This window comes from Ascaphus truei, unplaced genomic scaffold, assembly GCF_040206685.1.
Source record: "Ascaphus truei isolate aAscTru1 unplaced genomic scaffold, aAscTru1.hap1 HAP1_SCAFFOLD_861, whole genome shotgun sequence".
In the NCBI taxonomy this organism is placed as follows: Eukaryota; Metazoa; Chordata; class Amphibia; order Anura; family Ascaphidae; genus Ascaphus; species Ascaphus truei.
The window spans coordinates 68,619-130,000 of NW_027457200.1; the positions used below are offsets into that span (position 1 = coordinate 68,619).

The 61,382-nt window shown below is 57.8% G+C and overlaps 1 protein-coding gene across 3 annotated transcripts; it reads right to left on the bottom strand.

The window, feature by feature from the left end:
• Positions 1-21,907: 21,907 nt before the first annotated feature.
• LOC142486428 (asialoglycoprotein receptor 1-like) lies at positions 21,908-59,462 on the bottom strand. Of its 3 annotated transcripts, XM_075585020.1 has the most exons (10): positions 59,296-59,462; positions 58,768-58,852; positions 57,584-57,703; positions 55,235-55,330; positions 55,072-55,143; positions 40,725-40,805; positions 38,448-38,599; positions 33,799-33,905; positions 22,315-22,493; positions 21,908-22,253 (listed from the first exon to the last, which is right to left on the bottom strand). In XM_075585020.1, exons 2-9 carry the CDS (start codon positions 58,829-58,831, stop codon positions 22,349-22,351), a joined length of 837 nt encoding a protein of 278 aa, XP_075441135.1. In that variant the 5' UTR covers positions 58,832-58,852; positions 59,296-59,462; the 3' UTR covers positions 21,908-22,253; positions 22,315-22,348. The 3 variants fall into 3 exon arrangements, with proteins under 3 accessions (XP_075441135.1, XP_075441134.1, XP_075441136.1); XM_075585019.1 differs by having other exon boundaries at positions 21,908-22,493; XM_075585021.1 differs by lacking the exon at positions 40,725-40,805 and having other exon boundaries at positions 21,908-22,493.
• Positions 59,463-61,382: the final 1,920 nt, after the last annotated feature.

Sequence of the window (61,382 nt, forward strand, 5' to 3'; positions counted from 1 at the left end):
GTGAGGAGATGCGTGCGGTAGGGGTGAGGAGCTGCGTGTGGTAGGGGTGTGGAGCCGCGTTTGGTAGGGGTGAGGAGCTGCGTGTGGTAGGGGTGAGGAGCTGTGTGTGGTAGGGGTGAGGAGCTGCGTGTGGTAGGGGTGAGGAGCTGCGTGTGGTAGGGGTGAAGTGCTGCGTGTGGTAGGGGTGAGGAGCTGCGTGTGGTAGGGGTGAGGAGCTGCGTGCGGTGGGGGTGAGGAGCTGCGTGTGGTAGGGGTGAGGTGCTGCGTGAGGTAGGGGTGAGGAGCTGCGTGTGGTAGGGGTGAGGAGCTGCGTGTGGTAGGGGTGAGGAGCTGCGTGTGGTAGGGGTGAGGAGCTGCGTGCGGTAGGGGTGAGGAGCTGCGTGCGGTAGGGGTGAGGAGCTGCGTGCGGTAGGGGTGAGGAGCTGCGTGTGGTAGGGGTGAGGTGCTGCGTGTGGTAGGGGTGAGGTGCTGCGTGTGGTAGGGGTGAGGTGCTGCATGTGGTAGGGGTGAGGAGCTGCGTGTGGTAGGGGTGAGGTAGGGGTGAGGTGCTGCGTGCGGTAGGGATGAGGTAGGGGTGAGGAGCTGCATGCGGTAGGGGTGAGGAGCTGCGTGCGGTAGGGGTGAGGTAGGGGTGAGGAGCTGCGTGCGGTAGGGGTGAGGAGCTGCGTGCGGTAGGGGTGAGGAGCTGTGTGTGGTAGGGGTGAGGAGCTGTGTGTGGTAGGGGTGAGGAGCTGCGTGAGGTAGGGGTGAGGTGCTGCGTGTGGTAGGGGTGAGGAGCTGCGTGTGGTAGGGGTGAGGAGCTGCGTGTGGTAGGGGTGAGGTGCTGCGTGTGGTAGGGGTGAGGTGCTGCGTGTGGTAGGGGTGAGGTGCTGCATGTGGTAGGGGTGAGGAGATGCGTGTGGTAGGGGTGAGGAGCTGCGTGTGGTAGGGGTGAGGAGCTGCGTGCGGTAGGGGTGAGGAGCTGCGTGTGGTAGGGGTGAGGTGCTGCGTGTGGTAGGGGTGATTAGCTGCGTGCGGTAGGGGAGTTGCGTGCGGTAGGTGTGAGGAGCTGCGTGTGGTAGGGGTGAGGAGCTGCGTGCGGTAGGGGTGAGGAGCTGCGTGCGGTAGGGGTGAGGAGCTGCGTGCGGTAGGGGTGAGGAGCTGCGTGCGGTAGGGGTGAGGAGCTGCGTGCGGTAGGGGTGAGGAGCTGCGTGCGGTAGGGGTGAGGAGCCGCGTGTGGTAGGGGTGAGGTGCTGCGTGTGGTAGGGGTGAGGAGCTGCGTGCGGTAGGGGTGAGGAGCTGCGTGTGGTGGGGGTGAGGAGCTGCGTGCGGTAGGGGTGAGGAGCTGTGTGTGGTAGGGGTGAGGAGCTGCGTGTGGTAGGGGTGAGGTGCTGCGTGTGGTAGGGGTGAGGAGCTGCGTGTGGTAGGGGTGAGGAGCTGCGCGTGGTACGGGTAAGGAGCTGCGTGTGGTAGGGGTGAGGAGCTGCGTGCGGTAGGGGTGAGGAGCTGCGTGCGGTAGGGGTGAGGAGCTGCGTGCGGTAGGGGTGAGGAGCTGCGTGTGGTAGGGGTGAGGAGCTGCGTGTCGTAGGGGTGAGGTGCTGCGTGTGGTACGGGTGAGGAGCTGCGTGTGGTACGGGTGAGGAGCTGCGTGTGGTACGGGTGAGGAGCTGCGTGTGGTAGGGGTGAGGTGCTGCGTGCGGTAGGGGTGAGGAGCTGCGTGCGGTAGGGGTGAGGAGCTGCGTGCGGTAGGGGTGAGGAGCTGCGTGTGGTAGGGGTGAGGAGCTGCGTGTCGTAGGGGTGAGGTGCTGCGTGTGGTAGGGGTGAGGAGCTGCGTGTGGTAGGGGTGAGGAGCTGCGTGTGGTAGGGGTGAGGAGCTGCGTGTGGTAGGGGTGAGGTGCTGCGTGCGGTAGGGGTGAGGTAGGGGTGAGGAGCAGCGTGCGGTAGGGGTGAGGTAGGGGTGAGGAGCTGCGTGTGGTAGGGGTGAGGAGCTGCATGTGGTAGGGGTGAGGAGCTGCGTGTGGTAGGGGTGAGGAGCTGCGTGCGGTAGGGGTGAGGAGCTGCGTGTGGTAGGGGTGAGGAGCTGCGTGTGGTAGGGGTGAGGACCTGCGTGCGGTAGGGGTGAGGAGCTGCGTGCGGTAGGGGTGAGGAGCTGCGTGTGGTAGGGGTGAGGTGCTGCGTGCGGTAGGGGTGAGGAGCTGCGTGCGGTAGGGGTGAGGTAGGGGTGAGGAGCTGCGTGTGGTAGGGGTGAGGAGCTGCGTGCGGTAGGGGTGAGGTAGGGGTGAGGAGCTGCATGCGGTAGGGGTGAGGAGCTGCGTGCGGTAGGGGTGAGGTAGGGGTGAGGAGCTGCATGTGGTAGGGGTGAGGAGCTGCGTGCGGTAGGGGTGAGGAGCTGCGTGCGGTAGGGGTGAGGAGCTGCGTGTGGTAGGGGTGAGGTGCTCCGTGTGGTAGGGGTAAGGAGCTCCGTGTGGTAGGGGTGAGGAGCTGCGTGTGGTAGGGGTGAGGAGCTGCGTGTGGTAGGGGTGAGGTGCTGCGTGCGGTAGGGGTGAGGTATGGGTGAGGTGCTGCATGCGGTAGGGGTGAGGAGCTGCGTGCGGTAGGGGTGAGGAGCTGCGTGCGGTAGGGGTGAGGAGCTGCGTGTGGTAGGGGTGAGGAGCTGCGTGTGGTAGGGGTGAGGAGCTCCGTGTGGTAGGGGTGAGGAGCTGCGTGTGGTAGGGGTGAGGAGCTGCGTGTGGTAGGAGTGAGGAGCTGCGTGCGGTAGGGGTGAGGAGCTGCGTGTGGTAGGGGTGAGGAGCTGCGTGCGGTAGGGGTGAGGAGCTGCGTGCGGTAGGGGTGAGGAGCTGCGTGCGGTAGGGGTGAGGTGCTGCGTGCGGTAGGGGTGAGGAGCTGCGTGCGGTAGGGGTGAGGAGCTGCGTGCGGTAGGGGTGAGGAGCTGCGTGCGGTAGGGGTGAGGAGCTGCGTGCGGTAGGGGTGAGGAGCAGCGTGCGGTAGGGGTGAGGAGCTGCGTGTGGTAGGGGTGTGGAGCCGCGTGTGGTAGGGGTGAGGAGCTGCGTGTGGTAGGGGTGAGGTGCTGCGTGCGGTAGGGGTGAGGAGCTGTGTGTGGTAGGGGTGAGGAGCTGCGTGTGGTAGGGGTGAGGTGCTGCGTGTGGTAGGGGTGAGGAGCTGTGTGTGGTAGGGGTGAGGAGCTGCGTGTGGTAGGGGTGAGGTGCTGCGTGTGGTAGGGGTGAGGAGCTGCGTGTGGTAGGGGTTTGGAGCTGCGTGTGGTACGGGTGAGGAGCTGCGTGTGGTAGGGGTGAGGAGCTGCGTGCGGTAGGGGTGAGGAGCTGCGTGTGGTAGGGGTGAGGAGCTGCGTGTCGTAGGGGTGAGGAGCTGCGTGCGGTAGGGGTGAGGTGCTGCGTGTGGTAGGGGTGAGGAGCTGCGTGTGGTAGGGGTGAGGAGCTGCGTGCGGTAGGGGTGAGGTAGGGGTGAGGTGCTGCATGTGGTAGTGGTGAGGAGCTGCGTGCGGTAGGGGTGAGGTGCTGCGTGTGGTAGGGGTGAGGAGCTGCGTGTGGTAGGGGTGAGGAGCTGCGTGTGGTAGGGGTGAGGTGCTGCGTGCGGTAGGGGTGAGGTAGGGGTGAGGAGCTGCATGCGGTAGGGGTGAGGAGCTGCGTGTGGTAGGGGTGAGGTGCTGCGTGCGGTAGGGGTGAGGTAGGGGTGAGGAGCTGCATGCGGTAGGGGTGAGGAGCTGCGTGCGGTAGGGGTGAGGAGCTGCGTGCGGTAGGGGTGAGGAGCTGCGTGCGGTAGGGGTGAGGTGCTCCGTGTGGTAGGGGTGAGGAGCTCCGTGTGGTAGGGGTGAGGAGCTGCGTGTGGTAGGGGTGAGGAGATGCGTGTGGTAGGGGTGAGGTGCTGCGTGCGGTAGGGGTGAGGTAGGGGTGAGGTGCTGCATGCGGTAGGGGTGAGGAGCTGCGTGCGGTAGGGGTGAGGAGCTGCGTGCGGTAGGGGTGAGGAGCTGCGTGTGGTAGGGGTGAGGAGCTGCGTGTGGTAGGGGTGAGGAGCTCCGTGTGGTAGGGGTGAGGAGCTGCGTGTGGTAGGGGTGAGGAGCTGCGTGTGGTAGGAGTGAGGAGCTGCGTGCGGTAGGGGTGAGGAGCTGCGTGTGGTAGGGGTGAGGAGCTGCGTGCGGTAGGGGTGAGGAGCTGCGTGCGGTAGGGGTGAGGAGCTGCGTGCGGTAGGGGTGAGGTGCTGCGTGCGGTAGGGGTGAGGAGCTGCGTGCGGTAGGGGTGAGGAGCTGCGTGCGGTAGGGGTGAGGAGCTGCGTGCGGTAGGGGTGAGGAGCTGCGTGCGGTAGGGGTGAGGAGCTGCGTGCGGTAGGGGTGAGGAGCTGCGTGCGGTAGGGGTGAGGAGCTGCGTGTGGTAGGGGTGTGGAGCCGCGTGTGGTAGGGGTGAGGAGCTGCGTGTGGTAGGGGTGAGGTGATGCGTGCGGTAGGGGTGAGGAGCTGTGTGTGGTAGGGGTGAGGAGCTGCGTGTGGTAGGGGTGAGGTGCTGCGTGTGGTAGGGGTGAGGAGCTGTGTGTGGTAGGGGTGAGGAGCTGCGTGTGGTAGGGGTGAGGTGCTGCGTGTGGTAGGGGTGAGGAGCTGCGTGTGGTAGGGGTTTGGAGCTGCGTGTGGTACGGGTGAGGAGCTGCGTGTGGTAGGGGTGAGGAGCTGCGTGCGGTAGGGGTGAGGAGCTGCGTGTGGTAGGGGTGAGGAGCTGCGTGTCGTAGGGGTGAGGAGCTGCGTGCGGTAGGGGTGAGGTGCTGCGTGTGGTAGGGGTGAGGCGCTGCGTGTGGTAGGGGTGAGGAGCTGCGTGCGGTAGGGGTGAGGTAGGGGTGAGGTGCTGCATGTGGTAGTGGTGAGGAGCTGCGTGTGGTAGGGGTGAGGTGCTGCGTGTGGTAGGGGTGAGGAGCTGCGTGTGGTAGGGGTGAGGAGCTGCGTGTGGTAGGGGTGAGGAGCTGCGTGTGGTAGGGGTGAGGAGCTGCGTGCGGTAGGGGTGAGGAGCTGCGTGTGGTAGGGGTGAGGAGCTGCGTGTGGTAGGGGTGAGGTGCTGCGTGTGGTAGGGGTGAGGAGCTCCGTGTGGTAGGGGTGAGGAGCTGCGTGTGGTAGGGGTGAGGAGCTGCGTGAGGTAGGGGTGAGGTGCTGCGTGTGGTAGGGGTGAGGAGCTGCGTGTGGTAGGGGTGAGGAGCTGCGTGTGGTAGGGGTGAGGTGCTGCGTGTGGTAGGGGTGAGGTGCTGCATGTTGTAGGGGTGAGGAGCTGCGTGTGGTAGGGGTGAGGAGCTGCGTGCGGTAGGGGTGAGGAGCTGCGTGTGGTAGGGGTGAGGAGCTGCGTGTGGTAGGGGTGAGGAGCTGCGTGCGGTAGGGGTGAGGAGCTGCGTGCGGTAGGGGTGAGGTGCTGCGTGCGGTAGGGGTGAGGAGCTGCGTGCGGTAGGGGTGAGGAGCTGCGTGCGGTAGGGGTGAGGAGCTGCGTGCGGTAGGGGTGAGGAGCTGCGTGCGGTAGGGGTGAGGAGCTGCGTGCGGTAGGGGTGAGGAGCTGCGTGTGGTAGGGGTGTGGAGCCGCGTGTGGTAGGGGTGAGGAGCTGCGTGTGGTAGGGGTGAGGTGCTGCGTGCGGTAGGGGTGAGGAGCTGTGTGTGGTAGGGGTGAGGAGCTGCGTGTGGTAGGGGTGAGGTGCTGCGTGTGGTAGGGGTGAGGAGCTGTGTGTGGTAGGGGTGAGGAGCTGCGTGTGGTAGGGGTGAGGTGCTGCGTGTGGTAGGGGTGAGGAGCTGCGTGTGGTAGGGGTTTGGAGCTGCGTGTGGTACGGGTGAGGAGCTGCGTGTGGTAGGGGTGAGGAGCTGCGTGCGGTAGGGGTGAGGAGCTGCGTGTCGTAGGGGTGAGGTGCTGAGTGTGGTAGGGGTGAGGAGCTGCGTGTGGTAGGGGTGAGGAGCTGCGTGTGGTAGGGGTGAGGAGCTGCGTGCGGTAGGGGTGAGGAGCTGCGTGTGGTAGGGGTGTGGAGCCGCGTGTGGTAGGGGTGAGGAGCTGCGTGTGGTAGGGGTGAGGTGCTGCGTGCGGTAGGGGTGAGGAGCTGTGTGTGGTACGGGTTGAGGAGCTGCGTGTGGTAGGGGTGAGGTGCTGTGTGTGGTAGGGGTGAGGAGCTGCGTGTGGTAGGGGTGAGGAGCTGCGTGTGGTATGGGTGAGGTGCTGCGTGTGGTAGGGGTGAGGAGCTGCGTGTGGTAGGGGTTTGGAGCTGCGTGGTGTACGGGTGAGGAGCTGCGTGTGGTAGGGGTGAGGAGCTGCGTGTGGTAGGGGTGAGGAGCTGCGTGTCATAGGGGTGAGGTGCTGAGTGTGGTAGGGGTGATGAGCTGCGTGTGGTAGGGGTGAGGAGCTGCGTGTGGTAGGGGTGAGGAGCTGCGTGTGGTAGGGGTGAGGAGCTGCGTGCGGTAGGGGTGAGGTAGGGGTGAGGAGCTGCATGCGGTAGGGGTGAGGAGCTGCGTGCGGTAGGGGTGAGGTGCTGTGTGTGGTAGGGGTGAGGAGCTGCGTGAGGTAGGGGTGAGGAGCTGCGTGTGGTAGGGGTGAGGACCTGCCTGTGGTAGGGGTGAGGTGCTGCGTGTGGTAGGGGTGAGGTGCTGCATGTGGTAGGGGTGAGGAGCTGCGTGTGGTAGGGGTGAGGAGCTGCATGCGGTAGGGGTGAGGAGCTGCGTGCGGTAGGGGTGAGGAGCTGTGTGTGGTAGGGGTGAGGAGCTGCGTGAGGTAGGGGTGAGGTGCTGCGTGTGGTAGGGGTGAGGAGCTGCGTGTGGTAGGGGTGAGGAGCTGCGTGTGTTAGGGGTGAGGAGCTGCGTGTGGTAGGGGTGAGGAGCTGCGTGTGGTAGGGGTGAGGAGCTGTGTGTGGTAGGGGTGAGGTGCTGCGTGTGGTAGGGGTGAGGTGCTGCATGTTGTAGGGGTGAGGAGCTGCGTGTGGTAGGGGTGAGGAGCTGCGTGCGGTAGGGGTGAGGAGCTGCGTGTGGTAGGGGTGAGGAGCTGCGTGTGGTAGGGGTGAGGAGCTGCGTGCGGTAGGGGTGAGGAGCTGCGTGCGGTAGGGGTGAGGTGCTGCGTGCGGTAGGGGTGAGGAGCTGCGTGCGGTAGGGGTGAGGAGCTGCGTGCGGTAGGGGTGAGGAGCTGCGTGCGGTAGGGGTGAGGAGCTGCGTGCGGTAGGGGTGAGGAGCTGCGTGCGGTAGGGGTGAGGAGCTGCGTGCGGTAGGGGTGAGGAGCTGCGTGTGGTAGGGGTGTGGAGCCGCGTGTGGTAGGGGTGAGGAGCTGCGTGTGGTAGGGGTGAGGTGCTGCGTGCGGTAGGGGTGAGGAGCTGTGTGTGGTAGGGGTGAGGAGCTGCGTGTGGTAGGGGTGAGGTGCTGCGTGTGGTAGGGGTGAGGTGCTGCGTGCGGTAGGGGTGAGGAGCTGTGTGTGGTAGGGGTGAGGAGCTGCGTGTGGTAGGGGTGAGGAGCTGCGTGTGGTAGGGGTGAGGGGCTGCGTGCGGTAGGGGTGAGGAGCTGCGTGTGGTAGGGGTGAGGTGCTGCGTGTGGTAGGGGTGAGGTGCTGCGTGCGGTAGGGGTGTGGAGCCGCGTGTGGTAGGGGTGAGGAGCTGCGTGTGGTAGGGGTGAGGTGCTGCGTGCGGTAGGGGTGAGGAGCTGTGTGTGGTAGGGGTGAGGAGCTGCGTGTGGTAGGGGTGAGGAGCTGCGTGTGGTAGGGGTGAGGGGCTGCGTGCGGTAGGGGTGAGGAGCTGCGTGTGGTAGGGGTGAGGTGCTGCGTGTGGTAGGGGTGAGGAGCTGTGTGTGGTAGGGGTGAGGAGCTGCGTGTGGTAGGGGTGAGGTGCTGCGTGTGGTAGGGGTGAGGAGCTGCGTGTGGTAGGGGTTTGGAGCTGCGTGTGGTACGGGTGAGGAGCTGCGTGTGGTAGGGGTGAGGAGCTGCGTGCGGTAGGGGTGAGGAGCTGCGTGCGGTAGGGGTGAGGTGCTGCGTGTGGTACGGGTGAGGAGCTGCGTGTGGTAGGGGTGAGGAGCTGCGTGCGGTAGGGGTGAGGAGCTGCGTGCGGTAGGGGTGAGGAGCTGCGTGCGGTAGGGGTGAGGAGCTGCGTGCGGTAGGGGTGAGGAGCTGCGTGCGGTAGGGGTGAGGAGCTGCGTGTGGTAGGGGTGTGGAGCCGCGTGTGGTAGGGGTGAGGAGCTGCGTGTGGTAGGGGTGAGGTGCTGCGTGCGGTAGGGGTGAGGAGCTGTGTGTGGTAGGGGTGAGGAGCTGCGTGTGGTAGGGGTGAGGTGCTGCGTGTGGTAGGGGTGAGGTGCTGCGTGCGGTAGGGGTGAGGAGCTGTGTGTGGTAGGGGTGAGGAGCTGCGTGTGGTAGGGGTGAGGAGCTGCGTGTGGTAGGGGTGAGGGGCTGCGTGCGGTAGGGGTGAGGAGCTGCGTGTGGTAGGGGTGAGGTGCTGCGTGTGGTAGGGGTGAGGTGCTGCGTGCGGTAGGGGTGTGGAGCCGCGTGTGGTAGGGGTGAGGAGCTGCGTGTGGTAGGGGTGAGGTGCTGCGTGCGGTAGGGGTGAGGAGCTGTGTGTGGTAGGGGTGAGGAGCTGCGTGTGGTAGGGGTGAGGAGCTGCGTGTGGTAGGGGTGAGGGGCTGCGTGCGGTAGGGGTGAGGAGCTGCGTGTGGTAGGGGTGAGGTGCTGCGTGTGGTAGGGGTGAGGAGCTGTGTGTGGTAGGGGTGAGGAGCTGCGTGTGGTAGGGGTGAGGTGCTGCGTGTGGTAGGGGTGAGGAGCTGCGTGTGGTAGGGGTTTGGAGCTGCGTGTGGTACGGGTGAGGAGCTGCGTGTGGTAGGGGTGAGGAGCTGCGTGCGGTAGGGGTGAGGAGCTGCGTGCGGTAGGGGTGAGGTGCTGCGTGTGGTACGGGTGAGGAGCTGCGTGTGGTAGGGGTGAGGAGCTGCGTGTGGTAGGGGTGAGGAGCTGCGTGTGGTAGGGGTGAGGAGCTGCGTGTGGTAGGGGTGAGGTGCTGCGTGTGGTAGGGGTGAGGAGCTGCGTGTGGTAGGGGTGAGGAGCTGCGTGTCGTAGGGGTGAGGTGCTGAGTGTGGTAGGGGTGAGGAGCTGCGTGTGGTAGGGGTGAGGAGCTGCGTGTGGTAGGGGTGAGGAGCTGCGTGCGGTAGGGGTGAGGAGCTGCGTGTGGTAGGGGTGAGGAGCTGCGTGCGGTAGGGGTGAGGTGCTGCGTGCGGTAGGGGTGAGGAGCTGTGTGTGGTAGGGGTGAGGAGCTGCGTGTGGTAGGGGTGAGGTGCTGCGTGTGGTAGGGGTGAGGTGCTGCGTGCGGTAGGGGTGAGGAGCTGTGTGTGGTAGGGGTGAGGAGCTGCGTGTGGTAGGGGTGAGGAGCTGCGTGTGGTAGGGGTGAGGGGCTGCGTGCGGTAGGGGTGAGGAGCTGCGTGTGGTAGGGGTGAGGTGCTGCGTGTGGTAGGGGTGAGGTGCTGCGTGCGGTAGGGGTGTGGAGCCGCGTGTGGTAGGGGTGAGGAGCTGCGTGTGGTAGGGGTGAGGTGCTGCGTGCGGTAGGGGTGAGGAGCTGTGTGTGGTAGGGGTGAGGAGCTGCGTGTGGTAGGGGTGAGGAGCTGCGTGTGGTAGGGGTGAGGGGCTGCGTGCGGTAGGGGTGAGGAGCTGCGTGTGGTAGGGGTGAGGTGCTGCGTGTGGTAGGGGTGAGGAGCTGTGTGTGGTAGGGGTGAGGAGCTGCGTGTGGTAGGGGTGAGGTGCTGCGTGTGGTAGGGGTGAGGAGCTGCGTGTGGTAGGGGTTTGGAGCTGCGTGTGGTACGGGTGAGGAGCTGCGTGTGGTAGGGGTGAGGAGCTGCGTGCGGTAGGGGTGAGGAGCTGCGTGCGGTAGGGGTGAGGTGCTGCGTGTGGTACGGGTGAGGAGCTGCGTGTGGTAGGGGTGAGGAGCTGCGTGTGGTAGGGGTGAGGAGCTGCGTGTGGTAGGGGTGAGGAGCTGCGTGTGGTAGGGGTGAGGTGCTGCGTGTGGTAGGGGTGAGGAGCTGCGTGTGGTAGGGGTGAGGAGCTGCGTGTCGTAGGGGTGAGGTGCTGAGTGTGGTAGGGGTGAGGAGCTGCGTGTGGTAGGGGTGAGGAGCTGCGTGTGGTAGGGGTGAGGAGCTGCGTGCGGTAGGGGTGAGGAGCTGCGTGTGGTAGGGGTGAGGAGCTGCGTGCGGTAGGGGTGAGGAGCTGCGTGCGGTAGGGGTGAGGTGCTGCGTGCGGTAGGGGTGAGGAGCTGCGTGCGGTAGGGGTGAGGAGCTGCGTGCGGTAGGGGTGAGGAGCTGCGTGCGGTAGGGGTGAGGAGCTGCGTGCGGTAGGGGTGAGGAGCTGCGTGCGGTAGGGGTGAGGAGCTGCGTGCGGTAGGGGTGAGGAGCTGCGTGTGGTAGGGGTGTGGAGCCGCGTGTGGTAGGGGTGAGGAGCTGCGTGTGGTAGGGGTGAGGTGCTGCGTGCGGTAGGGGTGAGGAGCTGTGTGTGGTAGGGGTGAGGAGCTGCGTGTGGTAGGGGTGAGGTGCTGCGTGTGGTAGGGGTGAGGAGCTGTGTGTGGTAGGGGTGAGGAGCTGCGTGTGGTAGGGGTGAGGTGCTGCGTGTGGTAGGGGTGAGGAGCTGCGTGTGGTAGGGGTTTGGAGCTGCGTGTGGTACGGGTGAGGAGCTGCGTGTGGTAGGGGTGAGGAGCTGCGTGCGGTAGGGGTGAGGAGCTGCGTGTGGTAGGGGTGAGGAGCTGCGTGTCGTAGGGGTGAGGAGCTGCGTGCGGTAGGGGTGAGGTGCTGCGTGTGGTAGGGGTGAGGCGCTGCGTGTGGTAGGGGTGAGGAGCTGCGTGCGGTAGGGGTGAGGTAGGGGTGAGGTGCTGCATGTGGTAGTGGTGAGGAGCTGCGTGCGGTAGGGGTGAGGTGCTGCGTGTGGTAGGGGTGAGGAGCTGCGTGTGGTAGGGGTGAGGAGCTGCGTGTGGTAGGGGTGAGGTGCTGCGTGCGGTAGGGGTGAGGTAGGGGTGAGGAGCTGCATGCGGTAGGGGTGAGGAGCTGCGTGCGGTAGGGGTGAGGAGCTGCGTGCGGTAGGGGTGAGGAGCTGCGTGTGGTAGGGGTGAGGTGCTGCGTGCGGTAGGGGTGAGGTAGGGGTGAGGAGCTGCATGCGGTAGGGGTGAGGAGCTGCGTGCGGTAGGGGTGAGGAGCTGCGTGCGGTAGGGGTGAGGAGCTGCGTGTGGTAGGGGTGAGGTGCTCCGTGTGGTAGGGGTGAGGAGCTCCGTGTGGTAGGGGTGAGGAGCTGCGTGTGGTAGGGGTGAGGAGCTGCGTGTGGTAGGGGTGAGGTGCTGCGTGCGGTAGGGGTGAGGTAGGGGTGAGGTGCTGCATGCGGTAGGGGTGAGGAGCTGCGTGCGGTAGGGGTGAGGAGCTGCGTGCGGTAGGGGTGAGGAGCTGCGTGTGGTAGGGGTGAGGTGCTGCGTGCGGTAGGGGTGAGGAGCCGCGTGTGGTAGGGGTGAGGAGCTGCGTGCGGTAGGGGTGAGGAGCTGCGTGCGGTAGGGGTGAGGAGCTGCGTGTGGTAGGGGTGAGGAGCTCCGTGTGGTAGGGGTGAGGAGCTGCGTGTGGTAGGGGTGAGGAGCTGCGTGTGGTAGGAGTGAGGAGCTGCGTGCGGTAGGGGTGAGGAGCTGTGTGTGGTAGGGGTGAGGAGCTGCGTGCGGTAGGGGTGAGGAGCTGCGTGCGGTAGGGGTGAGGAGCTGCGTGCGGTAGGGGTGAGGTGCTGCGTGCGGTAGGGGTGAGGAGCTGCGTGCGGTAGGGGTGAGGAGCTGCGTGCGGTAGGGGTGAGGAGCTGCGTGCGGTAGGGGTGAGGAGCTGCGTGCGGTAGGGGTGAGGAGCTGCGTGCGGTAGGGGTGAGGAGCTGCGTGCGGTAGGGGTGAGGAGCTGCGTGCGGTAGGGGTGAGGAGCTGCGTGCGGTAGGGGTGAGGAGCTGCGTGTGGTAGGGGTGTGGAGCCGCGTGTGGTAGGGGTGAGGAGCTGCGTGTGGTAGGGGTGAGGTGCTGCGTGCGGTAGGGGTGAGGAGCTGTGTGTGGTAGGGGTGAGGAGCTGCGTGTGGTAGGGGTGAGGTGCTGCGTGTGGTAGGGGTGAGGAGCTGTGTGTGGTAGGGGTGAGGAGCTGCGTGTGGTAGGGGTGAGGTGCTGCGTGTGGTAGGGGTGAGGAGCTGCGTGTGGTAGGGGTTTGGAGCTGCGTGTGGTACGGGTGAGGAGCTGCGTGTGGTAGGGGTGAGGAGCTGCGTGCGGTAGGGGTGAGGAGCTGCGTGTGGTAGGGGTGAGGAGCTGCGTGTCGTAGGGGTGAGGAGCTGCGTGCGGTAGGGGTGAGGTGCTGCGTGTGGTAGGGGTGAGGCGCTGCGTGTGGTAGGGGTGAGGAGCTGCGTGCGGTAGGGGTGAGGTAGGGGTGAGGTGCTGCATGTGGTAGTGGTGAGGAGCTGCGTGTGGTAGGGGTGAGGTGCTGCGTGTGGTAGGGGTGAGGAGCTGCGTGTGGTAGGGGTGAGGAGCTGTGTGTGGTAGGGGTGAGGAGCTGCGTGTGGTAGGGGTGAGGTGCTGCGTGTGGTAGGGGTGAGGAGCTGTGTGTGGTAGGGGTGAGGAGCTGCGTGTGGTAGGGGTGAGGTGCTGCGTGTGGTAGGGGTGAGGAGCTGCGTGTGGTAGGGGTTTGGAGCTGCGTGTGGTACGGGTGAGGAGCTGCGTGTGGTAGGGGTGAGGAGCTGCGTGCGGTAGGGGTGAGGAGCTGCGTGTGGTAGGGGTGAGGAGCTGCGTGTCGTAGGGGTGAGGAGCTGCGTGCGGTAGGGGTGAGGTGCTGCGTGTGGTAGGGGTGAGGCGCTGCGTGTGGTAGGGGTGAGGAGCTGCGTGCGGTAGGGGTGAGGTAGGGGTGAGGTGCTGCATGTGGTAGTGGTGAGGAGCTGCGTGTGGTAGGGGTGAGGTGCTGCGTGTGGTAGGGGTGAGGAGCTGCGTGTGGTAGGGGTGAGGAGCTGCGTGTGGTAGGGGTGAGGAGCTGCGTGTGGTAGGGGTGAGGAGCTGCGTGCGGTAGGGGTGAGGAGCTGCGTGTGGTAGGGGTGAGGAGCTGCGTGTGGTAGGGGTGAGGTGCTGCGTGTGGTAGGGGTGAGGAGCTCCGTGTGGTAGGGGTGAGGAGCTGCGTGTGGTAGGGGTGAGGAGCTGCATGTGGTAGGAGTGAGGAGCTGCGTGCGGTAGGGGTGAGGAGCTGCGTGTGGTAGGGGTGAGGAGCTGCGTGCGGTAGGGGTGAGGAGCTGCGTGCGGTAGGGGTGAGGTGCTGCGTGCGGTAGGGGTGAGGAGCTGCATGCGGTAGGGGTGAGGAGCTGCGTGCGGTAGGGGTGAGGAGCTGCGTGCGGTAGGGGTGAGGAGCTGCGTGCGGTAGGGGTGAGGAGCTGCATGCGGTAGGGGTGAGGAGCTGCGTGCGGTAGGGGTGAGGAGCTGCATGCGGTAGGGGTGAGGAGCTGCGTGCGGTAGGGGTGAGGAGCTGCGTGTGGTAGGGGTGTGGAGCCGCGTGTGGTAGGGGTGAGGAGCTGCGTGTGGTAGGGGTGAGGTGCTGCGTGCGGTAGGGGTGAGGAGCTGTGTGTGGTACGGGTTGAGGAGCTGCGTGTGGTAGGGGTGAGGTGCTGTGTGTGGAAGGGGTGAGGAGCTGTGTGTGGTAGGGGTGAGGAGCTGCGTGTGGTATGGGTGAGGTGCTGCGTGTGGTAGGGGTGAAGAGCTGCGTGTGGTAGGGGTTTGGAACTGCGTGGTGTACGGGTGAGGAGCTGCGTGTGGTAGGGGTGAGGAGCTGCGTGTGGTAGGGGTGAGGAGCTGCGTGTCGTAGGGGTGAGGTGCTGAGTGTGGTAGGGGTGAGGAGCTGCGTGTGGTAGGGGTGAGGAGCTGCGTGTGGTAGGGGTGAGGAGCTGCGTGTGGTAGGGGTGAGGAGCTGCGTGCGGTAGGGGTGAGGTAGGGGTGAGGAGCTGCATGCGGTAGGGGTGAGGAGCTGCGTGCGGTAGGGGTGAGGTGCTGTGTGTGGTAAGGGTGAGGAGCTGCGTGAGGTAGGGGTGAGGTGCTGCGTGTGGTAGGGGTGAGGAGCTGCGTGTGGTAGGGGTGAGGAGCTGCCTGTGGTAGGGGTGAGGTGCTGCGTGTGGTAGGGGTGAGGTGCTGCATGTGGTAGGGGTGAGGAGCTGCGTGTGGTAGGGGTGAGGAGCTGCATGCGGTAGGGGTGAGGAGCTGCGTGCGGTAGGGGTGAGGAGCTGTGTGTGGTAGGGGTGAGGAGCTGCGTGAGGTAGGGGTGAGGTGCTGCGTGTGGTAGGGGTGAGGAGCTGCGTGTGGTAGGGGTGAGGAGCTGCGTGTGGTAGGGGTGAGGTGCTGCGTGTGGTAGGGGTGAGGTGCTGCATGTTGTAGGGGTGAGGAGCTGCGTGTGGTAGGGGTGAGGAGCTGCGTGCGGTAGGGGTGAGGAGCTGCGTGTGGTAGGGGTGAGGAGCTGCGTGTGGTAGGGGTGAGGAGCTGCGTGTGGTAGGGGTGAGGAGCTGCGTGCGGTAGGGATGAGGAGCTGCGTTCGGTAGGGGTGAGGAGCTGCGTGTGGTAGGGGTGAGGAGCTGCGTGCGGTAGGGGTGAGGTGCTGCTTGTGGTAGGGGTGAGGTGCTGCATGCGGTAGGGGTGAGGTGCTGCTTGTGGTAGGGGTGAGGTGCTGCATGCGGTAGGGGTGAGGAGCTGCGTGTGGTAGGGGTGAGGAGCGGCGTGCGGTAGGGGTGAGGAGCTGCGTGCGGTAGGGGTGAGGTGCTGCGTGTGGTAGGGGTGAGGACCTGCGTGCGGTAGGGGTGAGGAGCCGCGTGCGGTAGGGGTGAGGAGCCGCGTGTGGTAGGGGTGAGGAGCTGCGTGTGGTAGGGGTGAGGACCTGCGTGCGGTAGGGTTGAGGAGCTGCGTGCGGTAGGGGTGAGGAGCTGCGTGCGGTAGGGATGAGGATCTGCGTACGGTAGGGGTGAGGAGCTGCGTGCGGTAGGGGTGAGGAGCTGCGTGCGGTAGGGGTGAGGAGCTGCGTGCGGTAGGGGTGAGGAGCTGCGTGTGGTAGGGGTGAGGTGCTCCGTGTGGTAGGGGTGAGGAGCTCCGTGTGGTAGGGGTGAGGAGCTGCGTGTGGTAGGGGTGAGGAGCTGCGTGTGGTAGGGGTGAGGAGCTGCGTGTGGTAGGGGTGAGGAGCTGCGTGTGGTAGGGGTGAGGAGCTGCGTGTGGTAGGGGTGAGGTGCTCCGTGTGGTAGGGGTGAGGAGCTCCGTGTGGTAGGGGTGAGGAGCTGCGTGTGGTAGGGGTGAGGAGCTGCCTGTGGTAGGGGTGAGGTGCTGCGTGCGGTAGGGGTGAGGTGCTGCGTGCGGTAGGGGTGAGAAACTGCGTGCGGTAGGGGTGAGGTAGGGGTGAGGAGCTGCGTGCGGTAGGGGTGAGGTGCTGCGTGCGGTAGGGGTGAGGTGCTGCGTGCGGTAGGGGTGAGAAACTGCGTGCGGTAGGGGTGAGGTAGGGGTGAGGAGCTGCGTGCGGTAGGGGTGAGGAGCTGCGTGAGGTAGGGGTGAGGAGCTGCGTGTGGTAGGGGTGAGGAGCTGCGTGTGGTAGGGGTGAGGAGCTGCGTGTGGTAGGGGTGAGGTGCTGCGTGCGGTAGGGGTGAGGTGCTGCGTGTGGTAGGGGTGAGGAGTTGCGTGCGGTAGGGGTGAGGTAGGGGTGAGGAGCTGCATGCGGTAGCGGTGAGGAGCTGCGTGCGGTAGGGGTGAGGAGCTGTGTGTGGTAGGGGTGAGGAGCTGCGTGAGGTAGGGGTGAGGTGCTGCGTGTGGTAGGGGTGAGGAGCTGCGTGTGGTAGGGGTGAGGAGCTGCGTGTGGTAGGGGTGAGGTGCTGCGTGTGGTAGGGGTGAGGTGCTGCATGTGGTAGGGGTGAGGAGCTGCGTGTGGTAGGGGTGAGGAGCTGCGTGTGGTAGGGGTGAGGAGCTGCGTGCGGTAGGGGTGAGGTGCTGCGTGTGGTAGGGGTGAGGTGCTGCATGTGGTAGGGGTGAGGAGCTGCGTGCGGTAGGGGTGAGGTGCTGCGTGTGGTAGGGGTGAGGTGCTGCGTGTGGTAGGGGTGAGGAGCCGCGTGTGGTAGGGGTGAGGAGCCACGTGTGGTAGGGGTGAGGAGCCGTGTGTGGTAGGGGTGAGGAGCCGCGTGTGGTACGGGTGAGGAGCTGCGTGTGGTAGGGGTGAGGAGCTGCGTGCGGAAGGGGTGAGGAGCTGCGTGCGGTAGGGGTGAGGAGCTGCGTGTGGTAGGGGTGAGGAGCCGCGTGCAGTAGGGGTGAGGAGCTGTGTGCGGTAGGGGTGAGAAGCTGCGTGCGGTAGGGGTGAGGAGCTGCGTGCGGTAGGGGTGAGGAGCTGCGTGTGGTAGGGGTGAGGAGCTGCGTGTGGTAGGGGTGAGGAGCTGCGTGCGGTAGGGGTGAGGAGCTGCGTGCGGTAGGGGTGAGGAGCTGCGTGCGGTAGGGGTGAGGAGCTGCGTGCGGTAGGGGTGAGGAGCTGCGTGCGGTAGGGGTGAGGAGCTGCGTGCGGTAGGGGTGAGGAGCTGCGTGCGGTAGGGGTGAGGAGCTGCGTGCGGTAGGGGTGAGGTGCTGCGTGCGGTAGGGGTGAGGTAGGGGTGAGGAGCTGCATGTGGTAGGGGTGAGGAGCTCCGTGCGGTAGGGGTGAGGAGCTGCGTGCGGTAGGGGTGAGGTGCTGCGTGCGGTAGGGGTGAGGTAGGGGTGAGGAGCTGCATGCGGTAGGGGTGAGGAGCTGCGTGCGGTAGGGGTGAGGAGCCGCGTGCGGTAGGGGTGAGGTGCTGCGTGCGGTAGGGGTGAGGAGCTGCGTGTGGTAGGGGTGAGGAGCCGCGTGCGGTAGGGGTGAGGAGCTGTGTGCGGTAGGGGTGAGGAGCTGCGTGTGCGGTAGGGGTGAGGAGCTGCGTGTGGTAGGGGTGAGTAGCTGCGTGCGGTAGGGGTGAGGAGCTGCGTGCCGTAGGGGTGAGGAGCTGCGTGCGGTAGGGGTGAGGAGCTGCGTGCGGTAGGGGTGAGGAGCTGCGTGCGGTAGGGATGAGGAGCTGCGTGCGGTAGGGGTGAGGAGCTGCGTGCGGTAGGGGTGAGGAGCTGCGTGCGGTAGGGGTGAGGAGCTGCGTGCGGTAGGGGTGAGGAGCTGCGTGCGGTAGGGGTGAGGAGCTGCGTGCGGTAGGGGTGAGGAGCTGCGTGTGGTAGGGGTGAGGAGCTGCGTGTGGTAGGGGTGAGGAGCTGCGTGCGGTAGGGGTGAGGAGCTGCGTGCGGTAGGGGTGAGGAGCTGCGTGCGGTAGGGGTGAGGAGCTGCGTGCGGTAGGGGTGAGGAGCTGCGTGCGGTAGGGGTGAGGAGCTGCGTGCGGTAGGGGTGAGGAGCTGCGTGTGGTAGGGGTGAGGAGCTGCGTGTGGTAGGGGTGAGGTGCTGCGTGTGGTAGGGGTGAGGAGCTGCATGTGGTAGGGGTGAGGAGCTGCGTGTGGTAGTGGTGAGGAGCTGCGTGCGGTAGGGGTGAGGAGCTGCGTGCGGTAGGGGTGAGGAGCTGCGTGCGGTAGGGGTGAGGTGCTGCGTGCGGTAGGGGTGAGGAGCTGCGTGTGGTAGGGGTGAGGAGCTGCGTGTGGTAGGGGTGAGGTAGGGGTGAGGAGCTGCGTGTGGTAGGGGTGAGGAGCTGCGTGTGGTAGGGGTGAGGAGCTGCGTGTGGTAGGGGTGAGGAGCTGCGTGTGGTAGGGGTGAGGTGCTGCGTGCGGTAGGGGTGAGGAGCTGCGTGCGGTAGGGGTGAGGAGCTGCGTGCGGTAGGGGTGAGGAGCTGCGTGCGGTAGGGGTGAGGAGCTGCGTGCGGTAGGGGTGAGGAGCTGCGTGCGGTAGGGGTGAGGAGCTTGTTCAGGTAGCTGCAGTTCAGTCTTTTTTTTTATTTTATTTTTATTAATTTTTTTACTTCAATAGTTTCATGTGGGCAATCTCTAATTACCTAAAGAACTGTATACAGTAGCTGCCGGTCAATTCGTTCTCCATGTATTGATCGGCGAAATCTTTAGATTTGGGATATGTTTTTCCTCTGCTTCTGTCACTCAGTGGAAGCTCATGAATATTCATGAGCACTCCTGCACTGACATGTGCTACAGGGAGGGCAGGGCTGACAAAGGGGTGTGGCAGGGCTTGTGACAGGACATGAAGGGGTAGTGCCTTTATTCTGGAGGCCAGGGTCATGTGTAAGATGATTAGCCCAGATAGTTTCAACTCTGCCCTCTTTTCAAAGCACAACAAGTTCTGTATCTTTTCTTCACTTTATTTGGGGAAAGCAGCATAAAAGACAGGCACTTGTGAAGAGGTGTTGGTGTTTAGATAGTGTCTCTCTGTGGGTGCTTTGTAGTTAAGGACAGGTGAAAAGGGTAATCCTGCCACGAGAGCAGTTACAGCAGGTACTCACTCAGCCGGTGGGGATGGTGGAAAAGGAAGTCCCAATGTATGCTGGGTAGCAAGATAACCTGGGGACAGACCATCTGTGGGCAGAGCAGAGGGGTAGAAAGCAGGCTAGCCCATTTGAGAGAACGGCTGGGGCTGCTATAGCACCTCACTGAAATGTCTAAGGAAACCACAACATGTAGCAATAATGTTGCATTTCTGATACAGCAAGCTGCTGGGATAGGGGAAATAACACTGTGTCTATCACACGGGCACGGTGTGTGTGCACAGAGCAAAACACACGCAACTGGAACTGAGAGACTGACGGGCAGAACTGCAAGGAAGGAAGGGGGGGGGGGGGGTGAAACAGAAATGTAGTTCTTGTTCCATGACAGCCTTAGAAAATCGTTGTTAAAATAGAATACAAGAAAATTGGTCTTTCAAAGTTGTTTTTTTTTTAAAAAAAAGTATTTTTTCTTACTACAGAACTGATTTATTAAAAAAACCACACGTGCAGGATATTGCCTGAACTGCAGCTTTAACTTCATTTGTTTTCTCTTTTCACATTAAACGGCTTATTATTTTATTCTATTGGAGGAAGAGTTCGCAGGGATTCTGTCTCTTTATGTTGTGGTATGGAGACGTCTCTTCTTGTGAGGAGCTAACTCCGCCCCTGCTGAGTTAATCCCACCCTGCCAAGTTAACCACACCCACATTGAGTTAAACCCACCCCCAACAGAGCTAGTCCCACCTCCACAGAGCTAGTCTCACACCCACAGAACTAGTCTCACACTCACAGAGCTAATCTCACACTCACAGAGCTAGTCTCACACCCACAGAGCTAGTCTCACACTCACAGAGCTAGTCTCACACTCACAGAGCTAGTCTCACACCCACAGAGCTAGTCTCACACCCACAGAGCTAGTCTCACCCCCACAGAGCTAGTCTCGCACCCACAGAGCTAGTCTCACCCCCACATAGCTAGTCTCACACCCACAGAGCTAGTCTCACACCCACAGAGCTAGTCTCACACTCACAGAGCTAGTCTCACACCCACAGAGCTAGTCTCACCCCCACAGAGCTAGTCTCGCACCCACAGAGCTAGTCTCACCCCCACAGAGCTAGTCTCACACCCACAGAGCTAGTCTCACACCCACAGAGCTAGTCTCGCACCCACAGAGCTAGTCTCACACTCACAGAGCTAGTCTCACACCCACAGAGCTAGTCTCACGCTCACAGAGCTAGTCTCACGCTCACAGAGCTAGTCTCACGCTCACAGAGCTAGTCCCACCTCCACAGAGCTAGTCTCACACCCACAGAGCTAGTCCCACCTCCACAGAGCTAGTCTCACCCCCACAGAGCTAGTCTCACACCCACAGAGCTAGTCTCACACCCACAGAGCTAGTCTCACACCCACAGAGCTAGTCTCACACCCACAGAACTAGTCTCACACCCACAGAGCTAGTCTCACACTCACAGAGCTAGTCTCACACCCACAGAGCTAGTCCCACCTCCACAGAACTAGTCTCACACCCACAGAGCTAGTCTCACCCCCACAGAGATAGTCTCACACCCACAGAGCTAGTCTCACACCCACAGAGCTAGTCTCACACCCACAGAGCTAGTCTCACACCCACAGAGCTAGTCTCACACCCACAGAGCCAGTCTCACACCCACAGAGCTAGTCCCACCTCCACAGAACTAGTCTCACACCCACAGAGCTAGTCTCACACCCACAGAGCTAGTCTCACACCCACAGAGCTAGTCTCACACCCACAGAGCTAGTCTCACACCCACAGAGCTAGTTTCACCCCCACAGAGCTAGTCTCACACCCACAGAGCTAGTCTCACACCCACAGAGCTAGTCTCACACCCACAGAGCTAGTCCCACCTCCACAGAGCTAGTCTCACACCCACAGAGCTAGTCTCACACTCACAGAGCTAGTCTCACACTCACATAGCTAGTCTCACACCCACAGAGCTAGTCTCACACCCACAGAGCTAGTCCCACACCCACAGAGCTAGTCTCACACTCACAGAGCTAGTCCCACACCCACAGAGCTAGTCTCACGCTCACAGAGCTAGTCCCACCTCCACAGAGCTAGTCTCACACCCACAGAGTTAGTCTCGCACCCACAGAGCTAGTCTCGCACCCACAGAGCTAGTCTCGCACCCACAGAGCTAGTCTCACACCCACAGAGCTAGTCTCACACCCACAGAGCTAGTCTCACCTCCACAGAAATAGTCTCACACCCACAGAGCTAGTCTCACACCCACAGAGCTAGTCTCACACCCACAGAGCTAGTCTCAAACCCACAGAGCTAGTCTCACACCCACAGAGCTAGTCTCACACCCACAGAGCTAGTCTCACACTCACAGAGCTAGTCTCACACCCACAGAGCTAGTCTCACACCCACAGAGCTAGTCTCACACTCACAGAGCTAGTCTCACACTCACAGAGCTAGTCTCACACTCACAGAGCTAGTCTCACACCCACAGAGCTAGTCTTACACCCACAGAGCTAGTCTCACACCCACAGAGCTAGTCTCACACCCACAGAGCTAGTCTCACACCCACAGAGCTAGTCTCACACTCACAGAGCTAGTCTCACACCCACAGAGCTAGTCTCGCACCCACAGAGCTAGTCTCACACCCACAGAGCTAGTCTCACACCCACAGAGCTAGTCTCACACCCACAGAGCTAGTCTCACCTCCACAGAAATAGTCTCACACCCACAGAGCTAGTCTCACACCCACAGAGCTAGTCTCAAACCCACAGAGCTAGTCTCACACCCACAGAGCTAGTCTCACACCCACAGAGCTAGTCTCACACCCACAGAGCTAGTCTCACACTCACAGAGCTAGTCTCACACCCACAGAGCTAGTCTCGCACCCACAGAGCTAGTCTCACACCCACAGAGCTAGTCTCACACCCACAGAGCTAGTCTCACACCCACAGAGCTAGTCTCACCTCCACAGAAATAGTCTCACACCCACAGAGCTAGTCTCACACCCACAGAGCTAGTCTCACACCCACAGAGCTAGTCTCAAACCCACAGAGCTAGTCTCACACCCACAGAGCTAGTCTCACACCCACAGAGCTAGTCTCACACTCACAGAGCTAGTCTCACACCCACAGAGCTAGTCTCACACCCACAGAGCTAGTCTCACACTCACAGAGCTAGTCTCACACTCACAGAGCTAGTCTCACACCCACAGAGCTAGTCTTACACCCACAGAGCTAGTCTCACACCCACAGAGCTAGTCTCACACCCACAGAGCTAGTCTCACACCCACAGAGCTAGTCTCACACTCACAGAGCTAGTCTCACACCCACAGAGCTAGTCTCACACCCACAGAGCTAGTCTCACACCCACAGAGCTAGTCTCACACCCACAGAGCTAGTCTCACCCCCACAGAGCTAGTCTCACCCCCACAGAGCTAGTCTCACACCCACAGAGCTAGTCTCACACCCACAGAGCTAGTCTCACACCCACAGAGCGTGTGTAGGGGGGGGGAGGGTGATCAGCGCAGGATTAGCAGTGTCTGACGCACACGTATGATATATATATATGTATTTATTGTGTATACAATCTGATTACAGTCTGGCTCCTCGTGGGTGGAGCTTGCAGTAAGGGGAGGAGCAATTCATCTCAGTTTTAATTAATCTCCTTTTAGTGGGGTTATCTCCACGGGAGGCGGGGTTATCTCCTCGGGAGGCGAGGTTATCTCCTCGGGAGGCGGGGTTCTGTCCTCGCGGGGCGGGGTTCTCTCCTCGCGGGGCGGGGTTCTCTCCTCGCGGGGCGGGGTTATCTCCTTGGGAGGCGGGGTATCTCCCCTCGGGAGGCGGAGTTCTATCCTCGGGAGGCTGGGTTATCTCCTCTGGAGGCGGGGTCTCTCCTCGGGAGGCAGGGTTATCTCCTCGGGAGCCGGGGTTATCTCCTCGGGAGGCGGGTCTCTCCTCGGGAGGCGGGGTTATCTCCTTGGGAGGCGGGGCTCCTGATCACATGGACTTCTCGCATATATAGCTGTAGTGGCGGGAGCAGTGGTCATCATTCCACTGCCCTTTCCTGTGGAGGTGGGCACAGTCCTCGCCCCCTCCGAGCCCGTGGCCAAAGTACTCATCCGGCTGCCCTGGGAGCCAGTTCCTGCAATGCAGAGCGAGACTGAGTATTGTCCGAAAAGCGGAGGCGGCCTTAGAGAAATCTTTAGGGTTAGTGGAGTGTTATAGGAGAGGGGTGGGGGGTGTTTATAGGAGAGGGGTGGGGGTTGTTTATAGGAGAGTGGGGGGTTATAGGAGAGGAGGGGGGGTTATAGGAGAGGAGGGGGGGTTATAGGAGAGGAGGGGGTGTTATAGGAGAGGAGGGGGTGTTAATAGGAGAGGAGGGGGTGTTTAAAGGAGGAAGAGTGGTTTATAGGGGGGAAGGGTCAAAGGGTGATGCATGGTGTGTAGAGGGTTGAAGAGGAGGGATATAGGGGTAGAATGTGTAGGGGGACAGAGAGGGGATATAGGGGATTCAGGGGAGAGGAGGATTTAGGGGATGGGGAGAGAAGGATATGGAGGAATGGGGGAGAGGATATAGGGGATTGGGGGAGAGGCAGATATATGGGATGGGGGAGAGTAGAATATGGGGAATGGGGGAGAGGAAGATATAGGAGATGGGGGGAGGATATAGGGGATGGGGAAGAGGGAGATCCAGGGGTGGGAGTCTGTAGTGGTGTGGAGAGGGGTATATAGGGGATAAGGGAGGTTATAGGGGTATGAGGGAAGAGAGGAATATAGGGGATTGGGGAGAGATAGAGGATGGAGGAGGGGATATATGGGAGGGGGCTATAGGGTATGGGGAGGAAGATCTATGGAATGGGGGAAAAGGATATAGGAGATTAGGGGAGGGAGATATAGGGGAGAGGGAGATATAGGGGTGGGGAGATGGACTATATGGAATTGAGGAAGAGGGGATATGGGATGGGGAAGAAATATATGGGATGGGGAGAGGGATATAGGGGACATGGGAGAGAAGAATATAGGGGATGGGGAGAGAGGATATAGGGGATGGGGGAGAGGGGGATATAGGGAATGAGTAGTAGGGGATAAAGGGGTTTGGGGAGAGAGATCTATAGGGGATGGGGAGATAGGAATATAGGGGATTGGGGGTGAGGGGTATAAAGGGGATTGGGAGGAGAAGTAGATAGGAGCGGGGGTCTGTATGAGTGGGAAGAGGGAGATATATGGGTAGGGAGAGGGGCTATATAGGTGATTGGGATAGGGGGGATTGAGGGAGTGTATACAAGGGTGGGGAGATGGGAATGTAGGGGATGGGGAAGAGATATAGGGGATCAGGGAGATGGATATAGGGGACAGGGGGAGATAAGAATATAGGGAATGGGGGAAGAGGGGGATATAGAGAATGAGTAGAGGGGGATATAGGGGAGAGTGGGAGAGAAGAATATAGGGAATGGGGGAAGAGGGGGATATAGAGAATGAGTAGAGGATGATATAGGAGATGGGGGGAGAGATATATAGGAGAGGAGGATAACAGGGATTGGGGGTGAGGGGGATAAAGGGGATAGGGGTGAGGGGGATAAAGAGGTTTGGGGTCAAAAGAGATATAGGAAATGGTCTGTAGAGGTGGAGACAATGAGATATATGGGTGGGGAGAGGGGGAAATAGGGGACAGGGGAGAGAGATATAGGGGATGGGGAGAGGAGGATATTGGGGATGGGGGTGAGTTTATGTAGGGAAGAGGAGAGAGGGATATAGGGGATAGGGGAGAGTAGGATATAGAGGATGGAGTGAGATGGGGATATTGGGGATGGGCAGAGAGGTGAATATAGGGGATGGGCAGAGAGGAGGGTATAGGGAGGGGGAGAGCCAGATATAGGGGATGGATGGAGAGGAGGCTATAGAGGATGGGGAGAGGGGGCAACAGGGGATGGGGAGAGGAGGATATAGGGGTTGGGTTTGAGGAGGATATAGGAGATGGGGAGAGAGGAGGATATAAGGCATTGGGGGAAAAGTGATGGGGCAAGAGGAGAATATAGGGGAGAGGGGATATATGGGATGGGAGAGGGGGCTGGGAGGAGAGGGGGATATAGGGTCTGGCAGAGAAGGGGATATAGGAGATGAGGGATAAAGGGGATTGGGGGGAGAAGGAGATAGGGGTGGGGTCTGTATGGGTGGGTGTCATGGGAGAGGGGGTTTGGCCTGGCATTAAAGGTGATACACCCCATTTGGCCACCCCCTGCTCTCACCTGGGAGGTGAGGGGTCAAATGGAATGATGTCCAGTACTGTAGTTATGCCCCTGCTTCAGCACCAACTGTGTATCCCCCTGTGAAAATGTATTGTTCCCATTCCAGTGTCTGCACCAACACATACACTGGGATCTATGCGGGAGGGAAAGGGTTAATGTTAATTATGTGCTTATGGCCCTTTGTCCCTTTTCCCGCCTTTGCAGGCTCCATTTTGCAGTTTCTCCATAGGTCGCCATTGGGGCTCAATACAATCCTATGGAGATTCTGGCGATTTGGGCCCGTTTCCGTAGAAGACCTGCGGGTGGCGCTCGAGAGGAGGAACAGCGGTTCCCCATTGTAAGTCAATGGAGACATTCATTTCAATGGGGATTCCTCGACGCCAACCTCCAGGAACGAGTTGGCAGCCATCCAAACCGGAGACCGCAGAAGCGGATACAATATCTAAAAAAGAGCTTTTGATCACAGTAGTTCAAGTTCAAATACAATTGGCGTGGGAAGCTTAGGTTCAAGGGCACCCAGGAATAAAATTATTTTTGCCCCTAGACCCTAGGAACCCCCACACTCGACCACCACCGGGTCCAAGAATTAAGGACCCCCGTAAAGGGTCGCGCTCGCCACGAGGGTCGCGCCATTGACTCTAATGGTAGCGGAGGTCCCATTGAATGCTATGGCAGCGCCGGACCATGCATTTCCTATGGCGGCGCCGGCCATATTGATTCTAATGGAGGAAAGCCGCGTGGCTTTGAAACGGCTAAGTCCGAAAGTGTGTAAAGGTAAAACCCATATCTCCGGTTCTGTGAGTACCAGAGGGCGGGGATTTTGGTCGCATGTAGTCACTGCTCCGGCATGACTGCATGGCCATTTCCAGCCCTCTCTGATCAACCAGACGGAGTATGCGTAAATTTGAAAATTGTTATTTCCCCATTGACTTCAATGGCGGAGTTGCTCCATTGAAAGCCTATAGTGGCAGAGCCCATTGATTTCAATGGGAGAGTGAAATGCAGTGATTTCTTTTAGCATTGCGGAGAATCCTGCATTAAAGTTAATAGGGGATTTTTTTTTTTTTTTCAACATTCTGTTTATTGTGTTTTTCAAAGTGTATAACATACAGTTGTCACATTGTCAAAATAAAAAGCTTTCCATGGGACAAACAACATACATACCGCCATTCATACCAACCTGGGAGAAGGGAGACAGGAGGGTGTGGGGGTAGGAAGGGGGGGTGAGGGGGAGGGGAAGGGGGGGGGCAGAGGAATCCTTTCTGATGTACGATGTTCTCCGCTCCTGGTCCGTAGGTCAGGTGTTACGTCCAACTGATTCGGTGAGGCACCGGGTAGTGAATATAGGGGGTAATGGATCCGTGTTAGCGTCCTCCCGTGGCGGGCATACTGTCTCTCTCATATATGGCTGATTGCAGCTTCTGCTCGCCATCCAAGGAGAACTCACCTGCCGCTATTAAAGCCAGATGGAGGCATTGCTCACCCCTGGGATGTCTGTCTGTGCCAGCCAAGGCAACCAGACTTTTTGAAACTTTGGGCCAGTGTCGTTGACCAGACTTGTCAATTTTTCCATCTGGCAAACAAACCAAATTCTATTCCGAATTTTATCTAATGATGGAATTGCATTCTGTTTCCACAATGCTGCAGTCTCGCATCTCATAGCCGTAGCAAAGTGTGCGATCAATTTGTTCCCTGATCTAGATACGTCTGTCGTGGGTTTGCCTAGAAGGAACACCCACGGATCTAGTTGAATTTTGAGGCCCAGAAAGAGCCTCTGTAGCCAATCTCTAATTTGGATCCATACGGGTCTAATTCGTGGACAAGACCACAGCATGTGTAACAGGTCCCCCTGTTCCCCGCACTGCCTGGGGCAGAGCGGGGAAGCTCCCGGCGCGAATTTTGCCAATCTAACTGGGGTGAGGTACCACCGCATTAGTACTTTATATGAGTTCTCCTTTAATGTTGTACAGATCGAACTGCTGGCTGCCGCCTTAAAAATTTCAGCCCAGTCATCGTCCTCCAGTGGCTCCGTCAGATCCGTTTCCCATTGAGTCATGAACCTAGGTTTGTGTGAACCGTCACTGTCAGAACCGACCACCACCCTGTACAGAGCAGATATAAGTCCCCGTGTGTCGGTGCCTCGACCACAGAGCTTCTCAAAATTCGTTAACGGCGGTCTAATAGTGTGTTTGGTGTAGAATGCCCTGACCTGGAGGTATCTAAGAAATTCTGTGTTGGAGATGCCAGTTTCTGACTGTATTAGATCAAACGGTTTAATGGTGTCGCGCCCCTCCAGGTCTTTTAGTTTGTGGAACCCCCTGTTTTGCCAATGTGTGAAGTTTTTGCCAACTAAACCCGGAGCAAAATCTGGATTCCCGTATAATGGGGCCATTAAGGTGTGTTTAGAGGTTAATGAGTGATTAGTTTTGGCCGCTTCCCAGACCGACAGTGAGTTGAGCACGGAGGACAGAGGATCCTTTAGGTCTTTCAGTCTAGCTTTTGGGTACCAAATCAGGTTTTCGATTGCAAGCGGGGCGCAGACCTCCTTCTCTAATGCCACCCAGCGTCTCAGCTCTGGATTCCCATGCCACTGTGTGATTTGGCATAATTGGGCCGCTTTATAGTATGCCAACAAACTCGGCACTGCCAAGCCTCCTGTCTCCCTGGATCGTTGCATAATTGTCATTTTTACCCGTGGTGTTTTATTTTGCCAAATAAATTTTGTGACTGAGTTTTGTAGTTCTTTAATCTCTGATCGTACCACGGGTATCGGAAGAGTTTGAAAGAGGTATAGTAAGCGTGGGAGAAGGTTCATCTTAACACAATAGATTCTACCAATCCAGGAAATTCCGTAAGTGGACCATAATTTGAGCTCCTTTGTTAAAGCCCGTAGGAGCTGTGGATAATTTGCCTGATAGAGAGTGGAGCTCTGTTTAGTAATATGTACCCCTAGATACTTTATCTTTTTCGGCTGCCATTGAAATTTAAAATTAATTTCTATTAATTTCTCCATGTCTCTCGGCAAATTCAGACTGAGCGCCTCTGATTTAGCCTGATTGATCTTAAAACCCGATATGCTACTAAATTTTTCCAGTAGGGCGAACAGATTGGGTAGCGAGGTGAGTGGCTTTGTCAGTGTCAGAATAATGTCATCTGCGTATAGCGCCACCTTGTGTTCTTGCGACCTAATTTGGATTCCGGAGATGTCCGGGTTGCTACGAATGTGCGCTGCTAGCGGTTCCACGCATAAGGCGAACAACAGGGGCGAAAGTGGGCAGCCCTGTCTGGTTCCGCTTTTGATATTAAACAGCTCTGATGGGAAGCCTTGGTGTACTACCTTAGCTGCCGGGGTTGTGTATAATGCTTTAATTGCCCCTAATATTCTCCCTCTGAACCCAAATGCTCCAAGCGCAGACTCCATGTATGGCCAGTCAATCCTGTCGAAGGCTTTCTCCGCGTCTAAACTTAGTGCCATGCCACGGAGCCCGTTGGTATTGATGAAATCAATAATATCTATTATCCTTCTGGTATTATCGGCCGCTTGTCTATCCCATATAAATCCAACCTGGTCCGGGTGATTAAGCCTTGGCAGGATCGCACTCAATCTGTTAGCCAGTAGTTTAGAATAAATTTTGATGTCTGAGTTGATTAATGATATCGGCCTGTAACTTTGGCAATTTGTGGGATCTTTGTCCTTCTTATGTATTAAAGATATCGACGCCTGGAGCATGTGGGCCGTGAAGGGTTCCCCCGACAATACCCCATTGAACATTTTGAGCATGTGCGGCGCTAAAATCCCTACAAATTTTTTATAGTATAAATTGGAAAATCCATCTGGGCCTGGGGCCTTGGAGGGTTTTAGGTTCTTAATAACCCCTACCAACTCCTCTAATGAAAAGTCCCTCTGGATTGCCTCGTGCTCCAATCTGCTCAGCCTAGGGAGATCCGCCTCTCTCAGGAAAGACTGGAGTGTGGCGCTAGTTTTTGTGCTATGTGCAACCTTCTCCCCGTTATATAACTGCTCATAAAAAAGTCTAAACTCTTCCACTATTCGTTTAGGGTTGGAGGACATATCTCCTGTTTTGGTCTTGATTGCCTGGATGTTATAGTTTGGCTGCTTATTGCGGATCCGGTTAGCTAGCATGGTGTCCGGCTTGTTGGCTTTTTCAAAAAAATTCCTCTTTGTCCAACTCATGTCCCTCTCGGCCCGGGAAGTAAGGAGGAGGTTAAGTTCAATCCTAACATCTTTCAACTCCTTTAAGATATCCCCTCCACCTGATCGGCTATGGAGTATGGAGAGCTCATGTAGCCTCTTATATAGTTGGGTCAATTTGGCCTCCCTTAGTTTCTTTCGTCTTGCTGCAAGACTGATCAATGTTCCCCTCAGCGTGGCTTTGTGGGCTTCCCATAACGTTATTTGAGAATCCACTGTACCCATGTTCAGTGAGAAAAACTGTCTGATCTCATCTTTAATTGTCTGCTCAATTTCTGGGATCTTAATCAGGGATTCATTTAGTTTCCAATTTGCTCCGGGACTAATTGGTCTAATTTGTGTGCATCGTAGCTCTATTGATGCATGGTCCGACCATGTAATGTCATGAATTATAGTGTCGGATATTTGGGGGACCATTCTGCCCGAGACAAAGAAGTGGTCGATCCTACTATAACTGTCGTGGGGGTGTGAGTAAAACGAGTAACTACGTTCGCCGGGATGCTGCTCCCTCCAGATGTCAACCAGACAACCTCTCCGTAGTCCTTCCAGCAGTGCTGTGACTCCTGCCTGTCTGTCTCGCTCTTGTCTAGGGGATCTATCAATGCGGGGGTCCAGAACTTTGTTAAAGTCTCCCGCTACTATAACGTTTCCGACTGCCCATCTTTGAAGTTTGAGGAAAAATGCGTCAAAGAACTGCGGGTCACGCTCACATGGGGCGTAAACGCATGCTAGGGTCACCCTGCAATGCTGCAGAAGACCCACTATAATGAGATATCGACCCTCTGGGTCACGCTTTATTCGTTCAACCTCAAACGGGACTCGGTTGTGAAATAGTATAGCGACCCCTTTTTTCTTTTCTTTAGCTGAAGCTAGGTAAAATCGTCTGAAGTTTTTGTCTATGAACCCTGGATTTTTACTTGAACTATAGTGTGTCTCTTGAAGGAAGAGAACATCCGCTTTCCGGCGTTTAAATTCTGCGAAGGCGATTCTACGCTTTTGTGGGGAATTAAAGCCCTTAACATTTTGTGATATAAACGTCAGTGCCATGGGTGTGTGTATATGAAGTCTAGGTCTGTAGCAGAAGGAAATAACCTACCCGGGCCTCGTGTCTGCGGGTACCGCCGGTGACGGCTGAGTTGAATCCATCTTGTCTTTGCCTTTGCTTTTCCTCTGGGGAGGTCTGAAGGTGGGGGGGGGAGACAACGGGGGGGGGAAACAAAAAACACAGAACCACACAACATTCACACATAAAACCAAATTGATCCTAAACGACCTATGGTTTTCTGCCTGGGAATAGCAGTCACGCCTTGGACTCTCCCTCCCTCCTTTCCAGGCTCGTGGGGGGTAGTTCTCCCCACGCCTTCCCAGGTCTTTGACTGAGCCGCGGTGTAGGACCGCAGCCCCGTCAGAAAGGCACATGCCAACAGGCGGGGACAAGGGCCTCCATCTGCCCCCCCGCCGGCGATGCAACAGTATCTGCACTATAGTGTTAGCCAAAACTTAACCCATACTTAACCATTGAGTAATCCCTTGTTAACGCAGCTGTATAGTTAACTGCCCTATACTGCCTAAAGTGACACTCACTTGCTACCCCCTTGACTGTGTAAAGGTGTCAGCCTAAACTGCAGTTGACCCTGTCTCTCTTTCCAGTTTCAATATCTAACATTCTATTTATATATTTAACCATACATAACATTTTTTAAAACTTTTCGAACAGCTCCCCGAGCTCCCCCCCCCCCCCCCCCGACCGGAGCGCACTCCGTGCACCGGCAAGAATCCGGCAGCCCCCCGCCCCCCCCCTCTTATCTAAAGAGCTGCCGAGCTTAAACCCGGCCATAAGACCTCAGCCAGCCACGTTGTTATGTCCCTTCAGGGGTCTTGTCCCATTCTCCAGCTTCTTCGCGGGGGAGTGCGCGTACCCCCTAAGAGCCTTCTCCGTCGCCTTCCATGGCTGTCCGTGGGACTCATCCGCTTCCGCGGCTGTCACTTCCGGGTCGTCCATGGACCGGGCGGGTCCGCCTCCTGACGTCATCGCGGCAGCGTCCTCATATCCGCCCGTGAGCAGCAGAGAGGGAAGGCGTGTCCTGCAGGTGGAGCCGAGCAGAGCTCCCAGACTTCGCGCCAAAACCGCTCCTCCATTGCTCCTTCGCGCTTCTTCATCACCCTGACCCTCGTGTGTTGCTGGTCCGCCATCTTGGTGAGTGGAAATGCTTATCTGTTCGGATTTTTAATTTTTTTCCCTCTTTTGTCCTGTGGCGGGTCCAGCTTTTGTTAAGCTGATCGGGTCATCGGGTGCCCCGCAGGCGGGACGGGGGGGGGACGGAGCCGAGCCGAGGGGCAGGGGGGGGGGGGGGAAGGGGAACCGGAGGCGGCAGAGGGAAGCCATTCAACGTGGCCCTCCCCTCCTCACCCCCACCTTCAATGGCCAACAGGGGGGCAGGCCAGGGCCCGGGGCAGGCAACACCCTGCAACTGTGATTATTGTCCTGAACCTCAGACTGGTCTCGACGGACTTGCTTTGTCTCTCCGCTGTCCGCTTGCTGCTCCCACCTTCTTCCACTCAGCGGGACGGGGAGGGTATGTCTCTGGTGCCACTGGCAGCTGCAGCGTGTCCGGGAGCCCCAACCTCTTCAGGAACTCTGGCCCATCAGCTAGATATTTCAGTGCCTGGGTCCGGCCGTTCTGCACTACGACCAGCGCGAAGGGGAAGGCCCACCTGTATCTGATCTCCTTGTCTCGGAGGAGTTTTGTGATGGGTTGGAGGGCCCTCCTTCGCGCCAGTGTGACTGGGGAAATGTCCTGAAAGATGGCCATTTCTATCCCCTCGAATGGCACCAGTGGGGTAGCCCTGGTCAGACGGCAGATTTCCTCCTTAGTGGTGAAATGATGCAGGCGGAGTATGATATCTCTGGGAGGGTTATTGGGCAATGGGCGGCCTCGCAGTGCGCGGTGACACCGGTCCATAACTAATTCGGCCTCAGATTTCCCTGGCATTATAGATGTCATCCACCTGTTAATCAGCCGCTCAGGGTCTAGGATTTCCTCCGGTATGCCCCTGACCCGAAGGTTGTTCCGCCTGTCCCGGTTTTCGCTGTCTTCGTGGCGTTCCTCCAGCTCGGCCACCCTCCGTTCCAGCCTAGCAATTTGAGCTCCCATCTCTCCTTGGCACTTGGAGGTCTCCTCCACCCTCTCCTCCAGTGCGCTCGTGCGGTTACCGATGCCCAGTATGTCCTTTCTCAGCTGGTCCACCTCCCCTCGGAAGAAGGTCTTTAAGTCGGAGAGTAACTGTGCAATCTCCTGTTTGAGGGAACCCGTGGGCTCCTCCGTAGTCATCTCTAACTCCGGTGCGGAGTCAGATTCAGATGCCGCCATATTAGCCGTCTCTCTGGGCTTTTTTGCGCCGGTGAAGTAGGTGCGCACATCTACCCTCTGCTTAGGCTTTTTGCGAGTCGCTGCCATCTTTTTGTGTCCAGCGCTGTTAGCTGAGTCAGGGGTGATATTTTATTTTGAGTTTTATTGGGTTTTTATCACTGTATCGTGCTAAATATCGCCGGCGGGAAACGGAGCACCCAGATCAAGCCTCCATCTCCGATCCCGTCGCGCATGCGCCTCCGTTAATAGGGGATTTTAACTTATTTTTGGTATCTCCGGTTCTGGGGGTCGTGGATGGCCGATATTTGGCCACTATGGCAAGGGTCCTCCGGCATGAGGACCTGGCAAATTTCAGCCCACTCCGACCCACAGAACGGATTATTTTAATATGTGTAGATATTAAAGAATATACTGTTTTGCAAGGCTGGTATAAAAGCCCGGGAAAGTTACTGGCTCTGCTTTATGTTAATGTTCAGGAGGGCAACCATTTGTCTACAACAGCCACCCTGAAAGACTTGACCACTCTGATTGTGTACAATAGGGCGGAGAAACGCAGAGCCTGAGTGGTCTGTAAGTGTCATAATTCACACTTACAGACAAAAGGGTTTCCTGACTAGATACAAGTCTGGTAGACTTTCAGGCGCCCAAGGTTAGGATATGGGGCTGAAACTCCATATAAACGAGTGTAAGCCCTATACCCATGGTCTTCGTGTCTTTCGTGATGTCTTCATTTGAAACTGTATTTCCTGAATGAATTGCCAATCCTGTACCTGATTGCTTCATTGTCCAACCCCTAAGTAAGTGCTATTTCTTGTCCGTTATTTGAACCATCTTGTGTGTTCTCCTTCTTTAAGGAATAAACTCTATTTATTATATCTAAGTCATGTTCAATTCAACCCAGAGATTTGGTGTATATTATACCCTGTCACAAATTACCGTGACAGTGGGAAGAATGAGATATAGGGGCGGAGAGAGGGGGTATATAGATGAAGAGGTAGGGTGGATTGGCGGAGAGGATACAGGGGAGATGGGGAGAGATATAGGGGATTAGGGAGAGGGATATAGGGGACAGGGAGAGAAGAATATAGGGGATGGGGAAGAGGGGGATATAGAGAATGAGTAGAGGGGGATATAGGGGATGGGGGAGAGGGATATATAGAGGAGGGGGTTAACAGGGATTGGGGGGAGGAGGATATAGGGGTTGGGTTTGAGGAGGATATAAGAGATGGGGAGAGGGGGATATAGGGGTTGAGGGAAGAGGGGGATATAGGGAATGGGGGGAGAGGGGATTTAGGGGAGGATGATATAGGAGATGGGCAGAGAGGGGGATATAAGGCATTGGGGGAAAAGGGATGGGGCTAGAGGAGGATATAGGGCACAGGGGAGAGGGGGATATAGGGGATCGGGAGAGGGGGCTGGGGGGAGAGGGGGATATAGGGGCTGGGGGAGAGGGGGATATAGGGGATGGAAGAAAGCGGGATGGAGGGGGGAGCAGGATATAGGGGATGGCAGCAAGGGTGCTATATGGGGGAAGTGGGGGATATATGGGATGGGGGAAGTGGGGGATATAGGGGATGGGGGATATAGGGGATGGGAGGGTGCAGTGGTTGGACTCACTTTAGAGCCGAATCATATCTGGTTCCATCGTCCCATTTCCATTCTCCATCTACATCAGTGAGACCGATCCACGTGTACACAGGCACGGTGATACCCTGTATGTAATTCTGGGGAGAGAGGTGCTCTTACACTACTACACCCCACGCACAGCGCTCTTACACTACTACACCCCACGCACAGCGCTCTTACACTACTACACCCCGCGCACAGCGCTCTTACACTACTACACCCCGCGCACAGCGCTCTTACACTACTACACCCCGCGCACAGCGCTCTTACACTACTACACCCCGCGCACAGCGCTCTTACACTACTACACCCCACGCACAGCGCTCTTACACTACTACACCCCGCGCACAGCGCTCTTACACTACTACACCCCACGCACAGCGCTCTTACACTACTATACCCCACGCACAGCGCTCTTACACTACTACACCCCGCGCACAGCGCTCTTACACGACTACACCCCACGCACAGCGCTCTTACACTACTACACCCCACGCACAGCACCCTTACACTACTACACCCCGCTCACAGCGCCCTTACACTACTACACCCCGCGCACAGCGCCCTTACACTACTACACCCCACGCACAGCGTACTTACACTACTACACCCCGCGCACAGCGTTCTTACACTACTACACCCCGCGCACAGCGCCTTTACACTACTACACCCCACGCACAGTGCTCTTACACTACTACACCCCACGCACAGGGCTCTTACACTACCACACCCCATGCACAGCGCCCTTACACTACTACACCCCGCGCACAGCGCTCTTACACTACTACACCCCACGCACAGCGCCCTTACACTACTACACCCCACGCACAGCGCTCTTACACTACTACACCCCTCGCACACGCCCTTACACTACTACACCCCGCTCACAGCGCTCTTACACTACTACACCCAGCGCCCACAGCGCTCTTACACTACTACACCCTGGGCACAGCGCTCTTACACTACTACACCCCACGCACAGAGCGCTTACACTACTATACCCCACGCACAGCGCTCTTACACTACTACACCCCGCGCACAGCGCTCTTACACTACTACACCCCATGCACAGCGCTCTTACACTACTACACCCCGGGCACAGCGCTCTTACACTACTACACCCCGCGCACAGCGTACTTACACTACTACACCCCGCGCACAGCGTTCTTACACTACTACACCCCGCGCACAGCGCCTTTACACTACTACACCCCACGCACAGTGCTCTTACACTACTACACCCCACGCACAGGGCTCTTACACTACCACACCCCATGCACAGCGCCCTTACACTACTACACCCTGCGCACAGCGCTCTTACACTACTACACCCCACGCACAGCGCCCTTACACTACTACACCCCACGCACAGCGCTCTTACACTACTACACCCCTCGCACACGCCCTTACACTACTACACCCCGCTCACAGCGCTCTTACACTACTACACCCAGCGCCCACAGCGCTCTTACACTACTACACCCTGGGCACAGCGCTCTTACACTACTACACCCCACGCACAGAGCGCTTACACTACTATACCCCACGCACAGCGCTCTTACACTACTACACCCCGCGCACAGCGCTCTTACACTACTACACCCCATGCACAGCGCTCTTACACTACTACACCCCGGGCACAGCGCTCTTACACTACTACACCACGCGCACAGCGCTCTTACACTACTACACCCCGCGCACAGCGCTCTTACACTACTACACCCCGCACACAGCGCTCTTACACTACTACACCCCAGGCCCAGCGCTCTTACACTACTACACCCCATGCACAGCGCGCTTACACTACTACACCCCGCGCACAGCGCGCTTACACTACTACACCCCGCACACAGCGCTCTTACACTACTACACCCCTCTCACAGCGCTCTTACACTACTACACCCCGCTCACAGCGCTCTTACACTACTACACCCTATGCACAGCGCTCTTTCACTACTACACCCCGCGCACAGCGCTCTAACACTACTACACCTCGCGCACAGCGCTCTTACACTACTACACCTCGCGCACAGCGCTCTTACACTACTACACCCCGCGCACAGCGCTCTTACACTACTACACCCCACGCACAGCGCTCTTACACTACTACACCCCGCGCACAGTGCTCTTACACTACTACACCCCGCACACAGTGCTCTTACACTACTACACCCCATGCACAGCGCTCTTACACTACTACACCCCACGCACACAGCTCTCTTACACTACTACACCCCACGCACAGCGCTCTTACACTACTACACCCCGCGCACAGCGCTCTTACACTACTAATACCCCACGCACAGCGCTCTTACACTACTACACCCTGCGCACAGCGTTCTTACACTACCAGAACCCGCTCACAGCACTCTTACACTACTACACCCCACGCACAGCGCTCTTACACTACTAAACCCCACACACGGCGCTCTTACACTACTACACCCCGCGCACAGCGCTCTTACACTAAAACACCCCACGCACAGCGCTCTTACACTGCTACACCCCACGCACAGCGTTCTTACACTACTACACCCCGCGCACAGCACTCTTACACTACTACACCCCGCGCACAGCGCTCTTACACTACTACACCCTGCACACAGCTCTCTTACACTACTACACCCCGCGCACAGCGCTCTTACACTTCTACAACCCGCGAACAGTGCTCTTACACTACTACACCCCGCGCACAGCGCTCTTACACTACTACACCCTGCGCACAGCGCTCTTACACTACTACACCCTGCGCACAGCGCTCTTACACTACTACACCCCACTCAAAGCGCTCTTACACTACTGCACCCTACGCACAGCGCTCTGACACTACTACACCCCGTTCAAAGCGCTCTTACACTACTACACCCCGCGCACAGCGCTCTTACACTACTATACCCCGCGCACAGCGCTCTTACACTAATACACCCCGCGCACAGTGCTCTTACACTACTACACCCCACGCGCAGCGCCCTTACACTACTACACACTGTGCACACAGCGCTCTTACACTACTACACACCGCGCACACCGCTCTTACACTACTACACCCCACGCACAGCGCACTTACACTACTACACCCCACGCACAGTGCTCTTACACTACTACACCCCGCGCACAGCGCACTTACACTACTACACCCCGCGCACAGCGCTCTTACACTACTACACCCCGCGCACAGCGCTCTTACACTACTACACCCCGTGCACAGCACTCTTACACTACTATATCCCCCGCACAGCGCTCTTACACTATTACACCCTGCGCACAGTGCTCTTGCACTACTACACCCCGTGCACAGCACTCTTTCACTACTACACCCCACGCACAGCGCTCTTACACTCCTACACCCCACGCTCAGCGCTCTTACACTAATATACCCCGCGCACAGCGCTCTTACACTACTACACCCCACGCTCAGCGCTCTTACACTAATATACCCCGCGCACAGCGCTCTTACACTACTACACCCCACGCTCAGCGCTCTTACACTAATATACCCCGCGCACAGCGCTCTTACACTACTACACCCCGCGCACAGCGCCCTTACACTACTACACCCCGCGCACAGCGCCCTTACACTACTACACCCCGCGCACAGCGCTCTTACACTCCTACACCCAGCGCACAGTGCTCTTACACTACTACACCCTGCACACAGCGCTCTTACACTACTACACCCCGCGCACAGCGCTCTTACACTATTACACCCCTAGCACAGCGCCCTTACATTACTACACCCCGCACACAGCGCCCTTACACTACTACACCCCGCGCACAGCGCTCTTACACTACTACACCCCACGCACAGCGCTCTTACACTTCTACACCCCGCGCACAGTGCTCTTACACTACTACACCCCACGCACAGCGCACTTACACTACTACACCCCGCGCACAGCGCTCTTACACTACTACACCCCGCGCACAGCGCTCTTACACTACTACACCCCGCGCACAGCACTCTTACACTTTTATATCCCCCGCACAGCGCTCTTACACTATTACACCCCACGCACAGTGCTTTTGCACTACTACACCCCGTGCACAGCGCTCTTTCACTACTACACCCCACGCACAGCGCTCTTACACTCCTACACCCCGCGCACAGCGCTCTTACACTCCTACACCCCACGCACAGCGCTCTTACACTAATATACCCCACGCACAGCGCTCTTACACTACTACACCCCGCGCACAGCGCCCTTACACTACTACACCCCGCGCACAGCGCCCTTACACTACTACACCCCGCGCACAGCGCTCTTACACTGCTACACCCAGCGCACAGCGCTCTTACACTACTACACCCAGCGCACAGTGCTCTTACACTACTACACCCTGCGCACAGCGCTCTAACACTACTACACCCCGCGCACAGCGCTCTTACACTACTACACCCCTAGCACAGCGCTCTTACACTAATACACCCATGCACAGCGCTTACACTACTACACCCCGCGCACAGCGCTCTTACACTACTACACCCCGTGCACTACGCCCTTACACTACTACACCCGTGCACAGCGCTCTTACACTACTACACCCTGCGCACAGCGCTCTTACACTACTAAACCCCGCGCACAGCGCTCTTACACTACTACACCCTGCGCACAGCGCTCTTACACTACTAAACCCCTCACCTGTTCCTCCTGGGTGTTGATTACGACGAGGTGAGAATTTTCCGACTCACACGATTTCTTTGAATCCGTCCAGGATTTTACGGCCCTGAAGAAGAAATAGCAGCTCCCAGAGAATGGGTCCCAGTCCGGGGGACAGGGGGGGTCCTGAGAGTCTGGGAGGGGGAGACAGAGGGGGAGACGGGGGAGGGAGAGAAGAGAGGGGGGAGACGGGGAGGGAGAGAAGAGAGGGGGGAGACAGGGGAGGGAGAGAAGAGAGGGGGGAGACGGGGGAGGGAGAGAAAGAGGGGGGAGACGGGGGAGGGAAAGAAGAGAGGGGAGACGGGGAAGGGAGAGAAGAGAGGGGGAGACTGGGGAGGGAGAGAAAGAGGGGGGAGACGGGGGAGGGAGAGAAGAGAGGGGAGACGGGGGAGGGAGAGAAGAGAGGGGGGAGACGGGGGAGGGAGAGAAGAGAGGGGAGACAGGGGAGGGAGAGAAGAGAGGGGGGAGACGGGGGAGGGAGAGAAGAGAGGGGAAGGTGTTGGATTGTTATATGTTATATTTTCCTGTATATCTAGAGGTGTGTGTGTGTGTGTGTGTGTGTGTGTATTGTATACATAGGTGGTTGTATGGCATATACATATTGTTTTGTATTTGGAATATTGTAACAGGGGACTTATCCCTGTTCAGTAATGTTCCTTTAATCTAGCAGTGTGGTAGTTAATTACTAAACACCACCTGCCTGATTAGATTGTTTACAAAAAGCCTGCCTTTGAGACAGGAAGTGACTCCTCCTTAGCTCTGACTGAGAGCTGACCTTTGGAGAGACAGGGCAGTGGTTCTTGAGTCCCAGGAGAGACTGACCAAAAGAAACCCAGATCTCTGGAGCTGACCAGTCTTGAGCTCTGCCAGCCACACAGCAGAGCTGATTGCAAGACACCCAATAAGACTTCTAAACCTGGATGCTGATTTTCTGTGCACGCACGGGTGCGGTTCCAGGAGAGCAGAGAAGCTTACTCTACAGCAACTAAACAGATAAGACTTTCCTTATTAAGAGACTGCTTATTTTCATGTTATGTGTTTGGGCTGGGAGAAGCTTAACTAATGGAGCTGTGAACTAATTGCAAGGATTTCACTAGAAATACTCCCAAGTGAATGGAAGCTTTGTCCCCCCCCCCCCCTGTGTTTGGATGATTTCCTGATGAAAAGGAAAAGGCACAATAAAGCCTATTATAATTTCACCTTATAAACGTCTCCAAATTGTGTACCTCTGTGAACGTCCGTCTACAAATATATATATATATATATATATAACATTAGAGCAACCCGCGCATATTTTGCTACAGGTCTGTGGGTTCTGTGGGTTCTGTGGGTTCTGTTGGACCTGATGTCTTCAGGCTGCTGATCGGTGGATACTCACTACTCATGCAGACATCTCAGACAGATTGGCAATCCAGTGGGTGGTCTCCGCTGCCCAGGGACTCAGTCTTATGTGGGTGTATATATAGGTGGGTGTGTGACATGTATATGGTGGGTGTATGACATGTATATGGTGGGTGTATATATAGGTGGGTGTATATATAGGTGGGTGTGTGACATGTATATGGTGGGTGTATGACATGTATATGGTGGGTGTATATATAGGTGGGTGTGTGACATGTATATGGTGGGTGTATATATAGGTGGGTGTATATATAGGTGGGTGTGTGACATGTATATAGTGGGTGTATGACATGTATATGGTGGGTGTATATATAGGTGGGTGTATATATAGGTGGGTGTGTGACATGTATATGGTGGGTGTATATATAGGTGGGTGGATGACATGTATATGGTGAGTGTGTATATATAGGTGGGTGTATATATAGGTGGGTTTATGACATGTATATGGTGGGTGTATATATAGGTGGGTGTATATATAGGTGGGTGTATGACATGTATATGGTGGGTGTATATATAGGTGGGTGTGTGACATGTATATGGTGGGTGTATATATAGGTGGGTGTATATATAGGTGGGTGTGTGACATGTATATGGTGGGTGTATATATTGGTGGGTGTATGACATGTATATGGTGGGTGTATATATATATGTGGGTGTATGACATGTATATGGTGGGTGTATATATAGGTGGTGTATATATATGTGGGTGTATGACGTGTTTATATATGGTGGGTGTATATATAGGTGGGTGTATGACATGTGTGTATATATAGGTGGGTGTATGACATGTAAATGGTGGGTGTATATATAGGTGGGTGTATATATAGGTGGGTGTGTATATATAGGGGGGTGTCTCACCGTTAGATAGCAGTTTGTGCACCTGCTGTGACAGTTTCCCCAGGTAAGCTCGGATCCTCTGGAGGTCACTCTGCAGATCGTCTGTTATATACAAGGACAGCTGTGACCCCCGCCTCCCCCCCAGCCTCCCCCCCAGCACCTCTCCATCTTTCACATATTTTACCCCCCCTCCCCTGTCTCCTTCCCCTCTCCCTCCTTTCTTTCCCCCCTCTCTCTCCTTCTATCCTTCTCTCTCCCACCAGTCCTTCCCCCTTCAACCCACTCTCTCCTTCTGTTGCTCTCTCCCCCCAGCCCCCCAGTCCTTCCCTCCTCACCCTCTCCCACCTTGGGGCAAGATTCAACAAAATCCTAAGAGTGCCCAAAGTTGCATTTTATCCATAAAAAAAAAGACGAAGAAAGTTTCTCTGTGTTGGACTTGATCGCAGCGCGGAAAGGGGCCGCGATGTCCTCACATACATGAATCTTTAGGTGAATAAGCATTTCCCACCAAATAAGGCCCCCCCACCATCCACTAAACCCCACAGAGGGAGGGGCACTGGTCCACTTCACATCCTTATCTCCCTGTTTCACCGTCATCACCGCAAGGCGTCCGCAGCGGGTATCTACCTCTGAAGAACCGCGGAACGTGTCGGGTCTTTGCAGATTCCCCCCCCCCACACAGGTCCTGTATCAAGGGGGGACACCGCGTGACCCTCAGCGAGTGAGAAAGGGGGACCCTGAGTGACTCTCAGCGAGTAAGAAAGTGGGATACCGCGTGACTCTCAGCGAGTAAGAAAGGGGGACACCGCGTGACTCTCAGCGAGTAAGAAAGGGGGACACCGCGTGACTCTCAGCGAGTAAGAAAGGGGGACATCGCGTGACTCTCAGCGAGTAAGAAAGGGGGACCCCGAGTGACTCTCAGCGAGTGAGAAAGTGGGACACCGCGTGACTCAGCGAGTGAGAAAGGGGGACACCGCGTGACTCTCAGCGAGTAAGAAAGGGGGACACCGCGTGACTCAGCGAGTGAGAAAGGGGGACACCGCGTGACTCTCAGCGAGTAAGAAAGTGGGACACCGCGTGACTCTCAGCGAGTAAGAAAGTGGGACACCGCGTGACTCTCAGCGAGTGAGAAAGTGGGACACCGCGTGACTCTCAGCGAGTGAGAAAGGGGGACACCGCGTGACTCTCAGCGAGTAAGAAAGGGGGACACCGCGTGACTCAGCGAGTGAGAAAGGGGGACACCGCGTGACTCTCAGCGAGTAAGAAAGGGGGACACCGCGTGACTCAGCGAGTAAGAAAGTGGGACACCGTGTGACTCTCAGCGAGTAAGAAAGGGGGACACCGCGTGACTCTCAGCGAGTGAGAAAGGGGGACACCGCGTGACTCTCAGCGAGTGAGAAAGGGGGACACCGCGTGACTCTCAGCGAGTAAGAAAGGGGGACACCGCGTGACTCTCAGCGAGTAAGAAAGGGGGACACCGCGTGACTCTCAGCGAGTAAGAAAGGGGGACACCGCGTGACTCTCAGCGAGTAAGAAAGGGGGACCCCGAGTGACTCTCAGCGAGTAAGAAAGGGGACACCGCGTGACTGTCGGCGAGTAAGAAAGGGGGACACCGCGTGACTGTCGGCGAGTAAGAAAGGGGGACACCGCGTGACTCTCAGCGAGTGAGAAAGGGGGACACCGCGTGACTCTCAGCGAGTAAGAAAGGGGGACACCGCGTGACTCTCAGCGAGTGAGAAAGGGGGACACCGCGTGACTCTCAGCGAGTAAGAAAGTGGGACACCGCGTGACTCTCAGCGAGTAAGAAAGGGGGACACCGCGTGACTCTCAGCGAGTAAGAAAGGGGGACACCGCGTGACTCTCAGCGAGTGAGAAAGGGGGACACAGCGTGACTCAGCGAGTAAGAAAGTGGGACACCGCGTGACTCAGCGAGTGAGAAAGGGGGACACCGCGTGACTCTCAGCGAGTGAGAAAGGGGGACACCGCGTGACTCTCAGCGAGTAAGAAAGGGGGACACCGCGTGACTCTCAGCGAGTAAGAAAGGGGGACACCGCGTGACTCTCAGCGAGTAAGAAAGGGGGACACCGCGTGACTCAGCGAGTAAGAAAGGGGGACACCGCGTGACTCTCAGCGAGTAAGAAAGGGGGACACCGCGTGACTCTCAGCGAGTAAGAAAGGGGGACACCGCGTGACTCAGCGAGTAAGAAAGGGGGACACCGCGTGACTCTCAGCGAGTAAGAAAGGGGGACACCGCGTGACTCAGCGAGTAAGAAAGGGGGACACCGCGTGACTCTCAGCGAGTAAGAAAGGGGGACACCGTGTGACTCTCTCAGCGAGTAAGAAAGGGGGACACCGCGTGACTCTCAGCGAGTAAGAAAGGGGGACACCGCGTGACTCTCAGCGAGTGAGAAAGGGGGACACCGCGTGACTCTCAGCGAGTAAGAAAGGGGGACACCGCATGACTCTCAGCGAGTAAGAAAGGGGGACACCGCGTGACTCTTGGCGAGTAAGAAAGGGGGACACCGCGTGACTCTCGGCGAGTAAGAAAGTGGGACACCGCGTGACTCTCAGCGAGTAAGAAAGGGGGACACCGCGTGACTCTCGGCGAGTAAGAAAGTGGGACACCGCGTGACTCTCAGCGAGTAAGAAAGGGGGACACCACGTCCCGGAGTTAAGGTGAGAGAGCGCTCCGTGTCCGGAGTTAAGGTGAGAGAGTGCTACGTGTCCTGGAGTTAAGGTGAGAGAGCGCTACGTGTCCGGAGTTAAGGTGAGAGAGTGCTACGTGTCCCAGAGTTAAGGTGAGAGAGCTACGTGTCCCAGAGATAAGGTGAGAGAGAGCTCCGTGTCCCGGAGTTAAGGTGAGCGAGAGCTCCGTGTCCCGGAGTTAAGGTGAGAGAGTGCTACGTGTCCCGGAGTTAAGGTGAGAGAGAGCTCCGTGTCCCGGAGTTAAGGTGAGAGAGTGCTACGTGTCCCGGAGTTAAGGTGAGAGAGAGCTCCATGTCCCGGAGTTAAGGTGAGAGAGCGCTACGTGTCCCGGAGTTAAGGTGAGAGAGCGCTCCTTGTCCCGGAGTTAAGGTGAGAGAGAGCTCCGTGTCCCAGAGTTAAGGTGAGAGAGAGCTCCGTGTCTTGGAGTTAAGGTGAGAGAGCTACGTGTCCCGGAGTTAAGGTGAGAGAGAGCTCCGTGTCCCGGAGTTAAGGTGAGAGAGCTACGTGTCCCGGAGTTAAGGTGAGAGAGTGCTACGTGTCCCGGGGTTAAGGTGAGAGAGTGCTACGTGTCCTGGAGTTAAGGTGAGAGAGTGCTACGTGTCCCGGGGTTAAGGCGAGAGAGTGCTATGTGTCCCGGAGTTAAGGTGAGAGAGTGCTACGTGTCCCGGAGTTAAGGTGAGAGAGCTACGTGTCCCGGAGTTAAGCTGAGAGAGTGCTACGTGTCCCGGAGTTAAGGTGAGAGAGAGCTCCGTGTCCCGGAGTTAAGGTGAGAGAGTGCTACGTGTCCCGGAGTTAAGGTGAGAGAGTGCTACGTGTCCCGGAGTTAAGGTGAGAGAGTGCTACGTGTCCCGGAGTTAAGGTGAGAGAGCGCTCCATGTCCCGGAGTTAAGGTGAGAGAGTGCTATGTGTCCCGGAGTTAAGGTGAGAGAGAGCTCCGTGTCCCGGAGTTAAGGTGAGAGAGAGCTCTGTGTCCCGGAGTTAAGGTGAGAGAGTGCTACGTGTCCCGGAGTTAAGGTGAGCGAGAGCTCCGTGTCCCGGAGTTAAGGTGAGAGAGTGCTACGTGTCCCGGAGTTAAGGTGAGAGAGTGCTACGTGTCCCGGGGTTAAGGTGAGAGAGTGCTACGTGTCCAGGGGTTAAGGTGAGAGAGGGCTCCGTGTCCCGGAGTTAAGGTGAGAGAGCGCTCCGTGTCCCGGAGTTAAGGTGAGAGAGCGCTCCGTGTCCCGGAGTTAAGGTGAGAGAGTGCTACGTGTCCCGGAGTTAAGGTGAGAGAGCTACGTGTCCCGGAGTTAAGGTGAGAAAGCGCTCCGTGTCCCGGAGTTAAGGTGAGAGAGTGCTACGTGTCCCGGAGTTAAGGTGAGAGAGTGCTACGTGTCCCGGAGTTAAGGTGAGAGAGCTACGTGTCCCGGAGTTAAGGTGAGAGAGAGCTCCGTGTCCCGGAGTTAAGGTGAGAGAGCGCTCCGTGTCCCGGAGTTAAGGTGAGAGAGCGCTCCGTGTCCCAGAGATAAGGTGAGAGAGCGCTCCGTGTCCCGGAGTTAAGGTGAGAGAGTGCTACGTGTCCCGGAGTTAAGGTGAGAGAGCTACGTGTCCCGGAGTTAAGGTGAGAGAGAGCTACATGTCCCGGAGTTAAGGTGAGAGAGAGCTCTGTGTCCCGGAGTTAAGGTGAGAGAGCGCTCCGTGTCTCGGAGTTAAGGTGAGAGAGCGCTCCGTGTCTCGGAGTTAAGGTGAGAGAGCGCTCCGTGTCCCGGAGTTAAGGTGAGAGAGAGCTCCGTGTCCCGGAGTTAAGGTGAGAGAGCTCCGTGTCCCAGAGTTAAGGTGAGAGAGAGCTCCGTGTCCCGGAGTTAAGGTGAGAGAGAGCTCCGTGTCCTGGAGATAAGGCGAGAGAGCTCCGTGTCCGGAGTTAAGGTGAGAGAGCGCTACGTGTCCCGGAGTTAAGGTGAGAGAGTGCTCCGTGTCCCGGAGTTAAGGTGAGAGAGCGCTACGTGTCCCGGAGTTAAGGTGAGAGAGTGCTCCGTGTTAAGGTGAGAGAGTGCTCCGTGTCCCGGAGTTAAGGTGAGAGAGTGCTCCGTGTCCCGGAGTTAAGGTGAGAGAGCTACGTGTCCCGGGGTTAAGGTGAGAGAGAGCTCCGTGTCCCGGAGTTAAGGTGAGAGAGAGCTACGTGTCCCGGGGTTAAGGTGAGAGAGTGCTCCGTGTCCGGAGTTAAGGTGAGAGAGCGCTACGTGTCCCAGAGATAAGGTGAGAGAGCTCCGTGTCCGGAGTTAAGGTGAGAGAGCGCTCCGTGCCCCGGAGTTAAGGTGAGAGAGCGCTACGTGTCCCGGAGTTAAGGTGAGAGAGTGCTCCGTGTCCCGGAGTTAAGGTGAGAGAGAGAGCTACGTGTCCCGGGGTTAAGGTGAGAGAGTGCTCCGTGTCCGGAGTTAAGGTGAGAGAGCGCTACGTGTCCCAGAGATAAGGTGAGAGAGCTCCGTGTCCGGAGTTAAGGTGAGAGAGCGCTCCTTGCCCCGGAGTTAAGGTGAGAGAGCGCTACGTGTCCCGGAGTTAAGGTGAGAGAGTGCTCCGTGTCCCGGAGTTAAGGTGAGAGAGCTCTGTGTCCCAGAGTTAAGGTGAGAGAGCGCTACGTGCCCCGGAGATAAGGTGAGAGAGAGCTCCGTGCCCCGGAGATAAGGTGAGAGAGAGCTCCGTGTCCCGGAGTTAAGGTGAGAGAGAGCTCCGTGTCCCGGAGTTAAGGTGAGAGAGCGCTCCGTGTCCCGGAGTTAAGGTGAGAGAGCGCTCCGTGTCCCGGAGATAAGGTGAGAGAGAGCTCCGTGTCCCGGAGTTAAGGTGAGAGAGAGCTCCGTGTCCCGGAGTTAAGGTGAGAGAGCGCTCCGTGTCCCGGAGTTAAGGTGAGAGAGCGCTACGTGTCCCGGAGTTAAGGTGAGAGAGCTCGGTGTCCCGGAGTTAAGGTGAGAGAGCGCTCCGTGTCCCGGAGTTAAGGTGAGAGAGCGCTACGTGTCCCGGAGTTAAGGTGAGAGAGAGCTATGTGTCCCAAAGATAAGGTGAGAGAGCGCTACGTGTCCCGGGGTAAAGGTGAGAGAGCGCTCCGTGTCCCGGAGTTAAGGTGAGAGAGCGCAACGTGTCCCAGAGATAAGGTGAGAGAGCGCTCCGTGTCCCAGAGATAAGGTGAGAGAGCGCTACGTGTCCCGGAGTTAAGGTGAGAGAGCGCTCCGTGTCCCGGAGGTAAGGTGAGAGAGCGCTACGTGTCCCGGAGTTAAGGTGAGAGAGAGCTCCGTGTCCCGGAGTTAAGGTGAGAGAGTGCTCCGTGTCCCGGAGTTAAGGTGAGAGAGAGCTCCGTGTCCCGGAGTTAAGGTGAGAGAGAGCTCCGTGTCCCAGAGTTAAGGTGAGAGAGCGCTCCGTGTCCCGGAGTTAAGGTGAGAGGGAGCTCTGTGTCCCAGAGATAAGGTGAGAGAGCGCTCCGTGTCCCGGAGTTAAGGTGAGCGAGAGCTCCGTGTCCCGGAGTTAAGGTGAGAGAGTGCTACGTGTCCCGGAGTTAAGGTGAGAGAGTGCTACGTGTCCCGGGGTTAAGGTGAGAGAGTGCTACGTGTCCAGGGGTTAAGGTGAGAGAGGGCTCCGTGTCCCGGAGTTAAGGTGAGAGAGCGCTCCGTGTCCCGGAGTTAAGGTGAGAGAGCGCTCCGTGTCCCGGAGTTAAGGTGAGAGAGTGCTACGTGTCCCGGAGTTAAGGTGAGAGAGCTACGTGTCCCGGAGTTAAGGTGAGAAAGCGCTCCGTGTCCCGGAGTTAAGGTGAGAGAGTGCTACGTGTCCCGGAGTTAAGGTGAGAGAGTGCTACGTGTCCCGGAGTTAAGGTGAGAGAGCTACGTGTCCCGGAGTTAAGGTGAGAGAGAGCTCCGTGTCCCGGAGTTAAGGTGAGAGAGCGCTCCGTGTCCCGGAGTTAAGGTGAGAGAGCGCTCCGTGTCCCAGAGATAAGGTGAGAGAGCGCTCCGTGTCCCGGAGTTAAGGTGAGAGAGTGCTACGTGTCCCGGAGTTAAGGTGAGAGAGCTACGTGTCCCGGAGTTAAGGTGAGAGAGAGCTACATGTCCCGGAGTTAAGGTGAGAGAGAGCTCTGTGTCCCGGAGTTAAGGTGAGAGAGCGCTCCGTGTCTCGGAGTTAAGGTGAGAGAGCGCTCCGTGTCTCGGAGTTAAGGTGAGAGAGCGCTCCGTGTCCCGGAGTTAAGGTGAGAGAGAGCTCCGTGTCCCGGAGTTAAGGTGAGAGAGCTCCGTGTCCCAGAGTTAAGGTGAGAGAGAGCTCCGTGTCCCGGAGTTAAGGTGAGAGAGAGCTCCGTGTCCTGGAGATAAGGCGAGAGAGCTCCGTGTCCGGAGTTAAGGTGAGAGAGCGCTACGTGTCCCGGAGTTAAGGTGAGAGAGTGCTCCGTGTCCCGGAGTTAAGGTGAGAGAGCGCTACGTGTCCCGGAGTTAAGGTGAGAGAGTGCTCCGTGTTAAGGTGAGAGAGTGCTCCGTGTCCCGGAGTTAAGGTGAGAGAGTGCTCCGTGTCCCGGAGTTAAGGTGAGAGAGCTACGTGTCCCGGGGTTAAGGTGAGAGAGAGCTCCGTGTCCCGGAGTTAAGGTGAGAGAGAGCTACGTGTCCCGGGGTTAAGGTGAGAGAGTGCTCCGTGTCCGGAGTTAAGGTGAGAGAGCGCTACGTGTCCCAGAGATAAGGTGAGAGAGCTCCGTGTCCGGAGTTAAGGTGAGAGAGCGCTCCGTGCCCCGGAGTTAAGGTGAGAGAGCGCTACGTGTCCCGGAGTTAAGGTGAGAGAGTGCTCCGTGTCCCGGAGTTAAGGTGAGAGAGAGAGCTACGTGTCCCGGGGTTAAGGTGAGAGAGTGCTCCGTGTCCGGAGTTAAGGTGAGAGAGCGCTACGTGTCCCAGAGATAAGGTGAGAGAGCTCCGTGTCCGGAGTTAAGGTGAGAGAGCGCTCCTTGCCCCGGAGTTAAGGTGAGAGAGCGCTACGTGTCCCGGAGTTAAGGTGAGAGAGTGCTCCGTGTCCCGGAGTTAAGGTGAGAGAGCTCTGTGTCCCAGAGTTAAGGTGAGAGAGCGCTACGTGCCCCGGAGATAAGGTGAGAGAGAGCTCCGTGCCCCGGAGATAAGGTGAGAGAGAGCTCCGTGTCCCGGAGTTAAGGTGAGAGAGAGCTCCGTGTCCCGGAGTTAAGGTGAGAGAGCGCTCCGTGTCCCGGAGTTAAGGTGAGAGAGCGCTCCGTGTCCCGGAGATAAGGTGAGAGAGAGCTCCGTGTCCCGGAGTTAAGGTGAGAGAGAGCTCCGTGTCCCGGAGTTAAGGTGAGAGAGCGCTCCGTGTCCCGGAGTTAAGGTGAGAGAGCGCTACGTGTCCCGGAGTTAAGGTGAGAGAGCTCGGTGTCCCGGAGTTAAGGTGAGAGAGCGCTCCGTGTCCCGGAGTTAAGGTGAGAGAGCGCTACGTGTCCCGGAGTTAAGGTGAGAGAGAGCTATGTGTCCCAAAGATAAGGTGAGAGAGCGCTACGTGTCCCGGGGTAAAGGTGAGAGAGCGCTCCGTGTCCCGGAGTTAAGGTGAGAGAGCGCAACGTGTCCCAGAGATAAGGTGAGAGAGCGCTCCGTGTCCCAGAGATAAGGTGAGAGAGCGCTACGTGTCCCGGAGTTAAGGTGAGAGAGCGCTCCGTGTCCCGGAGGTAAGGTGAGAGAGCGCTACGTGTCCCGGAGTTAAGGTGAGAGAGAGCTCCGTGTCCCGGAGTTAAGGTGAGAGAGTGCTCCGTGTCCCGGAGTTAAGGTGAGAGAGAGCTCCGTGTCCCGGAGTTAAGGTGAGAGAGAGCTCCGTGTCCCAGAGTTAAGGTGAGAGAGCGCTCCGTGTCCCGGAGTTAAGGTGAGAGGGAGCTCTGTGTCCCAGAGATAAGGTGAGAGAGCGCTCCGTGTCCCGGAGTTAAGGTGAGAGAGCGCTACGTGTCCCGGAGTTAAGGTGAGAGAGCGCTACGTGTCCCGGAGTTAAGGTGAGAGAGAGCTCCGTGTCCCGGAGTTAAGGTGAGAGAGAGCTCCGTGTCCCAGAGTTAAGGTGAGAGAGCTCTGTGTCCCAGAGATAAGGTGAGAGAGCGCTCCGTGTCCCGGAGTTAAGGTGAGAGAGAGCTCCGTGTCCCGGAGTTAAGGTGAGAGAGTGCTCCGTGTCCCAGAGATAAGGTGAGAGCGCTCCGTGTCCCGGAGTTAAGGTGAGAGAGCGCTACGTGTCCCGGAGTTAAGGTGAGAGAGTGCTCCGTGTCCCGGAGTTAAGGTGAGAGAGAGCTACGTGTCCCGGAGTTAAGGTGAGAGAGCGCTCCGTGTCCCGGAGTTAAGGTGAGAGAGAGCTATGTGTCCCAGAGATAAGGTGAGAGAGCTCCGTGTCCGGAGTTAAGGTGAGAGAGAGCTCCGTGTCCGGAGTTAAGGTGAGAGAGTGCTACGTGTCCCGGAGTTAAGGTGAGAGAGCGCTCCGTGTCCCGGAGTTAAGGTGAGAGAGTGCTACGTGTCCCGGAGTTAAGGTGAGAGAGCTACGTGTCCCGGAGTTAAGGTGAGAGAGTGCTACGTGTCCCGGAGTTAAGGTGAGAGAGTGCTACGTGTCCCGGAGTTAAGGTGAGAGAGTGCTACGTGTCCCAGAGATAAGGTGAGAGAGCTCCGTGTCCCGGAGATAAGGTGAGAGAGAGCTCCGTGTCCCAGAGATAAGGTGAGAGAGCGCTACGTGTCCCGGAGTTAAGGTGAGAGAGCGCTCCGTGTCCCGGAGTTAAGGTGAGAGAGCGCTCCGTGTCCCGGAGTTAAGGTGAGAGAGCGCTCCGTGTCCCGGAGGTAAGGTGAGAGAGAGCTCCGTGTCCCGGAGTTAAGGTGAGAGAGTGCTCCGTGTCCCGGAGTTAAGGTGAGAGAGAGCTCCGTGTCCCGGAGTTAAGGTGAGAGAGAGCTCCGTGTCCCGGAGTTAAGGTGAGAGAGAGCTCCGTGTCCCAGAGTTAAGGTGAGAGAGAGCTCCGTGTCCCAGAGTTAAGGTGAGAGAGCGCTCCGTGTCCCGGAGCTAAGGTGAGAGAGAGCTCTGTGTCCCAGAGATAAGGTGAGAGAGCGCTCCGTGTCCTGGAGTTAAGGTGAGAGAGCGCTACGTGTCCCGGAGTTAAGGTGAGAGAGAGCTCCGTGTCCCGGAGTTAAGGTGAGAGAGAGCTCCGTGTCCCGGAGTTAAGGTGAGAGAGCTCTGTGTCCCAGAGATAAGGTGAGAGAGAGCTCCGTGTCCCGGAGTTAAGGTGAGAGAGTGCTCCGTGTCCCGGAGTTAAGGTGAGAGAGAGCTATGTGTCCCAGAGATAAGGTGAGAGAGCGCTACGTGTCCCGGGGTAAAGGTGAGAGAGCGCTCCGTGTCCCGGAGTTAAGGTGAGAGAGCGCTACGTGTCCTAGAGATAAGGTGAGAGAGCGCTCCGTGTCCCAGAGATAAGGTGAGAGAGCGCTACGTGTCCCGGAGTTAAGGTGAGAGAGCGCTCCGTGTCCCGGAGGTAAGGTGAGAGAGCGCTACGTGTCCCGGAGTTAAGGTGAGAGAGAGCTCCGTGTCCCGGAGTTAAGGTGAGAGAGTGCTCCGTGTCCCGGAGTTAAGGTGAGAGAGAGCTCCGTGTCCCGGAGTTAAGGTGAGAGAGAGCTCCGTGTCCCAGAGTTAAGGTGAGAGAGCGCTCCGTGTCCCGGAGTTAAGGTGAGAGGGAGCTCTGTGTCCCAGAGATAAGGTGAGAGAGCGCTCCGTGTCCCGGAGTTAAGGTGAGAGAGCGCTACGTGTCCCGGAGTTAAGGTGAGAGAACGCTACGTGTCCCGGAGTTAAGGTGAGAGAGAGCTCCGTGTCCCGGAGTTAAGGTGAGAGAGAGCTCCGTGTCCCAGAGTTAAGGTGAGAGAGCTCTGTGTCCCAGAGATAAGGTGAGAGAGCGCTCCGTGTCCCGGAGTTAAGGTGAGAGAGAGCTCCGTGTCCCGGAGTTAAGGTGAGAGAGTGCTCCGTGTCCCGGAGTTAAGGTGAGAGAGAGCTACGTGTCCCGGAGTTAAGGTGAGAGAGTGCTCCGTGTCCCAGAGATAAGGTGAGAGCGCTCCGTGTCCCGGAGTTAAGGTGAGAGAGCGCTACGTGTCCCGGAGTTAAGGTGAGAGAGTGCTCCGTGTCCCGGAGATAAGGTGAGAGAGAGCTACGTGTCCCGGAGTTAAGGTGAGAGAGCGCTCCGTGTCCCGGAGTTAAGGTGAGAGAGAGCTATGTGTCCCAGAGATAAGGTGAGAGAGCTCCGTGTCCGGAGTTAAGGTGAGAGAGAGCTCCGTGTCCGGAGTTAAGGTGAGAGAGTGCTACGTGTCCCGGAGTTAAGGTGAGAGAGCGCTACGTGTCCCGGAGTTAAGGTGAGAGAGTGCTACGTGTCCCAGAGATAAGGTGAGAGAGCTCCGTGTCCCGGAGATAAGGTGAGAGAGAGCTCCGTGTCCCAGAGATAAGGTGAGAGAGCGCTACGTGTCCCGGAGTTAAGGTGAGAGAGCGCTCCGTGTCCCGGAGTTAAGGTGAGAGAGCGCTCCGTGTCCCGGAGGTAAGGTGAGAGAGCGCTACGTGTCCCGGAGTTAAGGTGAGAGAGAGCTCCGTGTCCCGGAGTTAAGGTGAGAGAGAGCTCCGTGTCCCGGAGTTAAGGTGAGAGAGAGCTCCGTGTCCCAGAGTTAAGGTGAGAGAGAGCTCCGTGTCCCAGAGTTAAGGTGAGAGAGCGCTCCGTGTCCCGGAGCTAAGGTGAGAGAGAGCTCTGTGTCCCAGAGATAAGGTGAGAGAGCGCTCCGTGTCCTGGAGTTAAGGTGAGAGAGCGCTACGTGTCCCGGAGTTAAGGTGAGAGAGCGCTACGTGTCCCGGAGTTAAGGTGAGAGAGAGCTCCGTGTCCCGGAGTTAAGGTGAGAGAGAGCTCCGTGTCCCAGAGTTAAGGTGAGAGAGCTCTGTGTCCCAGAGATAAGGTGAGAGAGAGCTCCGTGTCCCGGAGTTAAGGTGAGAGAGAGCTCCGTGTCCCGGAGTTAAGGTGAGAGAGTGCTCCGTGTCCCGGAGTTAAGGTGAGAGAGAGCTACGTGTCCCGGAGTTAAGGTGAGAGAGTGCTCCGTGTCCCAGAGATAAGGTGAGAGAGCGCTCCGTGTCCCGGAGTTAAGGTGAGAGAGCGCTACGTGTCCCGGAGTTAAGGTGAGAGAGTGCTCCGTGTCCCGGAGTTAAGGTGAGAGAGAGCTACGTGTCCCGGAGTTAAGGTGAGAGAGCGCTCCGTGTCCCGGAGTTAAGGTGAGAGAGAGCTACGTGTCCCAGAGATAAGGTGAGAGAGCTCCGTGTCCGGAGTTAAGGTGAGAGAGAGCTCCGTGTCCGGAGTTAAGGTGAGAGAGCGCTACGTGTCCCGGAGTTAAGGTGAGAGAGTGCTCCGTGTCCCGGAGTTAAGGTGAGAGAGTGCTCTGTGTCCCGGAGTTAAGGTGAGAGAGTGCTCTGTGTCCCGGAGTTAAGGTGAGAGAGCGCTACGTGTCCCGGAGTTAAGGTGAGAGAGCGCTACGTGTCCCGGAGTTAAGGTGAGAGAGTGCTCTGTGTCCCGGAGTTAAGGTGAGAGAGCGCTCCGTGTCCCGGAGTTAAGGTGAGAGAGCGCTACGTGTCCCGGAGTTAAGGTGAGAGAGTGCTCCGTGTCCCAGAGATAAGGTGAGAGTGCTCCGTGTCCCGGGGTTAAGGTGAGAGAGTGCTACGTGTCCCGGAGTTAAGGTGAGAGAGTGCTACGTGTCCCGGAGTTAAGGTGAGAGAGTGCTACGTGTCCCGGAGTTAAGGTGAGAGAGTGCTACGTGTCCCGGAGTTAAGGTGAGAGAGTGCTCCGTGTCCCGGAGTTAAGGTGAGAGAGTGCTCTGTGTCCCGGAGTTAAGGTGAGAGAGCGCTCCGTGTCCCGGAGTTAAGGTGAGAGAGCGCTCCGTGTCCCGGAGTTAAGGTGAGAGAGCGCTCTGTGTCCCGGAGTTAAGGTGAGAGAGCGCTACGTGTCCCGGAGTTAAGGTGAGAGAGTGCTACGTGTCCCGGAGTTAAGGTGAGAGAGTGCTACGTGTCCCGGAGTTAAGGTGAGAGAGTGCTACGTGTCCCGGAGTTAAGGTGAGAGAGTGCTACGTGTCCCGGAGTTAAGGTGAGAGAGCTACGTGTCCCGGAGTTAAGGTGAGAGCTACGTGTCCCGGAGTTAAGGTGAGAGAGTGCTCCGTGTCCCGGAGTTAAGGTGAGAGAGTGCTCCGTGTCCCGGAGTTAAGGTGAGAGAGCGCTACGTGTCCCGGAGTTAAGGTGAGAGAGCTACGTGTCCCGGAGTTAAGGTGAGAGAGCGCTCCGTGTCCCGGAGTTAAGGTGAGAGAGTGCTACGTGTCCTGGAGTTAAGGTGAGAGAGCTACGTGTCCCGGAGTTAAGGTGAGAGAGTGCTCCGTGTCCCGGGGTTAAGGTGAGATAGCGCTCCGTGTCCCAGAGATAAGGTGAGAGAGCGCTCCGTGTCCCAGAGATAAGGTGAGAGAGAGCTCCGTGTCCCGGAGTTAAGGTGAGAGAGCTCCGTGTCCCGGAGTTAAGGTGAGAGAGAGCTCCGTGTCCCGGAGTTAAGGTGAGAGAGCGCTCCGTGTCCCGGAGTTAAGGTGAGAGAGCTACGTGTCCCGGAGTTAAGGTGAGAGAGTGCTCCGTGTCCCGGAGTTAAGGTGAGAGAGCTCCGTGTCCCGGAGTTAAGGTGAGAGAGCGCTACGTGTCCCAGAGTTAAGGTGAGAGAGTGCTACGTGTCCCAGAGTTAAGGTGAGAGAGTGCTACGTGTCCCGGAGTTAAGGTGAGAGAGTGCTACGTGTCCCGGAGTTAAGGTGAGAGTGCTACGTGTCCCGGAGTTAAGGTGAGAGAGCGCTCCGTGTCCCGGAGTTAAGGTGAGAGAGCGCTACGTGTCCCGGAGTTAAGGTGAGAGAGCTCTGTGTCCGGAGTTAAGGTGAGAGAGTGCTACGTGTCCCAGAGTTAAGGTGAGAGTGCTACGTGTCCCGGAGTTAAGGTGAGAGAGAGCTACGTGTCCCAGAGTTAAGGTGAGAGAGCGCTATGTGTCCCAGAGTTAAGGTGAGAGAGCGCTACGTGTCCCAGAGTTAAGGTGAGAGTGCTACGTGTCCCGGAGTTAAGGTGAGAGAGAGCTACGTGTCCCAGAGTTAAGGTGAGAGAGCGCTACGTGTCCCAGAGTTAAGGTGAGAGAGTGCTACGTGTCCCAGAGTTAAGGTGAGAGTGCTACGTGTCCCAGAGTTAAGGTGAGAGAGCGCTACGTGTCCCGGAGTTAAGGTGAGAGTGCTACGTGTCCCGGAGTTAAGGTGAGAGAGTGCTACGTGTCCCGGAGTTAAGGTGAGAGAGCGCTCCGTGTCCCGGGGTTAAGGTGAGAGAGTGCTACGTGTCCCGGGGTTAAGGTGAGAGAGTGCTACGTGTCCCGGAGTTAAGGTGAGAGAGCGCTCCGTGTCCCGGGGTTAAGGTGAGAGAGAGCTACGTGTCCCGGAGGTAAGGTGAGAGAGCTACGTGTCCCGGGGTTAAGGTGAGAGAGAGCTACGTGTCCCGGAGTTAAGGTGAGAGAGCTACGTGCCCCGGAGTTAAGGTGAGAAAGCGCTCCGTGTCCCGGGGTTAAGGTGAGAGAGCGCTCCGTGTCCCAGAGATAAGGTGAGAGAGTGCTCCGTGTCCCGGAGATAAGGTGAGAGAGCTCCGGTACCTTTAGACATGTCCGTCAGAATCTGCTTGACAGAATTATCCGTCTCCTTCAGCTTCTCCATGAGCTTGTTCCCTGGGGGCAGCGAGGTTACACGGGGTTACAAGATGAGATGGGTGACCCCAATACCTGTAAACTCCCCCCCCCCCCTCTCCCCCCTCCTCACCCTCTTCGGACAGACGCTTCACTTGTGAGTGTACACTAACGCTCAGGTTACTCAGCTGGTACTGTACGGTGCGATCCGCCGGTTCCGCTCCGGGGGCTGTAAGGACGAAAGGATTCCCGTGTGGGGGGGAACATTTATAGGGCGGGCAAGAAAATCCCATGCAGTTAGTGAGGCTGCCCGCCAGTGAGTGAGACTGTTACCCAGTGAGTGAGGCTGCCCGCCAGTGAGTGAGACTGTTACCCAGTGAGTGAGACTGTTCCCCAGTGAGTGAGACTGTTCCCCCAGTGAGTGAGACTGTTCCCCCAGTGAGTGAGACTGTGCCCCAGTGAGTGAGACTGTGCCCCAGTGAGTGAGACTGTGCCCCAGTGAGTGAGACTGTGCCCCAGTGAGTGAGACTGTGCCCCAGTGAGTGAGACTGTGCCCCAGTGAGTGAGACTGTGCCCCAGTGAGTGAGACTGTGCCCCAGTGAGTGAGACTGTGCCCCAGTGAGCGAGACTGTGCCCCAGTGAGCGAGACTGTGCCCCAGTGAGCGAGGCTGTGCCCCAGTCAGCGAGGCTGTGCCCCAGTGAGCGAGACTGTGCCCCAGTGAGTGAGACTGTGCCCCAGTGAGCGAGGCTGCTCTCCAGTGAGTTAGACTGTGCCCCAGTGAGTGAGACAGTGCCCCAGTGAGCGAGGCTGTGCCCCAGTGAGCAAGGCTGCTCTCCAGTGAGTTAGACTGTGCCCCAGTGAGTGAGACAGTGCCCCAGTGAGCGAGGCTGTGCCCCAGTGAGCAAGGCTGCTCTCCAGTGAGTGAGACTGTGCCCCAGTGAGTGAGGCTGCCCACCAGTGAGTGAGTGCAACCCAGTGAGTGAGACTGTGCCCCAGTGAGTGAGTGCGCCCCAATGAGCGAGACTGTGCCCCAGTGAGCGAGACTGTGCCCCAGTGAGCGAGACTGTGCCCCAGTGAGCGAGACTGTGCCCCAGTGAGCGAGACTGTGCCCCAGTGAGCGAGACTGTGCCCCAGTGAGCGAGACTGTGCCCCAGTGAGCGAGACTGTGCCCCAGTGAGCGAGACTGTGCCCCAGTGAGCGAGACTGTGCCCCAGTGAGCGAGACTGTGCCCCAGTGAGCGAGACTGTGCCCCAGTGAGCGAGACTGTGCCCCAGTGAGCGAGACTGTGCTCCAGTGAGCGAGACTGTGCTCCAGTGAGCGAGACTGTGCCCCAGTGAGCGAGACTGTGCCCCAGTGAGCGAGACTGCGCCCCAGTGAGTGAGGCTGCTCTCCAATGAGTGAGACTGTGTCCCAGTGAGCGAGACTGTGCCCCCTTGAGTGAAACTAGGCCCCAGTGAGTGAGACTGAGCCCCAGTGAGACTGTGCCCCAGTGAGTGAGGCTGCCCACCAGTGAGTGAGTGCAACCCAGTGAGTGAGACTGTGCCCCAGTTAGTGAAACTGTGCCCCAGTGAGTGAAATTGTGCCCCAGTGACTGAAATTGTGCCCCAGTGAGTGAGACTGTGCCCCAGTGAGTGAGACTGTGCCCCAGTGAGTGAAACTGTGCCCCAGTGAGTGAGACTGTGCCCCAGTGAGTGAGACTGTGCCCCAGTGAGTGAGACTGTGCCCCAGTGAGTGAGACTGTGCCCCAGTGAGTGAGACTGTGCCCCAGTGAGTGAGACTGTGCCCCAGTGAGTGAGACTGTGCCCCAGTGAGTGAGACTGTGCCCCAGTGAGTGAGACTGTGCCCCAGTGAGTGAGACTGTGCCCCAGTGAGTGAGACTGTGCCCCAGTGAGTGAGACTGTGCCCCAGTGAGTGAGGCTGTCTGCCAGTGAGTGCAACCCAGTGAGCGAGACTGTGCAACCCAGTGAGCGAGACTGTGCCCCAGTGAGCGAGACTGTGCCCCAGTGAGCGAGACTGTGCCCCAGTGAGCGAGACTGTGCCCCAGTGAGCGAGACTGTGCCCCAGTGAGTGAAACTGTGCCCCAGTGAGTGAAACTGTGCCCCAGTGAGTGAAACTGTGCCCCAGTGAGTGAGACTGTGCCCCAGTGAGTGAAACTGTGCCCCAGTGAGTGAGACTGTGCCCCAGTGAGTGAGGCTGCCTGCCAGTGAGTGAGACTGTGCCCCAGTGAGTGAGGCTGCCTGCCAGTGAGTGAGTGCAACCCAGTGAGTGAGACTGTGCCCCAGTGAGTGAGACTGTGCCCCAGTGAGTGAGACTGTGCCCCAGTGAGTGAGACTGTGCCCCAGTGAGCGAGACTGTGCCCCAGTGAGTGAGACTGTGCCCCAGAGAGCGAGACTGTGCCCCAGAGAGTTAGACTGTGCCCCAGAGAGTGAGGACATCTTATGAGGACTGAAAGTGCTGAGTGTTGTGTGAGTGTGCACTCACTTCTGACAGTCGCAACAAGTACGATGATGATGATGACGAGACCAGCGGAGAGAGAGCTGAGACCGCAGAGGAGACGCGAGGAGGGAGGGAGGGGCCAGGGGTACGAAGACATCCTGAGAACTGCAGAGAGAGGGGGGAAAGGGATGGGGGAGGAGAGGGAGAAGGAGGGGAAGAGAGGGAGAAGGGAGTGGGAGAGGAGAGGGAGAAGGGGGGAAGAGAGGGAGAAGGAGGGGAAGAGAGGGAGAAGGAGGGGAAGAAAGGGAGAAGGGAGTGGGAGAGGAGAGGAGAGGAGAGGAAGAAGGGGAGGAAGAGAGGGAGAGGGGGGAAGAGAGGGAAAGGGTGGGGGGAAGAGAGGGAAAGGGCGGGAGCAAGAGGGAGGGAAGAGAGGGAGAAGGGGAGAAGAGAGGGAAAGGGGGGAGGAAGAGAGCCAAAGGGGGGAGGGAGAAGGAGGGAAGAGGGAGACAGGGGGAAAAGAGGGAGAGAGGAGACACTGAGGAAGGGGGAGGAAGATAGGGAGAAGGAGGGAAGTGAGGGAGAAGGGGGGAGAGAGGGAAAGGGGAGGGAGAAGAGGGGAGAGAGGGAGAGGGGAGACAGTGAGGAAGGGGGGAGGAAGAGAGGGAGGAGGAAAGTGAGGGAGAAGGGGGAGAGGGAAAGGGGGGAGGAAGAGGGAGAGAAGGGGGGAGAGAGGGAAAAGGGGGAAGAAGAGAGGTAAAAGGGGGAGGAAGAGAGGGAAAGGGGGAAGGAAAAGAGGGGGAGAGAGGGAAAGGGGGATAGGGAAGGGGGGGAGGAAGAGAGGGAGAGGGGAGGAGGGAAAGGAGGGAAGGAAGAGAGGGAAAGGGCGGGAACAAGAGGGGGTAGGAAGAGAGGGAGAAGGGGGGAAGAGAGGGAGAAGGGGGGAAGAGAGGGAGCGGGGGAAGAGAGGGAGGTGGGGGGAGAGAGGGAGCAGGGGGGAGAGAGGGAGCAGGGGGAGCAGGGGGAGCAGGGGGAGAGAGGGAGCAGGGGGAGAGAGGGAGAGTGATGGAGGGAAGTCATAGAGGGGGGGCGGAGAGAATCCCCTTCCCATTGTAACCTCTAGGACCCCCCCCTCCTCATTACTTCTGGGACCCCCCCCCTCCTCATTACTTCTGGGACCCCCCCCCTCCTCATTACTTCTGGGACCCCCTCTCCCCCAGTTTTGTTGTTACCTGTGCTGTTTGCTGAAGGGTCTTCTACCTGCAGAGGCTGGAGATCCTGATAATGCTGGGACATGTCCTGGGGTAGGGAACCCCCCTTAATGAGAAACCCCCTTATGGTGAGAACCCCCTTATAGTGAGAACCCCCCTTAATGAGAACCCCCCTTAATGAGAACCCCCCTTAATGAGAACCCCCCTTAATGAGAACCCCCTTAATGAGAACCCCCTTATAGTGAGAGCCCCCCTTATAGTGAGAGCCCCCCTTATAGTGAGAACCCCCCTTATAGTGAGAACCCCCTTATAGTGAGAACCCCCTTATAGTGAGAATCCCCCTTATAGTGAGAATCCCCCTTATAGTGAGATCCCCCTTATAGTGAGATCCCCCCTCATAGTGAGAATCCCCCTCACAGTGAGAGCCCCCCTTAATGAGAACCCCCCTCATAGTGAGAATCCCCCTCACAGTGAGAGCCCCCCTCAGAAGCACCCCTTACTCTGATAACCCTTTTATAAGAACCCCCCTCTTTAGGATCACGAGCAGACCTTCGACGGGCTCCTGTCCCGACGCTCTCCTCCCGTCCCGACACTCTCCTCCCGTCCCGACGCTCTCCTCCCGCCCCGACGCTCTCCTCCCGCCCCGACGCTCTCCTCCCGTCCCGACGCTCTCCTCCTGTCCCGACGCTCTCCTCCCGCCCCGACGCTCTCCTCCTGTCCCGTTATTATTATTGTGTCCTCGATAAAGATGGGGTGGGGTGGAGGGGGGGGGCATTAATAACCCACACCCCTCTTCATGAAGTAACCCCCCCTCACCCCCCCTCCCACTAGCACCATAAATAGGAGAATTAGCAGAAATGGGTTCGCTGATCGGATTTCCTTCCTCATTCCACTACAAAGGTCAGCGCCTGTCCAGGGGCGATTAACCCTGTCTGTGCAATTTTGGACACAATGGACTGAGCAATTTCAGTTTTCCAAACAAAAAACACGGGCTAAAGCACGAATTAACCGCGGGTGGGAACAGTGACACCCCCCCCCCCCGTGCTTCCAACGCTACCCGCGACTGTGCGCCGCCGAATAAAACACGCAGGGAAGGCGCACGCACATAAAATAATATATGGCTCAAGACCTCAAGCAAAAGGTAGAAAACGAAATCAAAGAAAAACACTACAGCGCCGACTGTCTATTCGTAAAGCAACATCGCAACCCTCTGCCAGGACCCCTGATGAAGCGTACTCCGCGAAACGCGTCCTGATTGTGAGCAGCCAAGCCAAGCGGAGGGAACCCCGACGGTCTGCGTCATCACCGCAGACCAAAGCGTGCGACGGGAACGCGGAAGTGCCGGGCGAAGAACAGCGCAGAGAGCTGACAGCGCGTCAGCCCCACTGCAGAAGCCCAGCTATCCGCAGGACCACTGCCTCCATCGGTGTTATCCCGAGAAGCGTACCGCACAAATGCCCTGGCAGAGGGTTACTATCAGAGTGAGGGGGGAGGGGGGGACCCAGCGCAGAAAAACGCAACAAATTAGTTAATGGGAAAGGGGGAAATATAGTTAAATACAGTTTGAAGTGACAATGTTAGGTCTCATCCGGAGTCCCCTTCGAGTCTCTGGTCTGCACTGCTCATCCCACAGGTATCTCTAAAACCTCACCCTATGCATTTCACACGATACACTCGCTTCCTCAGGAAACCCCTACGCGTTTCACACGATACACTAGTTTCCTCAGGAATATTATGCCTTTCACAAGACACACTCGCTTCCTCAAGTGCCCCTATGCGTTTAACAAGATACACTTACTTCCTCAGGAAACCCCTATGCGTTTCACAAGATACACTTACTTCCTCAGGATAACCCTTACGCGTTTCACAAGATACACTAGCTTCCTCATGAGTATTATGCCTTTCACAAGATACACTCGCTTCCTCAAGTGCCCCTACGCGTTTCACATGATACACTAGCTTCCTCAGATCTTATGCCTTTCACAAGATACACTCGCTTCTTCAGGAACCCCTACGCATTTCACAAGATAAATTCGCTTCCTCAGGAGCCCCTACACATTTCACAAGTTACATTTGCTTCTTCAGGAGCCCCCACACATTTCACATTATATACGTGCTTCCTCAGGAGCCCGTATGCATTTCACAAGATACACTCGCTTCCTCAGGAGTACTTACACCTTTCACAAGATACTCACTGCCTCAGGGTCCCCTACGCGTTTCACAAGATACACTTGTTTCCTCAAGAGCCCCTATGCATTTCACAGTATACACTTGCTTTCTCAGGAGCCCTTACACATTTCACAAGCTACACTCGTTTCCTCAGGAGCCCATATGCATTTTACAAGATACACTCGCTTTCTCAGGAGCCCTTACGCGTTTCTCTCATCCCCTCACCATATTTCAGGGCCTGGAGGGGAGTAACAACACCCATAGGTAAGTCAGGCTTAACGCCGGGCGTGGTAATGTTGTGCCAGCTCACGGGGGGTCTTATACCTGTGCGAATGAGCTATCCAATGGCTGCTGTCTTTGCCTATAATTGGCTTCTGTTAACCTCGGGGAACAAGATGCCTGTTACTGATGTAGGTAACTGCCGTGTTAGGAGTTAATTGACCTTTGTGGGAAGGAAAATCCATTAT

Coding starts and splice junctions, on each gene's coding strand:
- LOC142486428 (XM_075585020.1), bottom strand. CDS start 58,831: ATGTCCCAGCATTATCAGGATCTCCAGCCTCTGCAGGTAGAAGACCCT. Junction 55,144..55,234: donor GAAGCGTCTGTCCGAAGAGG/GTGAGGAGGGGG, acceptor CGCTGCCCCCAG/GGAACAAGCTCATGGAGAAG. Junction 40,806..55,071: donor TCTGACGGACATGTCTAAAG/GTACCGGAGCTC, acceptor TGTATATAACAG/ACGATCTGCAGAGTGACCTC.